The 72,089-nt window shown below is 42.5% G+C and overlaps 1 protein-coding gene, 1 long non-coding RNA gene and 1 pseudogene across 3 annotated transcripts; all 3 read right to left on the bottom strand.

Annotated features, from left to right (window-relative positions):
- Positions 1 to 1,080: 1,080 nt before the first annotated feature.
- LOC139832852 (uncharacterized) lies at positions 1,081 to 1,419 on the bottom strand. The gene has a single exon (XM_071822803.1). The coding sequence runs from the start codon at positions 1,417 to 1,419 to the stop codon at positions 1,081 to 1,083; it is 339 nt and encodes a 112-aa protein (XP_071678904.1).
- Positions 1,420 to 24,323: 22,904 nt separating this feature from the next.
- LOC127298446 (uncharacterized) lies at positions 24,324 to 33,359 on the bottom strand. 2 transcript variants are annotated; one of them, XR_011756638.1, is made up of 5 exons: positions 31,119 to 33,359; positions 30,601 to 30,976; positions 30,212 to 30,364; positions 29,801 to 29,928; positions 24,324 to 29,703 (listed from the first exon to the last, which is right to left on the bottom strand). It is a non-coding gene; the product is annotated as an uncharacterized lncRNA (long non-coding RNA). The 2 variants fall into 2 exon arrangements; XR_011756635.1 differs by having other exon boundaries at positions 30,601 to 33,271.
- Positions 33,360 to 33,802: 443 nt separating this feature from the next.
- On the bottom strand, positions 33,803 to 35,151 carry LOC127298435 (uncharacterized; annotated as a pseudogene).
- Between the last annotated feature and the right edge of the window lie 36,938 nt (positions 35,152 to 72,089).

Consider the following 72,089-nt stretch of genomic DNA (forward strand, 5'->3'; position numbering starts at 1 on the left):
ATTTGAACACTGCCCTGCTTTTGTATTGCGTGTTGCCTTTAGATTATAACCCATGTATGGTTGTTTAATGTTTGACTTTCTTTCAGCACTATAATTACAATGTGTGTACACCCTTTATAATATAGCCATCTCCTGTTGATCATACGTAGAGAGGACCATTCCTTTTTTTTGCTTAGATAAGCGAATGTACATCCCTGCGGGCAGCTGTTCTTGCTGCATGCCACGAAATGTGCCTCAACTGGTCCTGAACTCCTGATTGATCGAGGTTTGTACCCCAAACCGGGCCGAGTCGGGGCAAGGAAGTAGATGTACGACCTAGGTGACTGTGCGGAACCCACATGTGAACCATACTTAATTTTCCAAAAAAAAACATGTCACTCAGGATCAGTTTGGCATCTACGTTTTTCTAAAATCAAAGTTGTAAAATTGCAGTATTTTCTGTCTAGGCAACAGATATTTCAGATTAGAAAAAAGAGGTCTAGATCTTGTTTTTACAATGCAAAATTTGTGTAAATTTGGGAAACACGATATATAGAAAAATTTAGTTTATGCTGAAACCGAACACCTGAAACGAAACATCTTCATAGTTTCAGGTAATGAATTTGGTATGTTGAGAACTAAGTTCTAGCTCAGTGGCAAGGCAAGCGAGTGCACAGCCAGCCCGCCCGGGTTCGAATCCCCATCCGCGGTAATTTCGCAGGAGGGGCGAATAAACCAGGTTATCATCCATCCGCGGGGTTAGTCTCATTCTACCTAAAACATTATAGCCAAGTGAGGGATCATTCCCCCGTTGATCAACGTTTTTAGATCTACTGTATGTGAAACGAAGCAGTCATGCTCTTATTTGGTCATCCAATATATTGTGATGTGCTAGTGTACAACTGGTTGTTAACTGTCTGATCTGGATGCGCTAAATCTGTTAAATAGTTCATCTTAATTTGTATGCTGAGGCCCAAGGACTCTGATCCAGTAGATTGAACTCATGATGTTATTCAGATTTTCGATCAAGACGTGATTCATATAGAATCATAGATACAAATAGTTCGCCGGATACAATCCGGAGGCACACCATGCCACACACTAGACAACAGAACGGGTTAACAAATGCGCCGCCGCATTCAGCTCGCGGCGAACATGAACAACAGAACATGTTGAGAATGTAGCAATAAGGTGCTTGATATCCTGGACAACTGGTCCACAAATCGAACGATCCATCTCACCGGCGTTGATGCGCTGAACCATGGAGAGGCATTCAGTAGCTAGAGACACGTGATCGAGGCTCTCATCCTTAGCAAAGATTAAAGACCTCCTCATCGCCATGGCTTCAGCTAGTTCAGGAATGGTAACCTCCTGGTAAGAGTCGCTGCAAGCAGCAACACAAACTCCATTATGGTCCCGGATCACCACTCCCGCTCCCATGCGGCGAGAAGAAACAAAAAGAGCAGCATCAACATTGATCAAAACCATTCCAATCGGCGGCGGAACCCAACAAGAAAGTGAAGAGGGTTCACGGCTGTGACTAGGCTTGGTTCTGAATAAGTCCTCAACAATAATACCAACATAAGCTTTGATCTTTGTGGCTACGCTTGTGGGAGACACCATCGTATGTTCCTCTCTTAGCTTATTACGGGCATCCCAAATGTGCCAACATGTCACCGCCAGGACTATAGCTTCAAGGTCACCACCTCTATCCAGATAAATAAAGATCCACATCTTGGGAGAGGCAAAATTCTTACGGTTTAGGTGAATACTAGAAGCCTTTAACTTCAGACCACACCTCACGTGCAACAGCTTCCACTTAGTTTCAAAGGCGGCAGGGGATCGAAAAAATACAAATAGCCAGTAATTACAGTCAAAAATAAATCCAAGAAAGGAAACTTTAATTGTTCATAGAGGCTGACATGTGGGACCCATGAGCCAGCAACGTCTCAAGGTTTCAAAGGCGCCATGTGATCGAAATAAAATTGCAAATAGCCAGAAATTATTGGTCAAAAATAAATCCAACAAAGGAAAGGTTTATTGTTCAAAGAGGCTGACATGTGGGACCCATGAGCCAACAGCGTCCTCGACCTTTCCAAGGCGGCATGGGATCCCAAAAAAAGGCAAATAGCCAGAAATTAGGGGTCAAAAATAAATCAAAGAAAGGAAAGGTTTATTGTTCACAGAGGCTGACATGTGGGACCCATGAGCCAGTAGAGTCCTCAACGTTTCAAAGGCGGCAGGGGATAAAAAAGAAAGTAGCCACAAATTAGGGTCTGCAACAACTCCTCTGGAGGATTCACCCCAAGACACAACAAGCCCCCTGCTCAGAGTTATCGCCCCAACTACAACAACAACAATGGAGGACTCCCGAAGCCCGGAGGCAACAACAACAACAACAACCACCACAACAACAACCACCCCAACAGCAACAACAACAATGGAAACAACAACAACACCAATACTGCCCCGAGGACTGGAAGCAATGCTACCCCCATCACCCCCAAAGACAAGGCAACAATCAACTGCTGTGAATGTGGAGTTGTGGGTCACTACTCCAACGAGTGCCCCAAGAAGCTTGCCAAGATTGCCGCCAATACCGCAGCACCGGCGCAGCAACAGCGCCGCTTTGCATGAAGAAGGAACCAGAACAACAACAACGGCCGCCTCTACCACATGAATGCCACTGAAGCTCAGGAAGCACCCCAGACCATGCCAAGTATGTCTTCCTGTTAATCAAAATGCTCAATCTCTCTTAGGAACCTAACTTTTCTTAAAATCTCGGGACGAGATTTGTTTAAGGGGGAAGGGTTTGTAACATCCCAAAAATTTCAAAACAAAACAAATGAATTTCCCTAGTTCCAAATTTTGGAACCAACAAAAACTTTTATTAAATTAAGTTTGATACATAGTGATCTTGCTTAATTCTTGTGCTATTGCTATGATTGCTTCTTAGAGTATTTTAAAATGATCTTAAACCCTAAACCTCACCCCTCTTTTCATCACCCAAGTTAAAATAAAATAAAAGGAAATTAAATAAGAAAAAGGTATATGTGCCTATGGCTATTTTTATAAATCTTTACCCTAGACCTTTCTACTTTGTTTAGAGGTTTGGAAAACCTTCATACACCTTACCTAGTACTTCTCAAACCAAATCCAAAGGGAAACAAAAGAAAATAAAACGAAACTAAAAATGCCATAGAGGCATATGAGAGTAAAATAGCAAATTTGTGAATTTAAGAATCTTGACCCTAAGACATGTTGTGAATGGTTGGATCACTCCTATATACCATTTCAACACTCAACAACACCAATTGGGTCAAGCCAAGTCAAATTAAAAAATGAAATACAACTTTTCATAGAGGCATATGTGACACATAGCCATAATACTCAATTCTTGCCCTATGACTTAAAACCTTGACCAAATGGTGTGAAACCATCTCTAAACCTAATCTAACCCTAAATTAACCCTCAACCTTGCCCAAGTAAAGCAAGGGGAGCAATTTACAAGATTAAGTAAAATTGACACATCACCTCTTATGTGTTTAGGGCCATTTTTGCAAATCTTTGAGCTAGACCTTTTGTAATGGTTTCAATGGTTTGGAAATGTTTCTAAACTAATAAGAATCACTTTTGAGTCAAGAAAAGTCAAATCAAATGAAGAGAAATCAAATAGTGAGAAAATCCCATTTTCACTCACATACACATTTAGCCATTTTTGCAAATCTTCAACCAAGGCCACATTTGCTTGTTCCATTGTTTGTAAAACACTTATATATCAATAACACACTCATTTGAATCAAAGGAACCCAATTCAAATCAAAGAAAATTGCAAATGCAACTTACATATGATAATGGTCATATGGCCACTTTATAATATCTTCACCACTTTACCCCCCTGGTTTTGAATTTTCTTCAACCAACCTTGACCAACTCTTTCCATGTCATCCAAGACCATGTCAAGGTGAACAACTTTTATGTTGACCACTAGTGCTGACTTTGACCAGGTTGACCAGAATAAATTAGACAAGTGGAGACCTTGAAATAAAGAGAAGATAACCCCCATTTTGGAATCTCACAAATCTTCACCAAATTGACCACCACCACCATTCTACCTCTTTAATTATATAAATGAGTTCCACTAAAAAGATTTCCAAATTTCAACTAAAAGTTTCTTGTGGCCATTATCACAAACACTTGGCAGACATGATTTGCAAAATGACACACACCCTAATATTCATCAGATTTTAGCCTCAACCCCTTTCCATTTGTGATCATCACAACCCTAGTACCTCCTCTGCATCAAACTAGTACAAGCCCTTGATGATTAAAGCCACAAAGCAAACAAATCATCACCATGCCGACCCTATGAGCACCACAATGTCAAACCCTACCCTGGTTCTCCCCTCTCCACAAAACTTTGCCAAACTAGCCTCTCTCTCTGCAACGCAAGCTAGACATGGTCTCTGGACCAAAGGAGCACGCCAACACCCTGGACACATCGTGATCACCATGTCCAGTGCACGCCAGAGCGTGCACTGGCATGCTACGACACGCTACTGGGCACTCCTCGCCTGGACGCTCTCGTCCTCCCCTCCCTCTCTCACTTTGCACGCATGATCACCACACCTACATCTACACGCTATACATGCTCACTCGCCGGCAGAGGACCAGTCACCGTCGCCATCATCGAAACCCTGCCGCGCCCGTACTGCCAGGACGGTGACGACGCCAGCTTGCTCTCGTCCTCCCCTCGCTGTCCCTTCACGCGCGTCGTGCTCGCCATGATCGCAGCTACCTAGCGCGCCCCCTACCTTGCCCCTTCACGCCCTCGAACGCCGTCGCCACCGTCGACCTTACAGCACCCCACGGCCACATAGCGCAACTATAAATAGAGGCACCCCCTTGAGGCATTCTCCACACCAGTCGCCTCCCCTCCTTCTCCTTTATCTCCTCGACCACTTCCCTCGTCCCAATTTAGCCGGAGTAGCTCCAATTGCACCGCCAACCACCGCCACAGTAGCTCATCGCCGTCGTAAAATTAGGCCACCTCTGCTCCTCCCACGGCTACCAGTGAGATCCTCGTCGTCGACAACCTCGTTCGGCGCTAGAGCCGCCCCTCGCCGGAGCTCCGTCACGCCGCCGACCCCCTACCTCGCCGTTGCAGCACGGTCTTCCTCCCCATCGGTGACGACGACTCCCAGCCGGCCGATCCGCGTCTAATCCAACGGTCGAGGTGAGCACTTACCGATTCGGCTGTAAAGAGCCACTGACGGGTGGCCCCTGATACGCGTACAGCACGCGACCGTTGGGAACCCCAATAGGAAGGTGTGATGCGTACAGCGGCAAGTTTTCCCTCAGTAAGAAACCAAGGTTTATCGAACCAGTAGGAGCCAAGAAGCACGTTGAAGGTTGATGGCGGCGAGATGTAGTGCGGCGCAACACCAGGGATTCCCGCGCCAACGTGGAACCTGCACAACATAACCAAAGTACTTTGTCCCAACGTAACAGTGAGGTTGTCAATCTCACCGGCTTGCTGTAACAAAGGATTAGATGTATAGTGTGGATGATGATTGTTTGCAGAAAACAGTAGAACAAGTATTGCAGTAGATTGTATTCGATTAAAAGAATGGACCGGGGTCCACAGTTCACTAGAGGCGTCTCTCCCATAAGATAAATAGCATGTTGGGTGAACAAATTACAGTTGGGCAATTGACAAATAAAGAGGGCATGACCATGCACATACATGATATGATGAGTATTGTGAGATTTAATTGGGCATTATGACAAAGTACATAGACCGCTATCCAGCATGCATCTATGCCTAAAAAGTCCACCTTCAGGTTATCATCCGAACCCCTTCCAGTATTAAGTTGCAAACAACAGACAATTGCATTAAGTATGGTGCGTAATGTAATCAAAAACTACATCCTTGGACATAGCATCGATGCTTTATCCCTAGTGGCAACAGCACATCCACAACCTTAGAACTTTCTGTCACTGTCCCAGATTTAATGGAGGCATGAACCCACTATCGAGCATAAATACTCCCTCTTGGAGTTACTAGCAAAAACTTGGCCAGAGCCTCTACTAATAACGGAGAGCATGCAAGATCATAAACAACACATAGGTAATAGATTGATAATCAACATAGCATAGTATTCTCTATCCATCGGATCCCAACAAACACAACATATAGCATTATAGATAGATGATCTTGATCATGTTAGGCAGCTCACAAGACCCGACAATGAAGCACAATTAGGAGAAGACGACCATCTAGCTACTTGTATGGACCCATAGTCCAGGGGTGAACTACTCACTCATCACTCTGGAGGCGACCATGGCGGTGAAGAGTCCTCCGGGAGATGATTCCCCTCTCCGGCAGGGTGCCGGAGGCGATCTCCTGAATCCCCCGAGATGGGATTGGCGGCGGCGGCGTCTCTGGAAGGTTTTCCGTATCGTGGCTCTCGGTACTGGGGGTTTCGCGACGAAGGCTTTAAGTAGGCGGAGGAGATAGGTCAGGGGGCGTCACGGGGGCCCCACACGCTAGGGCCGCGCGGGCCCCCTGTAGGCCGCGCCGCCCTAGTGTGGCGGCGCCCCGTGGCCCCACTTCGTGACTCCTTCGGTCTTCTGGAAGCTTCGTGGAAAAATAGGCCCCTGGGCGTTGATTTCGTCCAATTCCGAGAATATTTCCTTACTAGGATTTCTGAAACCAAAAACAGCAGAAACAAAGAATCGGCTCTTCGGCATCTCGTTAATAGGTTAGTGCCGGAAAATGCATAAATATGACATAAAGTATGCATAAAACATGTAGATATCATCAATAATGTGGCATGGAACATAAGAAATTATCGATACGTCGGAGACGTATCAGCATCCCCAAGCTTAGTTCCTTCTCGTCCCGAGTAGGTAAACGATAACAAAGATAATTTCTGGAGTGACATACCATCATAACCTTGATCATACTATTGTAAGCACATGTAATGAATGCAGCGATCCAAAACAATGGTAATGCAATGAGTAAACAATTGAATCATAAAGCAAAGACTTTTCATGAATAGTACTTTCAAGACAAGCATCAATAAGTCTTGCATAAGAGTTAAATCATAAAGCAATAATTCAAAGTAAAGGTATTGAAGCAACACAAAGGAAGATTAAGTTTCAGCGGTTGCTTTCAACTTATAACATGTATATCTCATGGATATTGTCAATGTAAAGTAATATAACTGCAATATGCAAGTATGTAGGAATCAATGCACAGTTCACACAAGTGTTTGCTTCTTGAGGTGGAGAGAAATAGGTGAACTGACTCAACATATAAGTAAAAGAAGGGGCCTTCGCAGAGGGAAGCATTGATTGCTATATTTGTGCTAGAGCTTTGATTTTGAAAACATATAGAGGGCATAAAAGTAAAATTTTGAGAGGTGTTTGTTGTTGTCAACGAATGGTAGCGGGTATTCTAACCCCCTTGCCAGACAAACCTTCAAAGAGCGGCTCCCATTTTATTTTTATTTTTGTGTGGCACTCCTTCCAACCTTTCTTTCACAAACCATGGCTAACCAAATCCTCGGGTGCCTGCCAACAATCTCATACCATGAAGGAGTGCCTTTTTATTTTAGTTTTATTATGATGACACTCCTCCCCACCTTTGCTTTCTCAAGCCATGGCTAACCGAATCCTTCGGGTGCCGTCCAACAATCACATACCATGGAGGAGTGTCTATTTTTTCGTTAATTAATTTGGGACTGGGAATCCCATTGCCAGCTCTTTTTGCAAAATTATTGGATAAGCGGATGAAGCCACTAGTCCATTGGTGAAAGTTGCCCAACAAGAATGAAAGATAAACACCACATACTTCCTCATGAGCTATAAAACATTGACACAAATCAGAGGTAATAAATTTTGAATTGTTTAGAGGTAGCACTCAAGCAATTTACTTCGGAATGGCGGAGAAATACCATGTAGTAGGTAGGTATGGTGGACACAAATGGCATAGTGGTTGGCTCAAGGATTTTGGATGCATGAGAAGTATTCCCTCTCGATACAAGGTTTAGGCTAGCAAGGTTATTTGAAACAAACACAAGTATGAAGCGGTGCAGCAAAACTCACATAAAATACATATTGTAAACATTATAAGACTCTACACCGTCTTCCTTGTTGTTCAAACTCTTACTAGAAATTATCTAGACCTTAGAGAGACCAATTATGCAAACCAAATTTTAGCAAGCTCTATGTATTTCTTCATTAATAAGTGCAAAGTATATGATGTAAGAGCTTAAACATGAGCACAACAATTGCCAAGTATCACATTATCCAAGACATTATAGCAATTACTACATGTAGCATTTCCCGTTTCCAACCATATAACAATTTAACGAAGAAGATTCAACCTTCGCCATGAATATTATGAGTAAAGCCTAAGGACATATTTGTCCATATGCAACAGCGGAGCGTGTCTCTCTCCCACACAATGAATGCTAGGATCCATTTTATTCAACAAAACAAAAACAAAAACAAACCGACGCTCCAAGCAAAGCACATAAGATGTGATGGAATAAAAATATAGTTTCACTAGAGGAACCTGATAATGTTGTCGATGAAGAAGGGGATGCCTTGGGCATCCCCAAGCTTAGACGCTTGAGTCTTCTTGATATATGCAGGGGTGAACCACCGGGGCATCCCCAAGCTTAGAGCTTTCACTCTCCTTGATCATATTGTATCATCCTCCTCTCTTGATCCTTGAAAACTTCCTCCACACCAAACTCAAAACAACTCATTAGAGGGTGAGTGCACAATTAAAATTTACATGTTCAGAGGTGAAATAATCATTCTTAACACTTCTGGACATTGCACAAAGCTACTGAAAGTTAATGGAATCGAAAAATCCATCAAGCATAGCAAAACAGGCAATGCGAAATAAAAGGCAGAATCTGTCAAAACAGAACAGTTCGTAAAGACGAATTTTATTGAGGCACCAGACTTGCTCAAATGAAAATGCTCAAATTGAATGAAAGTTGCGTACATATCTGAGGATCACTCACGTATATTGGCATAATTTTCTGAGTTACCTACAGAGAATTAGGCCCAGATTCGTGACAGCAAAGAAATCTGTTTCTGCGCAGTAATCAAAATCTAGTATGAACCTTACTATCAACGACTTTACTTGGCACAACAATGCACAAAACTAAGATAAGGAGAGGTTGCTATAGTAGTAACAACTTCCAAGACTCAAATATAAAATAAAAGTACTGTAGTGGGTTGTCTCCCATAAGCGCTTTTCTTTAACGACTTTCAGCTAGGCGCAGAAAGTGTATATCAAGTGTTATCAAGAGACGAAGCATCAACATCATAATTTGTTCTAATGATAGAATCAAAAGGTAACTTCATTCTCTTTCTAGGGAAGTGTTCCATACCTTTCTTGAGAGGAAATTGATATTTAATATTACCTTCCTTCATATCAATGATAGCACCAACAGTTCGAAGAAAAGGTCTTCCCAATATAATGGGACAAGATGCATTGCATTCAATATCCAAGACAACAAAATCAACGGGGACAAGGTTATTGTTAACGGTAATGCGAACATTATCAACTCTCCCCAACGGTTTTCATTGTAGAATTATCAGCAAGATTAACATCCAAATAACAATTTTTCAATGGCGGCAAGTCAAGCATATTATAGATTTTCTTAGGCATAACAGAAATACTTGCACCAAGATCACATAAAGCATTACAATCAAAGTCATTGACCTTCATCTTAATAATGGGCTCCCAACCATCCTCTAACTTCCTAGGAATAGAAGTTTCGCGATTTAATTTCTCTTCTCTAGCTTTTATGAGAGCATTTGTAATATGTTTCGTGAAAGCCAAATTTATAGCACTAGCATTAGGACTCTTAGCAAGTTTTTGTAAGAAATTTATAACTTCAGAGATATGACAATCATCAAAATCCAAACCATTATAATCTAAAGCAATGGGATCATTGTCCCCAATGTTGGAAAAAATTTCAGCAGTTTTATCACAGCGCTTTCAAATAGCTTTAGCAGCTTTAGCAGTTTTTCACGCTTTGCATTAGAAGTGGAAACATTGCCAACACCAATTCTTTTACTCCCTCCGTCCTAGTTTCTAAGTCACAATTTTTGAATATCTTGGCCCAAGGTACTAGTTGATTGAGTCACAATTTTCTCTCTCTCATTGGTGCATGCAACCCCTTTCTTTCTCTCATTGGTGCATGCATTTTCTTTCCCTCCCTCATTGGTGCATGCAACCCCATTCTCTCCCTCATTAAATAAAATTATGCCTTAGAGGTGGGGATTATGGGACAAATAGTTTTTGGAAATATGACTTACACTCTAGGACGGAGGGAGTACCATTAATAGTAGGAGGTGCAGCAACATGTGGAGCATTAGCATTACTAGTGGTGGTAATAGTCCAAACTTTAGCTATATTATCCTCTTTAGCATTTTCTTCTTTCTCCCACCTAGCACGCAATTCGGCCATCAATCTTATATTCTCATTAATTCTAACTTGGATGGAATTTGCTGTAGTAACAATTTTATTATTATGATTTTCATCAGGCATAACTTTCGATTTCAAAAGATCAACATCAGCAGCAAGACTATCGACTTTAGAAGCAAGTATATCAATTTTCCCAAGCTTTTCTTCAACAGATTTGTTAAAAGCAGTTTGTGTACTAATAAATTCTTTAAGCATGGCTTCAAGTCCAGGGGGTGGATTCCTATTATTGTTGTAAGAATTCCCATAAGAATTACCATAACTGTTACCATTATTATAAGGATATGGCCTATAGTTGTTACTAGAATTGTTCCGGTAAGCATTGTTGTTGAAATTATTATTTTAAATGAAGTTCACATCAACATGTTCTTCTTGAGCAACCAATGAAGCTAACGGAACAACATTAGTCCTACCATTCAAAACCATAGACATAATAGCATCAATCTTATCATTCAAGGAAGAGGTTTCTTCGACAGAATTTACCTTCTTACCTTGTGGAGCTCTTTCCGTATGCCATTCAGAGTAATTAATCATCATATTATCAAGAAGCTTTGTTGCGTCGCCAAGAGTGATGGACATAAAGGTACCTCCAGCAGCTGAATCCAATAGGTTACGCGAAGAAAAATTCAGTCCTGCATAAAAGGTTTGGATGATCATCCAAGTAGTCAGTCCATGGGTTGGGCAATTTTTAACCAAAGATTTCATTCTTTCCCATGCTTGTGCAACATGCTCAGTATCCAATTGTTTAAAATTCATTATGCTACTTCTCAAAGATATAATTTTAGCAGGGGGATAATATCTACCAATAAAAGCATCCTTGCATTTAGTCCATGAATCAATACTATTCTTAGGCAGAGATAGCAACTAATCTTTAGCTCTTCCTCTTAATGAGAAAGGAAACAATTTTAATTTTATAATGTCACCATCTATATCCTTATACTTTTGCATTTCACATAATTCAACAAAATTATTAAGATGGGCAGCAGCATCATCAGAACTAACACCAGAAAATTGCACTCTCATAACAAGATTCAGTAAAGCAGGTTTAATTTCAAAGAATTCTGCTGTAGTAGCAGGTGGAGCAATAGGTGTGCATAAGAAATCATTATTATTTGTGGTTGTGAAGTCACACAACTTAGTATTTTCAGGAGTACCCATTTTAGCAATAGTAAATAAAGCAAACTAGATAAAGTAAATGCAAGTAACTATTTTTTTTTGTGTTTTTAATATAGCGAACAAGATATCAAGTAAAGTAAAACTAGCAACTAATTTTTTTTGTGTTTTGTTTTAGTGCAGCAAACAAAGTAGTAAATAAAATAAAGCAAGACAAAAACAAAGTAAAGAGATTGGAAGTGGAGACTCCCCTTGCAGCGTGTCTTGATCTCCCCGGCAACGGCGCCAGAAAACAGTCTTGATACGCGTACAGCACGCGACCGTTAGGAACCCCAAGAGGAAGGTGTGATGCGTACAGCGGCAAGTTTTCCCTCAGTAAGAAACCAAGGTTTATCGAACCAGTAGGAGCCAAGAAGCACGTTGAAGGTTGATGGCGGCGAGATGTAGCGCGGCGCAACACCAGGGATTCCGGCGCCAACGTGGAACCTGCACAACACAACCAAAGTACTTTGTCCCAACGTAACAGTGAGGTTGTCAATCTCACCGTCTTGCTGTAACAAAGGATTAGATGTATAGTGTCGATGATGATTGTTTGCAGAAAACAGTAGAACAAGTATTGCAGTAGATTGTATTCGATTAAAAGAATGGACCGGGGTCCACAGTTCACTAGAGGCGTCTCTCCCATAAGATAAATAGCATGTTGGGTGAACAAATTACAGTTGGGCAATTGACAAATAAAGAGGGCATGACCATGCACATACATGATATGATGAGTATTGTGAGATTTAATTGGGCATTACGACAAAGTACATAGACGGCTATCCAGCATGCATCTATGCCTAAAAAGTCCACCTTCAGGTTATCATCCGAACCCCTTCCAGTATTAAGTTGCAAACAACAGACAATTGCATTAAGTATGGTGCGTAATGTAATCAACAACTACATCCTTGGACATAGCATCGATGTTTTATCCCTAGTGGCAACATCACATCCACAACCTTAGAACTTTCTATCACTTTCCCAGATATAATGGAGGCATGAACCCACTATCGAGCATAAATACTCCCTCTTGGAGTTACTAGCAAAAACTTGGCCAGAGCCTCTACTAATAATGGAGAGCATGCAAGATCATAAACAACACATAGGTAATAGATTGATAATCAACATAGCATAGTATTCTCTATCCATCGGATCCCAACAAACACAACATATAGCATTACAGATAGATGATCTTGATCATCTTAGGCAGCTCACAAGACCCGACAATGAAACACAATTAGGAGAAGACGACCATCTAGCTACTGCTATGGACCCATAGTCCAGGGGTGAACTACTCACTCATCACTCCGGAGGCGACCATGGCGGTGAAGAGTCCTCCGGGAGATGATTCCCCTCTCCGGCAGGGTGCCGGAGGCGATCTCCTAAATCCCCCGAGATGGGATTGGCGGCGGCGGCGTCTCTGGAAGGTTTTCCGTGTCGTGGCTCTCGGTACTGGGGGTTTCGCGATGAAGGCTTTAAGTAGGCGAAGGAGATAGGTCAGGGTGCGTCACGGGGGCCCCACACGCTAGGGCCACGCAGGCCCCCTGTAGGCCGCGCCGCCCTAGTGTGGCGGCGCCCCGTGGCCCCACTACGTGACTCCTTCGGTCTTCTGGAAGCTTCGTGGAAAAATAGGTCCCTGGGCGTTGATTTCGTCCAATTCCGGGAATATTTCCTTACTAGGATTTCGGAAACCAAAAACAGCAGAAAACTGCAACTGGCTCTTCGACATCTCGTTAATAGGTTAGTGCCGGAAAATGCATAAATATGACATAAAGTATGCATAAAACATGTAGATATCATCAATAATGTGGCATGGAACATAAGAAATTATCGATACGTCGGAGACGTATCAGCCCCCACCTCGTCAGGGCGGCCCACTCACACCAGATGCTTGTTGGGCTGCACTGTGCGGTTTAATTTCGTTTCGGCCCATCTTCTTTTCCCGCGCGGCCCAACAATTCAAACTTTGTTTTAATTCGTTTCAGCTCATTTTCAAATACTGGTGTCCCCTTCAAATTTGAATAACTTTCAAACTACTGCACCAAATTTAGCAAACTGCATATCTCTGGAAAGCCCATGAGATTATCTACACTTTGCCACTGGATTCAACCCCATAACTTGTGTAGATTTTGAATGGCAAAAATAACAAAACAGAGACTTTTCAGTATTCAAATAAATCTTAAAAATCAACCAATTTGAATTTTTAAGTGAATCCAACTGCTATAATTCACATTTCCCCAACTCTAATTTACTATGTAAAAATATGATATAGGTTCTGTACATGATCATGGGCTAGAAGCAAAATATTGGCTATGTAGTCAATACTAGTCCATTTAAACTATTTCAAATTTTAGGAATTTAAATCTATGAGGTGTAGCACCTCATTTAAATCATTTTCTCAAGTATTAGGAAGTAATGTGATGACCTCTACTGCTTAGGCTCATACTTGCTCACTTGGGGAATTTAAATCAAAATAGTATTTAAATTGCAATGGTTATTTAAATCACATGAGATGATGAATCTCATTTAAATCATTTTTCTCAAATAATAAGTGTGAAGTGTTGACCTTGGTCAACATGGGATCATCCTTGGTTATTTGAGAAGATTAAATCTTAAGAAGATTCAATGAGAGGAAATTATTTCTCCAAAGCACTAAATAGAAACCCTAATTCCAATTTCAATGAGAGGAAATTATTTTCCTAAGACTAAGTAAGAAACCCTAGCTTAATTTGTGAATAAATGTTAAATAGTGATGCTAGATCATTTGTGTGAGCCAATAAGGCTAATTAAGATTACTTAAGTGTTGTTTGGTGATTGTATCCTCGTATTCGTTTATAGACGCTAGTACCGGAGGCTATCAAGAGGAAGAGGTCTTCTACCAAGAGGAAGAGCCAGAAAACTTTGATCACCTCACCAATCAAGGCAATCTAGACTAATGCAAGCTACTTAGTGCAAAGCTCTATGAGAGCAAGGCACCATTAAATATTACTTTATGGTCCTATCCCAAGTTTTTACTATACAAGCTTTATTAAATTCTATTTATCAAAGTTACTTTTTGATTTATGATTTCACTTGGTTTAGTTATGGAGTAGTACAAGAGCATCACACTTAGCCTAGAAGCAAGGCAAACTACTTAGTACCCCTCATAACTAGTTGCTAGTGCTAAACATTAAAAGTGACTACTCTAGTTGGGAACTTGCGAATTGAAATGACTTAGAAAACCTTGGAATGATGAGTCGTTCTATTGAAAGATTTTGAAGGTGAATATGACTGGTGAATGACTTGGTGAATTTTACCAAAACTGATGGTTGGGTTCGGATGCGATACCATTCCAGTTTTACATGTACCCCCACAATACCTGAATCTGGGTAAGGCTTAGCTGGAAACTTATGTATTTTAGTATGGGTTCCCTCTGAACAAGCGTCGTAGGGGTTATGCCGAGGCTGCCTCCATTGAAGGTGAAATGACGTGAAATGAGGTGAATGTACTACCCAAGCCCTGTGCAGTTCCCGGGTTGACGGTTTGTTTTCACCGGGAGGCAAGCTCATGGGGAGAGGTGCCTATACTAGGGTATGTAAATGAAAGGTTAGGATTGGTAGTTCGCGTACTGCGTACGATAAATCAGGGCCAGTTACCCCTGACGAACTATTGCAATTGTTGTGGCACAAGTGTACAACCTCTTCAGATTTTAACCTATTCGAATAGCCGCGTCCGCGGTTATGGACAGTTGGAAAGGCCATACTGTTTCCGTCATCAGAACTTTTCTAAAAATATGAATGGTGACTTGTGACTTGAATTGAAAGGTTACTTTGACTTGAATCACAACTGAGTTGTGGGAATGACACTAATGTTCCCACTTGAGTTTAGCAAATGAAGAAGTTTTGAATATTAAAAGTGCTTATGAAATAAAACTGGCTTTCTGCAAATGAAACTAGAGCTTAGAACCCCTTACTATAGTTGATAGTATTTACCTTAGTATTAGTTTGCGAGTACTTTAAAGTACTCATGGTTGTGTCCCTGGCTATTCAAATGGCCAGACTATGAAGAAGAGTACCAGAACCTGGAAGATGGACAGCAGGACGTCTACGACAACTAGGATAACTCCTGACGTCAACAGCTGCCTGTGGAATAAATGGACTACTACTACGTTATTTCGCTTCCGCTATGTGTTATGTAATTGATCAATAGAACTTCTATTATTGTAATGAGACTGGATCATGTGATCCTTTATTTGTAAGACGATTATGTGTTGTAATAAATGATGTGTTGTGATATCAATCTATTATGTCTCGCAAAAAACAATATTCCTGGGATTACGAGGAATGGCATAATAGGCATCTGGATTTAAAAATCCGGGTGTTGACAAGTTGGTATCAGAGCCATTGTTGACTTAGGAGACCCTAGTTAGAATGGACGTCTGAAAAATTTAGTTTCGAAACAAATGAAGTAATTATTTATGAAAACTTATTCTCCCTCTTATCCTTGAGATCTTCTTCAAAATAAGAAAGTTATGCTCTATTCTTCTTATACTACTACATAAAATTTTGACACACTACTTCTCTAACTTACTCATCATAACTCTTCACAGATGGTGTACATCTGCAAGTCTTATCAGCTTGGCCACGGAGGAAACCTCATGTTCGAGAAGGATTTGAAACAACTGGTTGATTATTTAGGACGCCCGTATCCCGAGTTCTTCGGAATACCCCTCAACAATCCATCGGGAGGACAACCTCGGTGGGAGGTTACTACAGATCTGAGAGGAAAGCTTGGAGCCCCACTATGGGAAACCATCTGGTTTTCGGTAACGGGAAGCACTTGGAAGGAATGACTAGTCAGAGCTATGCAGGAAGCAATTGCCCGTCTGTGTGGACAGAATATCGACAAGCTCAAGAATACCCGCTTCATTTACTATCCAGGACATGACCCCATGGGAAGACCAATAATTATGCCCCCGCACCCGGAGATGAACCACTATGTTGCCTACCTCGACTACATGCTACACAAGACCCGCAAGGAGTTGGACAATGCCCTCGCCTTTCGCCTAGCACATTACCCGTGAAGATGAAGAATCCCCCCCCCCCCCCGGAAGAGTAGTATCATTTTAAGCACTTTTGTATGTGTGAGTTGTATCAGGATCCCCTTGTATCGTAGAACGAATGAATGGTTCTTCAAACCAACGGTGTGTTAGATTTGTAATGTGTGATGCTTGGTATGAATGAAAAAGTGTTGTTGGTTTTACCCCCGCAACACTACTCAAATTTTTAAGTTATGAACTTTTTAAACTTTAACAAAACAAACCATAGAAATTTCCCTCTTATCTTATCATCTACCTCAATGTTCAGATGGCCCCACCAACCCGCAACGCCACCCAGGATGCCATGCTGCAACTGCTGCAGACGATGATGGCAGACCGAGAAGCCGAGAGAGCTGAACGCCAAGCCAACATCGCCGCACTGCAACAGATAGCTCAGAACAATCAAGGCCATGGAAACCACGATCACCCTGGATCGAAGCTAAAGAACTTTCAGAACACCAACCCACCCATGTTCAACAAGACTGAAGAACCCCTTGATGCTGATGATTGGCTCCAGACCATGGAGAACAACCTTGAAGTTGCGGGAGTTGAAGCCGCAGAAAAAGTACTGTTCACCACCCACTACCTATCAGGACCTGCCAGAGCCTGGTGGACAAGCGCCCGTGCAATGAATGCGGGACAGATGATGACCTGGGAAGACTTCAAGCTGAAGTTTAGCAAATATCATGTGCCCCAAGGACTGATCAAGAAGATGAGAGACGAGTTCCGCGAACTCAAGCAAGGAAGGATGTCCGTGGTGGAATACCGCGGCAGGTTTCTCACCCTGTCAAGGTACGCCCCGGATGTGACCGACACCAATGAGAAAAGGAAGGAGAGATTTCTGAACGGACTGCACGACGAGATGCAAACTGTGTTGGTGAACATTCCGTTCACTGACTTAGAAGCCCTCGTGGACTCAGCCATACAGATGGAAGGAAAGCTGCATCGGGCCAATGAGAACCGCAAGCGCAGAATGATGAACCAGAATGGACCCCACCATACCCAGAAGTACCGCAACAACTCCTCTGGAGGATTCACCCCAAGACACAACAAGCCCCCTGCTCAGAGTTATCGCCCCAACTACAACAACAACAACGGAGGACTCCCGAAGCCCGGAGGCAACAACAACAACAACCACCACAACAACAACCACCCCAACAGCAACAACAACAATGGAAACAACAACAACACCATTACTGCCCCGAGGACTGGAAGCAATGCTACCCCCATCACCCCCAAAGACAAGGCAACAATCAACTGCTATGAATGTGGAGTTGTGGGTCACTACTCCAACGAGTGCCCTAAGAAGCTTGCCAAGATTGCCGCCAATACCGCAGCACCGGCGCAGCAACAGCGCCGCTTTGCAAGAAGAAGGAACCAGAACAACAACAACGGCCGCCTCTACCACATGAATGCCACTGAAGCTCAGGAAGCACCCCAGACCATGCCAAGTATGTCTTCCTGTTAATCAAAATGTTCAATCTCTCTTAGGAACCTAACTTTTCTTAAAATCTCGGGACGAGATTTGTTTAAGGGGGAAGCGTTTGTAACATCCCAAAAATTTCAAAACCAAACAAATGAATTTCCCTAGTTCCAAATTTTGGAACCAACAAAAACTTTAATTAAATTAAGTTTGATACATAGTGATCTTGCTTAATTCTTGTGCTATTGCCATGATTTCTTGTTAGAGTATTTTAAAATGATCTTAAACCCTAAACCTCACCCCTCTTTTCATCACCCAAGTTAAAATAAAATAAAAGGAAATTAAATAAGAAAAAGGTATATGTGCCTATGGCTATTTTTATAAATCTTTACCCTAGACCTTTCTACTTTGTTTAGAGGTTTGGAAAACCTTCATACACCTTACCTAGTACTTCTCAAACCAAATCCAAAGGGAAACAAAAGAAAATAAAAATGCCATAGAGACATATGAGAGTAAAATAGCAAATTTGTGAATTTAAGAATCTTGACCCTAAGACATGTTGTGAATGGTTGGATCACTCCTCTATACCATTTCAACACTCAACAACACCAATTGGGTCAAGCCAAGTCAAATTAAAAATCAAATACAACATATGCATAGAGGCATATGTGACACATATCCATAATACTCAATTCTTGCCCTATGACTTAAAACCTTGACCAAATGGTGTGAACCCATCTCTAAACCTAATCTAACCCTAAATTGACCCTCAACCTTGCCCAAGTAAAGCAAGGGGGAGCAATTTACAAGATTAAGTAAAATTGACACATCACCTCTTATGTGTTTAGGGCCATTTTTGCAAATCTTTGAGCTAGACCTTTTGTAATGGTTTCAATGGTTTGGAAATATTTCTAAACTAATAAGAATCACTTTTGAGTCAAGAAAAGTCAAATCAAATGAAGAGAAATCAAATAGTGAGAAAATCCCATTTTCACTCACATACACATTTAGCCATTTTTGCAAATCTTCAACCAAGGCCACATTTGCTTGTGCCATTGTTTGTAAAACACTTATATATCAATAACACACTCATTTGAATCAAAGGAACCCAATTCAAATCAAATAAAATTGCAAATGCAACTTACATATTATAATGGTCATATGGCCACTTTATAATATATTCACCACTTTACCCCCCTGGTTTTGACTTTTCTTCAACCAACCTTGACCAACTCTTGCCATGTCATCCAAGACCATGTCAAGGTGAACAACTTTTATGTTGACCACTAGTGCTGACTTTGACCAGGTTGACCAGAATAAATTAGACAAGTGGAGACCTTGAAATAAAGAGAAGATAACACCCATTTTGGAATCTCACAAATCTTCACCAAATTGACCACCACCACCACCATTCTACCTCTTTAATTATATAAATGAGTTCCACCAAAAAGATTTCCAAATTTCAACTAAAAGTTTCTTGCGGCCATTATCACAAACACTTGGCAGGCATGATTTGCAAAATGACACACACCCTAATATCCATCAGATTTTAGCCTCAACCCCTTTCCATTTGTGATCATCACAACCCTGGTACCTCCTCTGCATCAAACTAGTACAAGCCCTTGATGATTAAAGCCACAAAGCAAACAAATCATCACCATGCTGACCCTATGAGCACCACAATGTCAAACCCTACCCTGGTTCTCCCCTCTCCACAAAACTTTGCCAAACTAGCCTCTCTCTCTCTCTGCAACGCAAGCTAGACATGGTCTCTGGACCAAAGGAGCACGCCAACACCCTGGACACGTCGTGATCACCATGTCCAGTGCACGCCAGAGCGTGCACTGGCATGCTAAGGCACGCTACTGGGCACTCCTCGCCTGGACGCTCTCGTCCTCCCCTCCTTCTCTCACTTTGCACGCATGATCACCACACCTACAGCTACACGCTAGACATGCTCACTCGCCGGCAAAGGACCAGTCACCGTCGCCATCATCGAAACCCTGCCTCGCCCGTACTGCCAGGACGGCAACGATGCAAGCTTGCCCTCGTCCTCCCCTCGCTGTCCCTTCACGCGCGTCGTGCTCGCCATGATCGCAGCTACCTAGCGCGCCCCCTACCTTGCCCCTTCACGCCCTCGAACGCCGTCGCCACCGTCGACCTTACAGCACCCCACGGCCACATAGCGCAACTATAAATAGAGGCACCCCCTTGAGGCATTCTCCACACCAGTCGCCTCCCCTCCTTCTCCTTGATCTCCTCGACCACTTCCCTCGTCCCAATTTAGCCGGAGTAGCTCCAATTGCACCGCCGACCACCGCCACAGTAGCTCATCGCCGTCGTCAAATTAGGCCACCTCCGCTCCTCCCACGGCTACCAGTGAGATCCTCGTCGTCGACAACCTCGTTCAGCGCCAGCGCCGCCCCTCGCCGGAGCTACGTCACGCAGCCGACCCCCTACCTCGCCGTTGCAGCAAGGTCTTCCTCCCCGTAGGTGACGACGACTCACAGCCGCCCGATCCGCGTCTAATCCAACGGTCGAGGTGAGCACATACCGATTCGGCTGTTAAGAGCCACTGACAGGTGGCCCCCACCTCGTCAGGGCGGCCCACTCACACCAGATGCTTGCTGGGCTGCGTTGTGCGGTTTAATTTCGTTTCGGCCCATCTTCTTTTCCCGCGCGGCCCAACAATTCAAACTTTGTTTTAATTCGTTTCAGCTCATTTTCAAACACTGGTGTCCCCTTCAAATTTGAATAACTTTCAAACTACTGCACCAAATTTAGCAAACTACATATCTCTGGAAAGCCCATGAAATTATCTACACTTTGCCGCTGGATTCAACCCCATAACTTGTGTAGATTTCGAATGGCAAAAATAACAAAACAGAGACTTTTCAGTATTCCAATTGCTATAATTCACATTTCACCAACTCTAATTTACTATGTAAAAATATGATATAGGTTCTGTACATGATCATGGGCTAGAAGCAAAATATTGGCTATGTAGTCAATACTAGTCCATTTAAACTATTTCAAATTTTAGGAATTTAAATCTATGAGGTGTAGCACCTCATTTAAATCATTTTCTCAAGTATTATGAAGTAATGTGATGACCTCTACTGCTTAGGCTCATACTTGCTCACTTGGGGAATTTAAATCAAAATAGTATTTAAATTGCAATGGTTATTTAAATCACATGAGATGATGAATCTCATTTAAATCATTTTTCTCAAATAATAAGTGTGAAGTGTTGAGCTTGGTCAACATGGGATCATCCCTGGTTATTTGAGAAGATTAAATCTTAAGAAGATTCAATGAGAGGAAATTATTTCTCCAAAGCACTAAATAGAAACCCTAATTCCAATTTCAATGAGAGGAAATTATTTTCCTAAGACTAAGTAAGAAACCCTAGCTTAATTTGTGAATAAATGTTAAATAGTGATGCTAGATCATTTGTGTGAGCCAATAAGGCTAGTTAAGATTACTTAAGTGTTGTTTGGTGATTGTATCCTCGTATTCGTTTATAGACGCTAGTACCGGAGGCTATCAAGAGGAAGAGGTCTTCTACCAAGAGGAAGAGCCAGAAAACTTTGATCACCTCACCAATCAAGGCAAGCTAGACTAATGCAAGCTACTTAGTGCAAAGATCTATGAGAGCAAGGCACCATTACATATTACTTTATGGTCCTATCCCAAGTTTTTACTATACAAGCTTTATTAAATTCTATTTATCAAAGTTACTTTTTGATTTATGATTTCACTTGGTTTAGTTATGGAGTAGTACAAGAGCATCACACTAAGCCTAGAAGCAAGGCAAACTACTTAGTACCCCTCATAACTAGTTGCTAGTGCTAAACATTAAAAGTGACTACTCTAGTTGGGAACTTGCGAATTGAAATGACTTTGAAAACCTTGGAATGATGAGTCATTCTATTGAAAGATTTTGAAGGTGAATATGACTGGTGAATGACTTGGTGAATTTTACCAAAACTGATGGTTGGGTTCGGATGCGATACCATTCCAATTTTAAAAGTACCCCCACAATACCTGAATCTGGGTAAGGCTTAGCTGGAAACTTGTGTATTTTAGTATGAGTTCCCTCTGAACAAGCGTCATAGGGGTTATGCCGAGGCTGCCTCCATTGAAGGTGAAATGACGTGAAATGAGGTGAATGTACTACCCAAGCCCTGTGCAGTTCCCGGGTTGACGGTTTGTTTTCACCGGGAGGCAAGCTCATGGGGAGAGGTGCCTATACTAGGGTATGTAAATGAAAGGTTAGGATTGGTAGTTCGCGTACTGCGTACGATAAATCAGGGCCAGTTACCCCTGACGAACTATTGCAATTGTTGTGGCACAAGTGTACAACCTCTGCAGAGTTTAACCTATTCGAATAGCCGCGTCCGCGGTTATGAACAGTTGGAAATGCCATATTGTTTCCGTCATCAGAACTTTTCTAAAAACTAGTAAAATGCCCGTGCGTTGCCACGGGTTCTCAAATTTTATTTCTCAAAGCACATATATTACTTAGAACTCACTATAAAAATTCAAAATAAATCAGCGATATCATAATGTACCAAAACATGATAATACCGAACGTAGTAACAAAACAACATTGTTATACATCTGCGTGGTTCCAAGTTCTAGGTCTTCTTACTACTCTTTTGCAGTAAATCTCACACCTGTGTTCTAGATCGTCATAACTGTCAACTCAACAACCTCTCATTTTGGATATATTATTGTCTCACAAAACATGGGTGCTGAAAACACATGTATAACTGAAGAAACCTTTTTTTGTGATTAGTCCAAACAACACTTTAATATTCATAAATGTCATAAGAAAACCCTAGATCATTGCCATCTGTGTCAAACATACAAAAGCGCTTAGCAAATCTTCAATGATGGATGGGGTAAAAAAAACTCCATCGGCAAAACGATAGTGCGGATGCTAATTTTTTTAGGGAGAGTATTTATTATGAGGATGAATATAAGAAAGGCATGTGAACATGCATGAATCTAAGAAAGGCATGCGAATTTGTGAAGAGTATCTTAGAATACTCAACTACACAATGATGATCTTGGTTACAACAATAGTGGCTCCATGTTAAGAGTTATTTTTTTTGTGACCAGCCGCATATATCAATGCCTTACCAAGCCGTGAGGAGTACTGCCGCGTCAAATGCATAAACGCACACGCCATCTCTTTAATTGAATTAATTAAGTACCATGGAGACTAATCCTACTGTTGGTCTCGATTTTTTTTTTTTTGAGAGCAACCACATATTTCATTAATCTAAAATCAAGTTACATAAAGCAACATATGTGGAAACTAAAAGACAAACCGGAATAAAATGATTATCCTGAATTTGCAGATAAAATCCTAAAAGATCGAGAAATACAAAACGATCCTTAGAGTTTTCTGCAACCACCATAGCCAGCGGCCGCCGTCTAAATCCACCGCCGCCGAGACGAACGCAAGAAGAGACGCCGAGCCTCCACCATTGCAAGATCCAAAAAAGCACCATCGCCAAAGAGGCTTTGTGAGTCGATGAACAGGCCTGCTGCAAGCAGCGAGGCACATGTCGCTGTGGCACGTCGACCGGGGGACGTCCCCGTGCTGTCTTGGACCAAGATACGCCGCCTCCCATCGACGAAGTCGGAGAAGAACGGCATATCCACCACCTCCGGACCAACATCTTCGCTCCAGAAGAACCACCTCGCCCCGGCCCCCAGCGTCGTCGTGAACAACGACAAACGCCAGCGACACGTCGAGAAACAGATCTCGCCAGATCTGAAGAACGGCGAGAAGACCAAGCTGCCGACCTGAAAGATCGACAAGCACACTTTGCCAACAACTCCGAGACGCCGCCATTAAGGTCGCCGCCGGTGTGGGAGTGGAGTTGTGGCAGATTTATTTGCCCGGGCGCCGCTCCCACCACCCCAACGACGCACCACAGCAGACAAGCCCTAACTACGAAACGGAGGAGAAACGAGATCCCCTCCCCCTCCTGCCCCCGGAGCGGCAAGCGGAGGGAGAGGGGCCCAGATCTCACGCCGGTGGAGATGGGATCTGGCTGCCCGCCGCCTGGGAGAGAGAGCAAGGGCAAAATGGTTCGTGCCGTAGATCACGAAAACAAACGATGTATGCTGTTGGTCTCGACTTTGTGTGCGAAGGAAAACTCAAATGGTCAGGAGAGGACGTGCCGGCGGCGACATGAGCAGCACGACGAGTGATGCTGCCGCCCGCAACCTATCATCTACACTTAGAGTTTCAGTGTCGTGCATACATAGGAATATAGGATCAACAACACACGTCTGTGCGACGGTCAGACAAATCCAGCACGTACAGCGTCAGAAAAAATTAGCCGCATGCATGAAGTGCCAGCATCTTGTCATCTACTCCTTCCGTGCAGATATGATTCCGACCAGGTGAAACAGCCAAAAGACAATATTGCCTTCCCAGATTTTGAATCAGTATCTTCCTAGATTTAGAATCGTGTCATTTCTACTTGACCACATATTCCTTGTTCCATGGTCTCCTGGCAAAATTTAAGGCTTAGATAATTAGTTATATTATAAAGATGGAATCAACACAATAATTAGTACTCTTCCTAATCTAGGAGGCAGAATAACTATCAGTTTACAACAGTTGTGCCCATGACACTTTTACTTCAATAGGTACCACTGGATTCGTAGCGTCATCCTGCTTGCACATCACCCATGGCCATGTTTGCCGCCCAGTTACTATATGACTTGCCAGCGGCCCCAAACTCTTTCTCTTCTGGCACATACTCATTCTCAATCTGCACTGGACAACAATAGGCAACAACACCATGAGCAACCGTAAAAGGCCATGCAGATTGAGGTGATCCAAGTGACAAACTTCTACCATTTAACCCACCAAATACTGAACTGCTAATTTTAGTTTTGCACCAAGAATGAAAAAACAAAAATACTTGCAACAAAGAAATGGACAATTTTACATGTCAAGAAAGAAAATCTCTTGAAGTATTCTAGCATGCTATACAGGGCACTTAACAGTATATACAGTAAACAATCATACCATATAAAACTTTCAAATGAAGCTCGAAGAAAACGTTTACACTTGCCTCTGAAAGGATAAACTTCTCTAAGAATAATCATGGAATGAACATGCGAAAGGCACTTCAGGAAAATCATATATTAAATCGTCAAGAATATAAACACTCAGTCAGTCAAGCATGTCTTGAACTCTTGATCATGCAATCACCAGGCACGTCAAATAGCAAACAATCCAAATCCCAGAATAATGATAACAGAGGGCACAATAAAATATATTTAGCACAAGAAAAGGATACTCACTTTCCACTTGTCATAGTAAAAGCAAAAGGGAAATAGAGGTTCTCACGGGTGAGCTGTTGTAGGCTGGCGAGTCTCTTTGCCACATTAAACACAAAATAGGATTTTCTTGCAATCCTTAACTTCCATGCCATGCATTTCACATTGATAACATTTTTCACACCAACTGCAGTAGGTATTGATGCGCAAGTACTGTGATTAGCTACACATATTATACAAGATAGCACTGATTATTTCTCATATTTGTGTGACAAGCCTTTTTTCCCCTTCACTTTGTAGTAAAATAACTTGAAGATGTCAATGTTAGAAGTTAAGAAAAGCATAACAGGCTACCATCATAAGCTTGAATTAAAAAATTGCCTAAACAAACACCTCACAAGTCAGATATTTCAACTAAGCTCAGATAACAATTTTCTGATTACATGTATTATTGCTTCCTATTAATCATACACTCCATTATGCAATCTGATGTGTTTCCCGATTTGGTTATGCTTTTAAATTAGGCTTTAGAGGATAATTTCCCAAAATGAAGAAGTATGATGGTTCATAACACAATGTCTTCAGAGAAGTCGTCATTATGTGCAGCGTGATATGTATGTAAGGTAAGCTTCGTTCTAGCAAAGTGCACTTTGTAGCCAGCACAACAAAACCAGACTGAAGGAAGGCCTGCAGAATCAGCACTAATGTATACTAGCAAAGATCGGCGTGGCGGCACGCCGCGCCAGTATCGTGGCTGACCGGTGGAAAATTCGATGGAAAAACAGGATACACTACTTAAATTGTAATACATGTTTAGACTGGTCTTGATGGGACAATTATTTTTTTGATTATTGTTTTCACCTTAGTGTGTAAACTGGCAATAGAGAAAACAACCACCGAAGCAAAGAAGATAATATAGAGAATTGAAAACATAAAGAATGTGAATATGTAGATGCATTACCTTCCATAAAATATTGGCAGTCACATGTTTCTTTTCCTTCTTTACTTTCAAGAGATTGCAGTTAACCGCAGTACATTAAAAATAATAGTAGGTGGTATCAATGACACACATTGTAAATTAAAACAGGAAAATCAACCGAAACTATCTTCCTTAGAAATCATCATAAATCATACTTTGATTTGTACGATAGTTTCTAAACCTGCATATGACGTTGTAACCATATAGATTCAAATGGAAGATATTTTCACCAACTTAAATATACATAGAATCTTAACTTATGTAAACTCAATAAAATATTTTTACTCAAGACCATAATGTGCTTGAATCCAAAACTGCATGTAAACCATTGGCACACACATTGCATTATAAAGACAACAGACATTTCTATCCGAAAGAGAATAGATCACATTGTGCCACTACGACTAAAAAGTATTCTCCTCTTATAGATCGCACCTTATGAGTTACTTGTTCTCATATCCTGTCGACTTCTAGTTGGTGAAAAAGTTTATCGCCAACACACTGTATGGGGCAGGGAGAAGACACTGGGTGGATTCTGAGTTCAAGCATCTTCTTTGAAGCTGTCAATACAGCACCTGTTGTCTCGTATCTTTGGCAGGGGTCTCGGTATAAGTAACGCTGGGGAATTGATAAGATATATAGTTTTAGATGTAATACTTGAGTGAACAACAATATTTATATCAGAACACATGGTAATGCTAATGTGTTACATGATGGCAGATTGTACATAGACTGGGCTGAGCCAGACGGCAGTAGCACATGGCCTGTTAGATTATCCTAGCTCACACTTTGACTAAGGATAAGATAACAGGAGGAAAGATCATATGGTTGATCATCCGGTTCTTAGTCCAGATTCTTGCTGGTATCAGCCACAACAATGTCTCCATGGTCGTTGGTCTCGGTCTTGTTGTCAGAGAAAACGTGGGGGCAACAACATGCGGGTGTGCAATGAGTATGTGTACGGTGGCATGCCACACCACAAGGTAGTCCGACGTAATTGTGTTTTGGTGAAAGGTAGTAGTAATTGTTGTGCCACAAGGTTGTCCGTTGTAATTGTCTTTTGGTGTAAGGTAGTAGCAATTGCTGTCAGGCGATTCTCAGTTCAATGGCAGATTGGCATAGCAGTTGATTACATATTTGACAACAATTTATACAATCTCACGGTAAGTTGATACACGTACATTGCCACAAATTACATGCTAGTGGTCTGCACTTACGATATGTAAGATGGTAGTGAACATGAGAGAAGCATGCCTGAGTTGGCTCAATATTGTTCCACGATGGACATTAAGCTATTTTTTCGATAACGGGCGCTTTATTAAGCTATATATTTGCTTGCATCATCCACCAATTGCTTACATGTTGCTGTAATGTCCCTCTTAAAGAATGAACACTAAACATGGTAAGTAAGAAGATCAATTAACTCTTGTTCTTCCTGTTGTTAAACAATACTGTTGCAAACCATGATAGCATTCAACTGGATATTTCAAACAAAGTGAAGCTAAGATGTCATGATGCCTTACTACAATGATAATGAGAAAATATAACAAAGTTGACAACAATACATTTGCAGTTGTAGGTTAATCTTCACGAAGAGATAAGAGTGAATTCCATTTAGAAAAGAACAAACAAAATCAGAAAAAACAGGGATACTTGCAGGACAATCTGAAGAAAAATCCAATCAGCCCTACAACCGACAATGGAAACAAAAGATAAATTATACTTAGCAGTACCTAGGAATCATATTGCTCCTTTATAACTAAAGTTAATGAGATATAATATCGTTACTGAGGACCTAGAAAATATGGAGGTATCATATTGTTGTTGAGGACCCATGCTTAACGTATTGTTGCTATTTCAGACTGTAAGACAAATGCAGCAAAGAGGAAGACTTACTGGATCTTGCCATATTGGAAAATGTATAACATATTTTTTCTTGTAAATTAATTTGCTTTCATACCTAGCTTGGTTGGAACATATAACACATCCATTACGTTCTGTAGTGGGCTATTACTTTGTAAATAGGAATAACGCATTTTTGTTGGATCTTCGAAGAACGCATTTTTGTTGGATCTTGTACAGTTCTTATGATATTTCATAAAAAACGACTACAACTTTCAATACCATATCGTTCGTTCATATCTAACTAAAGTTATTGAGATGGGATATTGTTGCCGAGGACCTAAAAAAATATGGAGGTAAATGTATGATTTATTTAATTTCTTGACTTCTATAATAACTTGTTACTTTGAAATAGAAAGCACAACCTTTTTGTAGGATCTTTTGCACTATCTTATTTAACCAAAAAGACCAAAACTATAAATATGAAAAAATGAATTAGCACCATGATTTCTGAAATACTTTATTTCTTGTGTACCTGAATATTGGACTGCGGCAACACGACTGTCCTATGTCACTGGTTACAGTTACACTTCTACACAAAGATACCCACAAAAAGAAATTTACAGGCTCTACGGATCAGCATCTGTCAATGCATTAATCGTTAACCAAAGACGATAAAACAAATATTGTAGCCTTCTATGTTTATGTAAACCAAGCAAGGAGATGCAGAAAAAAAGAAGGGTACATAATAAAGAGGACCCCATGTAGCTCTAAGAAATAATTTTACCAATGAAGTATAGGAGGTTCTATATTTTGCCCTCGAGTACTGAAGTGTTGCGGTGAAATGCATATATTTTATACCATGAACTATGGACCTTGAGTAGAACAGAGGATCATATTATTTGATTAAAAGGGAGGCTACTTGTTTCAAATAACAATATGACATAAAAGAAGATTAACTTGGTTCTGCTACTGTATTTAGATACCGAGACCATGCTTTACTTGTTGAATCAACCATGCTAATAGCATTCCAAAGATTGTACTTGTACGTACCTAAAGTGGTACACCATAGCACCGCAAGAGAAGTTAGATAGTTTATGCCTTATAATGTCAACCTGTAGATACATGGTTCTTGTATTTATGCCTCATAAACACAAGAACTCTCTATCTACAGGTTGACATTATAAGGCAAACATATATTATAATTCATTACCGTGGTATAGAGTAATCAACGTATTAAGCTTTCATTTCCAAAGAAAAAGTTCTAGATGGTGAGACAAATAAAAGATATAATGCTAGAGTGAAGAAGTCAGAATTCGGATTTCTCAATAACCAGTAGATGCAAAGCATTGCTCTGCCATGTACTGTTAACGGTGCCAAAACGCCATGTAGCCGGTAAGAATCCAGTCTGAATATACTCCCTGGTGCATCAGGAAAAGAAGATCAGTCTTTGTGTTTGTTTTATACTTTGCATCAACTTTGGCTGTTTAAAATACAATATTCAGGTTTGTTTCATACTTTGAGTCAAGTCCTCCAACAAAACTGTTGCAAGACGTCAACTTTGTCTACACCCCAGTTCTTTTGACTGCCTCTTTGCTTCCATAACAATCTGTGGTTTCCGCTCACTCCAGCATACATTTCTAATTCTGAGATTATTAAACAGGGTGAGAAAGCAAAAATTCTCACATAATTACTAAATTTAAGAAATACCAAAACAGTGAAGCAGAGAGAAAACTTTCCTTTTAAATCTACATGCTCTTAATATCAATGTACTCTGCTGTTTTATCTGGACAGTATCTTTTTTGCATCAAAGCTACAATTTAATTATCAGTATGTGCTATTATATTCTACCATTAGAATCGTTTTATTACAAAAGCTCATATTTGGAGGGATACTCCGGAAACATTTTTTAGCATACCTACTACTGACCTTAACCATGTCTCTGACAAATGTTCATGAATTAGACAACCAATTCTGCTGATCCTTTGGCTGGATTAGGGCCCCTTGTAATGCCGGCACTCACAAGAAAAGAAGCCCAAAACTACCGCTTATTGCACATGTCACTGGCCATGTGATTGTAACCTGTTAGAAGAATAACAACCATGATCAAATAAATCACACATTTGTATTCCAAAGCAAATTTAAATCTGAGACCCAATGTATAACATATCATTGCTCAATTTTTTAATCAAACAAATGAAGTTCAAATGAAACAGCTGGATGTGTTTATCTCCTGAAACCATGCACCAAAAGAAGTGATGACAACATCAAGTTTCTATCAATTTAATCAAACCAAAAAGGTGTAAAGTTCAACAAACCTGGTGCTTATATGAAGAAAGGTTCCAAAATGAGCAGTCATGTACAAATCTTAATATACATACACCACTTCGGAATTGTAAGTAATACTTTTTTTTAACAGGAAGTAATACTTGATCTGCAGTTGGCTAAACATAGTCAGTAACGTGGCTGCTTCTGCAAGTGGAAAACTATATGTGCCATCTGGTAATATCACTACTATGTTTTTTTTTGTAACATTTGCAAAGATTCTTTGCCGGCTCCATCGAAGGCTAATGCTTTGGAGCATTTACCGGGTATATTCACCGTCTTGTCATGTTAATCAACATAAACTTCTGCCTTCTTCTTGTTCTGAATTCTCGGATAGCAACCCAACAGCTGAATGTTAACACTGAACACCTGAACCAATACAATGGTCACGGGTAAAAAATATTTGATATACTACATTAAAAAACTGGCATACACACCGATTAGTCGATGGACCAAACATTTTGCATACCGCCGTACAAAGATACATAAGTAGGCATAGCACGGAGTTCACCTTGGCATCCTCTATCCGCGATGGAGAGCGACCATCTTGTTCAAGCAAGAATCAACGTTGCCGTTCCCATCCTACCCCACATCAACACCCACACCCACTTCACCCGGACCGAATCCAAAACAGCCCGCAGTGCATATGAGAAGAAACAGAGGTGGTGGGACTGGCCTCCTACCTTCCGTCGACACCCACACTGGAGGTTGAACTGGAGAGAAAAGAAGGGAAAAAGAAGTCAACCGAGCAAGAGGAAGAGAAAGGCGGCATACCTACGACGGAGAGGACGAAGGGCAGTTGAAGTGGTAGCAGTTCCCATCCCAGCAAGTGACGATGGCGGCCAGCATCAGAACCTTGAGTAGCTCGACCACTGTTGGTCGTCAAGCGCCCACACGGCGGACCAATCGTGTCGGGTGCCGCCTTCCAGGAGTGGAGCTGCGTCGAAGGGAACCGGAGCACAACGGTGACGGCCGCGACACCAGAGCAGGATCTGACCCACGCCACGCCCACCGGCCGCCGAGGAGCTCGACCACGGAGGAGAGCTTAGGCGAAAACGAATTCGTGTCGGCCACCCCGACGACTGCCACTCCATGTCGCTCTTCAAGTCGTCAATCCTCGCGGCGCTCCACCTGAACCTGTCGCCTCCTCGACTGAGCCGCCCCTCCCCTGCTGCTCTCCTTGGGCAGAGAGAAAGAATCGACGGCATCGTTGAGAGCCAATGATGTCCAAGATACACAACACCGGCCGTTGAGCAACCATAAGACGCACCAGAAATTGGGGCCGGGAACCGCTTCTAGGTGAGGACCTGCATCGGAGGAGCCAGAGCACCTCTTCAACATCCGCTACACCAGAGAAGGGCCCGACCCTCACACCATGGCCGCCGGCCACGGAGCGAGCTCGTCGGCTAGACGGATCTCGTGGTAGGGGAAAGCCCGGGTGGGGAAAACCGTGCTAGGAACCGACCTGCACCATGGCCGACGGCCACAGAGGGAGGTCGACCAGGGGAGATCTCGCGTTAGGGAGAGCCCCGGCAGCAAAATTAAGAGGCCCTCCGGGAGGGGCTTGCTCGATCGAGGCCTCGTCTTCCAGCCAGGACGGGGAAAATTTTGTGCTCGCAACCAGCCCTCTACTTGATCCTCACGGTATCACATCTCCATGAGCCGCAGATCTTGAGTGTTGTTCGCCTGAATTCGACGCCTCCTCTCCAAGCACAGCCTCCCACTCCTATAGCGCGCCGCCGTCGGCCAGATCAGCGCGATCTCACCAGGCAAGCAGGTGGCCACGGAAGGTAGGAAGAAGAAGAGAGGCTCTGGCGCGTGAAACTCAAGGGGAGTCTTCTAGAGAGAACCGCGCGGGTCAAAGCGGCGAAGGAATATGCTAGACTAACCCAGGCCTAAAACATAAAGCATCACCATGTGAACAACTACACTGTAATAAATCAGATAAAAATTGCAAGACGTCTCCAAAGTTGTACACCAAACAATAGCATGGCAGGTAAAAACACGTGTCAGCAGGACAGCAGGGTAAAAAAAAATCTAAAATTAGGAGAAAAAAGATGTTTGTTAAGGTTTAATATAGTAGTTATTACACTCCTACAACCCAAAGCGACAAAGCATCTGATTTGATCACTTCTTCCAAGTTCCAACATTACCTACAGTCTAAGACATGCCGTCTGATTTCTTGTATAGGCGTATAGCAGACCAAAGAATCGGGAGCAATGTGATGAGTTAGGACTAACAAGAACCCAAAGTAGGACAACCAACACAATCTGGTTAACTGAAACGACGACGGCACGCTACTATGGCACATAATCAGTGAACTCCTAGCTTTATGCGCATTTCTTATGCTCTCAAAATCTAATACTCCGTAGATAAATCTAGATCAAAGACAAAAATGAAAAATTTAGCAAACGTAAGTAGACAGAAGTTAATAGAACATACCTTCCATCCCTACATTTCAGTTTCGAAGTACATGCTAATCAAGTAAGGAAAATATTTATCGTCAATTTTGTCTTGAAAATGGGAAGGCCAATTGACTTTTGTGTCCATTGTATATTACTCTTTTTGTACAAGAGAAGAACGCACCAGCCCATCCAGTTAAACACAACAGTTTCTCTTTCCAAAAATTGATGACCTGCTGTTTTGAGGGATTTAGCTTAGAAGTACATGGAATAGGGTGAGTGCATACAGATGGCTTGAACATATAAATAGTCAAATAATACTAATATGTGACATATCGTTAGTTGATGTATGTGGGGTAAGATACAACTTATAATTAACACAGGTCATAGACCGATGCTAGCTAAGTGTGAAACTTTATTAGCAAGTTAAATATTTTCTATATAGTAAATATGTTCGTGCGTTGCCACGGTCAGCGATGCATATAAGCAAACCAAAATATTAGCATTAAAATATAAAGTTCACATAACAGAGCTATCGGATGTATCATGAGCCTTGTCCTTTTTCAAGATTATGTTTGAGACTCTCACTCGAGCGAAGCGCAACCGCTAAGTGCTCCATTGTGATTCAGTCCAATAAACACATCATTTGGTAAAATATTTTTAAGATAAGTTATATTTGCTTCACTGAATTGCACATATCCAACTAATCAAATTTGTTAACTATTTAGCAACTGTGCTCCAACAAGGTAAAACAAATCATAAAAATGTTAGAAGAGATAACCAAAAACTAAAATCATGAACTCGCAGAGAGCTCTTTGGCTTGTGCCTCCAAATTCTCTACCATCTCTCCTAGTATCATTGACCGGTTCTCTGATGGACTTACTTTGAGTTTGAGCTGATTGTAATCACTGAGTAGACATTTCTGCTGCTCATAGAGAGCTCTTCGGTCCTCGGCCAATAGTGTCCAGGTTTGAGAAGCACTCGTCAGGATGATGCACTGAATCTCGGCTTCCATCTTCTCCTGGAGAAGTTGATCAAGATCAGGTTGCAAGAGCAGGTTGTTGATACTTTGTATTGCACATCTCCACGCCCTTGTCCTGCCGATGGCTTCCAGTTCAAGTATTCTTGAATCTTTCTCGTTGATCAATGTTGATGCGAGATCATTTCCCTTTTCCCTTGCCTCATCCACAGGTTCCTCAAGGTGGAGCAAGTCGCTTCATCCATCATCATGTGCATCAAAATCATCAGTTGATTCCTTCCTGACCACCACAGAGTGTTGAATCACTGCAGTACACAACGGAGCAATGATTAGCATAGGAGCCGTTCTGCGGAGGTAATTTGAAACCAAGGCATAAAAAAGGTAAATCATATTGTGACTTCTGAAACAACATAATGACACTGAAGTACTGAACTGCAAATGAACTAACGTGACTTTTCAGGAGATGCCACTGAGCTGTTGTTTGAAACATGGTTAGCAGACAAGCAATTTCTAACCGCCAGGATAATGTCTACTGAATATCAGAGTACATATGAAGTTTAAACAGGGTGATAATTAAATACTGCAGTCATAGAATTGAAATCTTATCTGTTCTATGATTGAAGTTTAAGCTAATTTGACTTTTCAGGTAAAAAGGACTTATTCCTGGGTTGCTTCATCAAATCAACCAGATTTATGAACAAACAGATCATATTAGACATAGAATTTTTTAAGTAATACGAATTCCCTACCAACATCATTTCTAACGTCAATTATTGATGGTTCATATAACAGCTTTAGGTTTTTCCAGAAAACGAAATAAAAAACATCAGAATAACTGAAGCATGACTTGTATTTGTCAAGCATCAAGAATAAATATCAGTTTGATCTTACTCTTCTTACAAACGCAGGAAGATGAACTGCACACAGAAATTTTTTTGGTTCATATAGACAGTTGGCATGCCACATTTGTCATGATGAACAAACTATTCAGGAATTGGTTAATGAATGAAGATAAACTGGGTGAGAATTCAGACATACCATTCTCAAGAGATTCCTGCGCTCTCTAAAGTAGTAAAATAGATTCGGCACCACCTGAATTCATCCTCAATCCATTCTCACTCTTCTCAACAGTCCCCTCATCCAATATGTCCTTGACATCAGCATCACTGGAATCACCACTTCCCTGAACAAATCTGCCCGCCATCAGTATACATTGAGGGATCTAAAAAATATAGCAAAGCTGATTATTATTTTTTCTCTTCAGATTATACAACACTAATGACCAAGAAAGTAGCACCTAATATTAGGAAATCCACATACCAGCAAGAACAAATTTATATATATGATCCAAAAAACATAACAAGTCAACATTGGATTTGACGCTTCCATCTGTATGCACTCACCCTATTCTGAAGTTTTACACTTCTACAGGCTTAACAAACATGCGTACCTACAGTCTGCAAACCAATAATGTATTGGAAGTACCTGATCTAGGCATCAGCACAAACACAATAGTCTTCTGTAATACCTCTTGTGAACTAACGAATACAACCCACAGCCTGGTAAGAATAGGTCTGAAATCAGAGCTAGTTCAAGAATATGAAATCAGAGATAGTTCAAGAATATGAAATCAGAGCTAGAACCAAAAGATGTACAACATGTAACCAATAATGAGAAACAAAACTGAGACAAAAGCTAATGGTAATGCATTCTTCAAATCATTGTCCGAACCCATTGACAAAGAAGCAGAACGCACTGTCCGAACCCGCATTTCTCACCTCTCTTTTTTGAGGTGTCATAATTTGAGAAGAACTAAGGACAAATCATCCTTCGTCTCTGATTTTGATTTGGCATAAAGATTCCTAGACTTCTCGTCGAAAATGCCACTTGATCTTGAAGTTATTATTTTGGAAACATCCTGTTATACACAAGAAAAGGGAGAGTAGTCAATTAAAAAACTTTTGGCTAGTAATTACTACAACAAGGCCAACGCACGGGCATTCGGCAAAAGCAATACTAAAGTACAAATAGATAGCTCAGTGATAAGATGTGGATCACAACACCAGTGATCGCATTAGCACTCCACATCGAATTTTCAACCCGTAAGTGTGAATACCACATGTTCGGTAATCCATAGAGGAGACAGAAAATATGCAACAACCGACCGACCTATTGTCCCCCACGAAGCAGTCAACAAGTAGGCATGACTGAACTCTCTAATTAAATACGTATTTTTTTAGGAAATCACCGGGAAGATCACCCCGAAATGCTGGCATGAAACTCGGAAAATCCAAAACACATTACCCCCAAACTTTGGCATGAAACTAAGTTCTAATCTAGTATGAACGCGGGATTTAAAATAGTGTGAGCGGATTACCTTGAGAAGCTTGTGCTTCATTCCCACCTGCTGATGTGTATGCTTTCGGAGACTGTGCTCCTAACAACAACAAAAAAGTTCATCATTACAGGATCCGGCAGGTGGATAAAGAAGCCCACACCCCGTTGTAGAAAATTTCACGGTGCTAGTGACTACGGCCGTGCGTTCCTCTGATCCGTAACCTGCACGTACACAGAATACCAGTGAATAGCCACATGCATGTTCTAGCCTGTACTGCAGCCTTTTTGGATTTTCCTAAAACACCTTATATGCATAGATACAAAACATCAACAGAAACAACTATGAGAAATTGTGGGTAGGGTATGAGAGAGGGGAGGAGGTTATGAGTGCCTTTGCCTGGCTTGTACTGGTCAAGAATGATATTGGCGTCCTCAAGCCAGAGGATGATGGAGAGGGGCTTCAAGGAGGCGATCTTCCACATCACCTCTTCTTACCGCTGCCGCTCTAGCTACGCTGACTACTCCTCCTTCACGGAGCAGACTGCTGCCGCCGCCGTCCTACTGCCTCCTCTCGCGAGGTGCCGCGACGGGCATCCGTGTTTCTTGTGCAGAAGTGGAAGAGGGTTGAGAGGAGAAAGGAAGGAGGCAGCCTATCTCCCGCATCAGCTGTCGGCGCTGAACCTCCTGCTCCTCCCGGCGATGCGACGAGACGAGTTCGCGGGGCGAGCGGTGGTCGAAGGGCGAGCTCCAGCGACCAATCTCCGCATCGGCCTGCCGTGGCTCGCGTGCTCCTCCAAGACGCTGGTTTCCTGTGGTGCTGTGATGAGAGATTGGAGAGGGAGGGCGCCGCCATAGATGCGGGGAGAGGAAAGAGACGAGGGTGAACGAGTTTGGAGGGTTTCGGGGAGAGGGGGAACGAGGGTTTCGGGTGGGTGCTGGGTTCCTTTTCCATTCCGACGACGTAGTTGGGCTTGGCCCGGTTAGGCGGCGTGCGGGACGACGGAACGCTCGGGTTAACGACGAAAACCTTTGACGTATTGGCAGAATAAGGAACATATTCCTCCTTTTTAAGTAGTGTAGAGAAGTGGAAGAGGGTTGAGAGGAGAAAGGAAGGAGGCAGCCTATCTCCCGCATCAGCTGTCGGCGCTGAACCTCCTGCTCCTCCCGGCGATGCGACGAGACGAGTTCGCGGGGCGAGCGGTGGTCGAAGGGCGAGCTCCAGCGACCAATCTCCGCATCGGCCTGCCGTGGCTCGCGTGCTCCTCCAAGACGCTGGTTTCCTGTGGTGCTGTGATGAGAGATTGGAGAGGGAGGGCGCCGCCATAGATGCGGGGAGAGGAAAGAGACGAGGGTGAACGAGTTTGGAGGGTTTCGGGGAGAGGGGGAACGAGGGTTTCGGGTGGGTGCTGGGTTCCTTTTCCATTCCGACGACGTAGTTGGGCTTGGCCCAGTTAGGCGGCGTGCGGGACGACGGAACGCTCGGGTTAACGACGAAAACCTTTGACGTATTGGCAGAATAAGGAACATATTCCTCCTTTTTAAGTAGTGTAGACTTTTTTGAGGTGTCATAATTTGAGAAGAACTAAGGACAAATCATCCTTCGTCTCTGATTTTGATTTGGCATAAAGATTCCTAGACTTCTCGTCGAAAATGCCACTTGATCTTGAAGTTATTATTTTGGAAACATCCTGTTATACACAAGAAAAGGGAGAGTAGTCAATTAAAAAACTTTTGGCTAGTAATTACTACAACAAGGCCAACGCACGGGCATTCGGCAAAAGCAATACTAAAGTACAAATAGATAGCTCAGTGATAAGATGTGGATCACAACACCAGTGATCGCATTAGCACTCCACATCGAATTTTCAACCCGTAAGTGTGAATACCACATGTTCGGTAATCCATAGAGGAGACAGAAAATATGCAACAACCGACCGACCTATTGTCCCCCACGAAGCAGTCAACAAGTAGGCATGACTGAACTCTCTAATTAAATACGTATTTTTTTAGGAAATCACCGGGAAGATCACCCCGAAATGCTGGCATGAAACTCGGAAAATCCAAAACACATTACCCCCAAACTTTGGCATGAAACTAAGTTCTAATCTAGTATGAACGCGGGATTTAAAATAGTGTGAGCGGATTACCTTGAGAAGCTTGTGCTTCATTCCCACCTGCTGATGTGTATGCTTTCGGAGACTGTGCTCCTAACAACAACAAAAAAGTTCATCATTACAGGATCCGGCAGGTGGATAAAGAAGCCCACACCCCGTTGTAGAAAATTTCACGGTGCTAGTGACTACGGCCGTGCGTTCCTCTGATCCGTAACCTGCACGTACACAGAATACCAGTGAATAGCCACATGCATGTTCTAGCCTGTACTGCAGCCTTTTTGGATTTTCCTAAAACACCTTATATGCATAGATACAAAACATCAACAGAAACAACTATGAGAAATTGTGGGTAGGGTATGAGAGAGGGGAGGAGGTTATGAGTGCCTTTGCCTGGCTTGTACTGGTCAAGAATGATATTGGCGTCCTCAAGCCAGAGGATGATGGAGAGGGGCTTCAAGGAGGCGATCTTCCACATCACCTCTTCTTACCGCTGCCGCTCTAGCTACGCTGACTACTCCTCCTTCACGGAGCAGAGGCATCGTCGCCGCCGTCCCATCGCCTCCTCTCGCGAGGTGCCGCGACGGGCATCCGTGTTTCTTGTGCAGAAGTGGAAGAGGGTTGAGAGGAGAAAGGAAGGAGGCAGCCTATCTCCCGCATCAGCTGTCGGCGCTGAACCTCCTGCTCCTCCCGGCGATGCGACGAGACGAGTTCGCGGGGCGAGCGGTGGTCGAAGGGCGAGCTCCAGCGACCAATCTCCGCATCGGCCTGCCGTGGCTCGCGTGCTCCTCCAAGACGCTGGTTTCCTGTGGTGCTGTGATGAGAGATTGGAGAGGGAGGGCGCCGCCATAGATGCGGGGAGAGGAAAGAGACGAGGGTGAACGAGTTTGGAGGGTTTCGGGGAGAGGGGGAACGAGGGTTTCGGGTGGGTGCTGGGTTCCTTTTCCATTCCGACGACGTAGTTGGGCTTGGCCCAGTTAGGCGGCGTGCGGGACGACGGAACGCTCGGGTTAACGACGAAAACCTTTGACGTATTGGCAGAATAAGGAACATATTCCTCCTTTTTAAGTAGTGTAGAGAAGTGGAAGAGGGTTGAGAGGAGAAAGGAAGGAGGCAGCCTATCTCCCGCATCAGCTGTCGGCGCTGAACCTCCTGCTCCTCCCGGCGATGCGACGAGACGAGTTCGCGGGGCGAGCGGTGGTCGAAGGGCGAGCTCCAGCGACCAATCTCCGCATCGGCCTGCCGTGGCTCGCGTGCTCCTCCAAGACGCTGGTTTCCTGTGGTGCTGTGATGAGAGATTGGAGAGGGAGGGCGCCGCCATAGATGCGGGGAGAGGAAAGAGACGAGGGTGAACGAGTTTGGAGGGTTTCGGGGAGAGGGGGAACGAGGGTTTCGGGTGGGTGCTGGGTTCCTTTTCCATTCCGACGACGTAGTTGGGCTTGGCCCAGTTAGGCGGCGTGCGGGACGACGGAACGCTCGGGTTAACGACGAAAACCTTTGACGTATTGGCAGAATAAGGAACATATTCCTCCTTTTTAAGTAGTGTAGATATGAATGGCGACTTGTGACTTGAATTGAAAGGTGACTTTGACTTGAATCACAACTGAGTTGTGTGAATGACACTAATGTTCCCACTTGAGTTTAGCAAATGAAGAAGTTTTGAATATTAAAAGTGCTTATGAAATAAAACTGGCTTTCTGCAAATGAAACTAGAGCTTAGAACCCCCTTACTATAGTTGATAGTATTTACCTTAGTATTAGTTTGCGAGTACTTTAAAGTACTCATGGCTGTGTCCCTGGCTATTCAGATGGCCAGACTATGAAGAAGATTACCAGAACCCGGAAGAAGGACAGCAGGACGTCTACGACAACTAGGATCACTCCTGACGTCAACAGTTGCCTGTGGAATAAATGGACTACTACTACGTTATTTCGCTTCCGCTATGTGTTATGTAATTGATCAATAGAACTTCTATTATTGTAATGAGATTGGATCATGTGATCCATTATTTGTAAGATGATTATGTGTTGTAATAAATGATGTGTTGTGATATCAATCTATTATGTCTCGCAAAAAACAATATTCCTAGGATTGCGAGGAATGGCATAATAGGCATCTGGACTTAAAAATCCGGGTGTTGACAGAGGATGACTTGCGGGACCCACGAGCCAGCAGCTTCCTCAATGTTTCAGATGCAGCATGAGATCGAAAGAAAAAGGCAAGTGACTAAATATCAGGTGCCAAAAATAATCCAAAAAAAACTTTTATTGTACATTGAGGATGACATGCGGGTCTCATTTTGCAGCAGCGGTGTCAACGTTTCGAAGGTGGCATGGGATCAAAAGAAAAAAAGAAGTATCCATAAATTAGTGGTAAAAAATAATATATCCAAGAAAGGAAACTTTTATTCTACAAAGAGGATGACTTGCGGGACCCACGAGCCAGCAGCTTCCTCAACGTTTCAGATGCAGCATGAGATCGAAAGAAAAAGGCAAGTGACTAAATATCATGTGCCAAAAATAATCCAAAAAAACTTTTATTGTACATTGAGGATGACATGCGGGTCCCATTTTGCAGCAGCGGTGTCAATGTTTCAAAGTTGACATGAGATCGAAAGAAAAAGGCAAGTGACAAATATAGGGAGCCAAAAATAATCCACGAAAAGAAACTTTTATTGTACATAGTGTTGGAGATATGCCCAAGAGGCAATAATAAATGGTTATTATATATCTTTGTGTTTATGATAATGTTTACATACCATGCTATAATTGTATTAACCGAAACATTGATACATGTGTGTTATGTGAACAACAAAGAAGTCCCTAGTATGCCTCTTAACTAGCTTGTTGATTAATGGATGATTAGTTTCATAATCATGAACATTGGATGTTATTAATAACAAGGTTATATCATTGTATGAATGATGTAATGGACACACCCAATTAAGCGTAGCATAAGATCACGTTATTAAGTTATTTGCTATAAGCTTTCGATACATAGTTACCTAGTCCTTATGACCATGAGATCATATAAATCACTTATACCGGAAAGGTACTTTGATTACATCAAACGCCACTGCGTAAATGGGTGGTTATAAAGGTGGGATTAAGTATCCGGAAAGTATGAGTTGAGGCATATGGATCAACAGTGGGATTTGTCCATCCCGATGACGGATAGATATACTCTGGGCCCTCTCGGTGGAATGCCGTCTAATGTCTTGCAAGCATATGAATAAGTTCATAAGAGACCACATACCACGGTACGAGTAAAGAGTACTTGTCAGGAGACGAGGTTGAACAAGGAATAGAGTGATACCGATGATCAAACCTCGGACAAGTAAAATATCGCGTGACAAAGGGAATTGGTATCGTATGTGAATGGTTCATTCGATCACTAAAGTCATTGTTGAATATGTGGGAGCCATTATGGATCTCCAGATCCCGCTATTGGTTATTGGTCGGAGAGAGTACTCAACCATGTCCGCATAGTTCGCGAACCGTAGGGTGACACACTTAAGGTTTGATGTTGAAATGGTAGAACTTGAATATGGAATGGAGTTAGAAGATTTGTTCGAAGTCCCGGATGAGATCCCGGACATCACGAGGAGTTCCGGAATGGTCCGGAGAATAAGATTCATATATAGGAAGTCATATTCCAAGTTTGGAAATGATCCGGTGCATTTATGGCAGGTTCTAGAAGGTTCTAGAAAAGTCCGGAAGAAAGGCACTATGGAAGGTGGAGTCCCGGAGGGACTCCACAAGCTTGGCCGGCCAAACCCTAAGGGAGGAGTCCCAGGTGGGCTCCACCTGAGGTGGCCGGCCACCCCACCTAAGGAAAAGGTGGGAGTCCCACCTTGGGTAGGACTCCCCCCTTGAGTAGGTTTCCCACCTTTGGGAAGTTTTGGTGTTGGGGTCTTATTCGAAGACTTGGACTACAACTCTTGGGGCTTCCACCTATATAATGAGGGGCATAGGGGAGGGGGCCAGCCACCACAGAGCCATAGCTTTGCCGCACCACTTGAGGCCGGCCACCCCATCTCCTAAACCCTAGCCGCCCCCTCTCTCCTCCACCTCTCCCGCACGCTTAGCGAAGCTCCGCCGGAGTTCTCCATCGCCACTGCCACCACGCCGTCGTGCTGCCGGATTCAAGGAGGAGCTACTACTTCCGCTGCCCACTGGAACGGGGAGAAGGACGTCGTCTTCATCAACACCGAACGTGTGACCGAGTATGGAGGTGCTGCCCGATCGTGGCACCGTGATCAAGATCTTCTACGCACTTTTGCAAGCGGCAAGTGATCGTCTACCGCAGCAATAAGAGCCTACTCTTATAGGCTTTGGAAATCTTCAAGGGTTAGTCTTGATCATCCCCTCGTTGCTCCCGTCTTCTAGATTGCATCTTGGCTTGGATTGCGTTCTCGCGGTAGGAAATTTTTTGTTTTCTATGCAACGAATCCCTACAGTGGTATCAGAGCCGTGTCTATGCATAGATGGTTGCACGAGTAGAACACAATGGTTTTGTGGGCGTTGATGCTCTTGTTGTCTTTAGTTTGAGTACTTTGCATCTTTGTGGCATAGTGGGATGAAGCGGCCCGGACTAACTTTACATGACCGCGTTCATGAGACTTGTTCCTCGTTTGACATGCAACTTGTATTGCATAAGAGGCTTTGCGGGTGTCTGTCTCTCCTACTATAGTGAATATTCAGTTTACTCTTCTATTGACAACACTAGTATCACCGTTGTGGTTAATGTTCGTAGGTAGATTAGATCTCTCTCGAAAACCCTAAACCACGTAAAATATGCAAACCAAATTAGAGACGTCTAACTTGTTTTTGCAGGGTTTGGTGATGTGGTATGGCCATAATGTGATGATGAATATGTATGAGATGATCATTATTGTATTGTGGCAACCGGCAGGAGCCTTATGGTTGTCTTTAAATTTCATGTTGAGTAGTATTTCAAAATAGTTGTAATAGTTGCTACATGAGATGAACAACCATGAAGATGGCGCCATGGACCTTGACGCTACGCCGACGATGATGGAGATCATGCCCCGTTGATGATGGAGATCATGTCCATGCTTTGGAGATGAAGATCGAAGGCGCAAAGACTAAAGAGCCATATCATATCACATATGAATTGCATGTGATGTTAATCCTTTATGCATCTTATTTTGCTTAGAACGCAACGGTAGCATTATAAGATGATCCCTCACATTAATATCAAGATAATAAAGTGTTCTCCCCTCGTATGCACCGTTGCCAAAGTTCGTCGTTTCGAAGCATCTCGTGATGATCGGATGTAATAGACTCAACGTTCACATACAACGGGTGTAAGCCATGTTGCACACGCGGAATACTTGGGTTTGCTTGACGAGCCTAGCATGTACAGACATGGCTTCGGGACAACGGAAACCGAAAGGTTGAACACGAGTCATATGGATGATATGATCAACATGTTGATGTTCACCATTGAAGCTACATCATCTCACGTGATGATCGGTTTTGGTGTAGTGGATTTGGATCGTGTACCACTTAACAACTATGAGGGATGTTGTATTAAGTGGGAGTTCATTAGTAATTAGATTAAAACATGAACTAATTATCATAAACATAGTCTGAAAGTATTTTGAATTAATTTTGTAGTATTGGCATCCGTTTTCTACCATACGCTAGTCTTGTTATTGAGATAGAAATACTGTTAAAATCTGACAAGAAACTTTACGGATTGGTACCGTATTGTTAAAGAATCAAGAATTGATTAAGTCCTATTGCAAACTTTTAGTAAACCTCACATTGTTGATTCAAAGAGCTATGGCTTCAATTAGTACCTAAAGTTATCTTGTCTCCGTGAAACTTGAAGTTCCAATCTGTTTGAAAAGCAAGGAGCTGAAAATTTAGTTTTCAGAAATAATCAAGGTATGAGATATATGTGATATCTAAGACCTTATTGCAAGATGATAGATTATAAATTTGGTGAGACTACATAAACTCATAAGTTTTATGGGAATGTATGAAGGTTGAAGACGCCAGGCGTCACAATCCTCCAACTATTGGGGCACTAATAATATTCGCATATCCATGAAGTTATCATCCTTAGTATGCACCGTTGCTAAGACTCGTCGTTTCGAAGCATCACGTGATGATCGGGTGTGATAGATTCTACGTGTGCATACAACGGGTGCAAGCCTGATTTGCACATGCGAGTACCAAGGTTAAAACTTTACGAGCCTAGCATGTACAGACATGGTCTCGGAAAGTCGTCATGATATGATGGATAAAATTATGAGTGAAATTGTTCATCATATTACAAAGTTACTAATAGTGAAATCTGAAACACTTGTCATATGATGATCAACTTAAAGAAAGAACCTCAAGGTTATTGGTATTTGACCAACAAACCTAGAAGTTAATAATGTTAAAGTGTTTTTCTGAATCATGAGGAAAGCTAAAAGAGAAACTGCAAAACATATTTTGGCAAAAAGAAAAGAAAAGACTAGAAAGTCTAGCTCAGGTGTATACAAATGATATACATGTTATGGTTGTATTCCTAGTTAAGTCACACTATGAAATTCTTGGGTATTAGTACTATATTGGTTGGTATGAAGTGTCATACAAAACAACGCAATACAAGAATACAATGGCCTAGGTGACTGACAAGGAATATGATAGGAATGCACGTCTGGAACAAAATAAAGTGTTATTATGTTCATCATTAGCATTCTATCTAGCCCTTAGAATTTATAATAAAGAACTTAATAATTGTTATTTTGCTCGGGTCAAATGAAAACAATGAGTTGTTCAAATTATGACATAACTCCATGTAAGATGGATAAGTTATTATAAATCTTAATGGTGAAACACACATACATAACACTGACGCTAAAATGCCATAAGGCAAATGATTTGAATTCCACTTATTTGTGAAACCGCCATTTAGGTCATGTTAGAAAGGAACGCATGAAGGAACTCCATGCAAATGGATTTTTGGAGTCATTTGATTTTTGAATCATTTGGCGCTTGCAAATATTTTCTAAAGAGAATGATTAAAATACCGTTCATAGGCCAAGAGTTGAACGGGCAACAAACTTAGTGGAAAAATACATGATGACGTATGTGGTTCACTGGGCATAGTTGTGTGCGGGAGATTCTTCTACTTCATAAAAACTTCCAACAATGAATTGAGTATATATATGTGGATATATTCGATAAGGAAGAAGTTTGAAACATTTGAATGGATTCAAATAAATTTCAGCATGAAGTGGAAATCATCGTAATAGAAAAGTCAAATATCTATGGTTGGATCATGGTGGAAATATTTGAATTACGAGTTTTAGCGAACATCTAAGAGAGTCATGAAATTGTTCTACAACTCACATTTCTTGGAGTATCATAATGATGATATAGTATCCAAGAGATGTATCCAAACCTTGTTGGATTAATGATGAGATAAAATATTATGACGCCATTATATTTTTGTGGATTATGCTTTAGTGATTACCGCTTTTACACTAAATAGAGGATCATCATGATCTGTAGAAATGACACCATACGAGTTATGGCATGGGTATAAACCCTAGTAGTCCTTTCTTTAAATTTTGGTCTAAAAGTTTACAACCAAAATCGGATGAATGTCTTTGTTGGTTATCCCAAAGAATTGATTGGGAATTCTTTCCACTATGAAGTAAACGACAAAAGTGTTTGTTAATGTTACTTGCTTATTTCCAAGAAATTGTTTTCTAGCGAAATATTTGAGTGGGAGGACAATAGAACTTGATAAGGTTTATGAACCTAAGCATAATGATCAGAGTAGTGCAGCATCGGAAATTGGTTCCGGAAGCGACCACGACGATCATGGCTCCCATGACTACAAAGTGTTTTAGCCATGGAGATCGAAGTACATATTGAACCTTGTAGGTATGGTTTACTTTGTGATCAAATAAATGATTTGTGGACAAAGGATTGATTTTGAACAATGATAAACCAACTACAAACAAAGAAGTTATGATGGGCCCTGACTCCGTTAAAATGGCTATACGCCATGAAATCCAAGATAGATAAATACTTTTTGAAAGTAAATGGATCTATGTAATTGATGGACTTGGATGAAATATCCTTGAAGAAGCTCAACTTGTCGAAAAGTTGTTTACGACAAAGTTCAAAGAGTTGACTACGATAAGATTAGATCTTCCGTAGCAATGCTTATAGTCTATGTGGATTATTCTAGTAATCACTACATATTTCTTTTATGAGATATGCTAGTAGGATGGCAAAATACACTACTTAACAGAAGTGTGTATTAAAGGTGTATACAAGATACAACCAATTGTTTTGCTAGTCCGTAGAATACTAGATAGGTATACGAACTTCAATTGGATGAAGTAAGTATCGCGGAATTGCAATCTTCACCAGATGAAATAGTCAAAGAGTTTTTGATTTCATCAGAGACGATGAAGAGGCTTGCATTTGCAAGAAATTAAGTGGGAGCGCTAAGACACATTTATAATACTTTATGTAGGTGACATATAGTTGGTTATAAATGATGTAATTATATACTTGATTAAAAGGTTTCATTGAGAAATTAATTTCAATGAAAGGATATGGACTGAAACATATCTAGTGTCAAGATCTATGAAGATAGATTGAAACACAAAATAAGTTTAAGTCAAAGTACATAGAATGGATATTGAAATAGTTCAATATAGAAATATTAAGAAAATGTTCTTGTCATGTGAAGTTTTAACAAGACTTGAGTGTATCTGATACTCAATGAGTAAAAACACATGAGTGATTATGGATCACGAATAATATGTACACAATCAGATGTCCTGTGATCTAAAATGTTATGAGCATATACCAGAATGATTCATGAGATGATCATTGGATGACAGTAAGAGTATCCTTGAGTACTTTAGAAGAACCAAGGATATATATATAGTTTTGTATGGAGAAATGACAAACAAATCGCTGTAAGGTGATTACACCGATATTTGTTTTGTCACATATAAAAATAGAATTTCAATCTCAAATTAGACTAAGTGTTGTTTTAAAGGTAGCACAATAAGCTAGAAGTTGTCTATGTTAGATTTAGAAGAGTTCTAAATATTGTGACGGATTCTACAAACGAAGGCAGAGTATGTCATTGTTTTGACAAATGACTAAGGATGTTGAGTCAATAAGTTCTTTGAGAACTTGGTGTAGTACCGACAGAGTCAAAACTTTGAAGCTATATTGTGTGTGACAATATTAGTGACATATTTCAGACCGCGGAATTAAGGTTCCACCAGAAGACTAAACATATTTAATGCCAACTCATTTGGAAATGAGTGATGCGTTGAGACGCAAATGAATTACAAAATACATACGTTTCTGAGCGTGTCAGATCCGTTGACTAAATCCTCTCCCGTGAGCAAAACATGATAAAGCACCAGAAGGCCAAGGTGTTATATCTTTACAAATGTAAACTAGATTATTGACTCTAGTGCAAGTGGGAGACTGTTGGAGATATGCCCAAGAGGCAATAATAAATGGTTATTATATATCTTTGTGTTTATGATAATGTTTACATACCATGCTATAATTGTATTAACCGAAACATTGATACATGTGTGTTATGTGAACAACAAAGAAGTCCCTAGTATGCCTCTTAACTAGCTTGTTGATTAATGGATGATTAGTTTCATAATCATGAACATTGGATGTTATTAATAACAAGGTTATATCATTGTATGAATGATGTAATGGACACACCCAATTAAGCGTAGCATAAGATCACGTCATTAAGTTATTTGCTATAAGCTTTCGATACATAGTTACCTAGTCCTTATGACCATGAGATCATATAAATCACTTATACCGGAAAGGTACTTTGATTACATCAAACGCCACTGCGTAAATGGGTGGTTATAAAGGTGGGATTAAGTATTCGGAAAGTATGAGTTGAGGCATATGGATCAACAGTGGGATTTGTCCATCCCGATGACGGATAGATATACTCTGGGCCCTCTCGGTGGAATGTCGTCTAATGTCTTGCAAGCATATGAATAAGTTCATAAGAGACCACATACCACGGTACCAGTAAAGAGTACTTGTCAGGAGACGAGGTTGAACAAGGTATAGAGTGATACCGATGATCAAACCTCGGACAAGTAAAATATCGCGTGACAAAGGGAATTGGTATCGTATGTGAATGGTTCATTCGATCACTAAAGTCATCGTTGAATATGTGGGAGCCATTATGGATCTCCAGATCCCGCTATTGGTTATTGGTCGGAGAGAGTACTCAACCATGTCCGCATAGTTCGCGAACCGTAGGGTGACACACTTAAGGTTTGATGTTGAAATGGTAGAACTTGAATATGGAATGGAGTTTGAAGATTTGTTCGAAGTCCCGGATGAGATCCCGGACATCAAGAGGAGTTCCGGAATGGTCCGGAGAATAAGATTCATATATAGGAAGTCATATTCCAAGTTTGGAAATGATCCGGTGCATTTATGGCAGGTTCTAGAAGGTTCTAGAAAAGTCCGGAAGAAAGGCACTATGGAAGGTGGAGTCCCGGAGGGACTCTACAAGCTTGGCCGGCCAAACCCTAAGGGAGGAGTCCCAGGTGGGCTCCACCTGAGGTGGCCGGCCACCCCACCTAAGGAAAAGGTGGGAGTCCCACCTTGGGCAGGACTCCCCTCTTGAGTAGGTTTCCCACCTTTGGGAAGTTTTGGTGTTGGGGTCTTATTCGAAGACTTGGACTACAACTCTTGGGACTTCCACCTATATAATGATGGGCATAGGGGAGGGGGCCAGCCACCACAGAGCCATAGCTTGGCCGCACCCTGATGTCTACGGGTGCTTCTATTCTTGTAGACAATGTTGGGCCTCCAAGAGCAGAGGTTTGTAGAAGAGCAGCAAGTTTCCCTTAAGTGGATCACCCAAGGTTTATCGATCTCAGGGAGGAAGAGGTCAAAGATATCCCTCTCATGCAACCCTACAACCACAAAGCAAGAAGTCTCTTGTGTCCCCAACACACCTAATAGGTGCACTAGTTCGACGAAGAGATAGTGAAATACAAGTGGTATGAATAAGTATGAGCAGTAGCAACGACACCAGAAAAGTGCTTTGCTATCCAGGACTGGCGTGTGGTTGATGGTGGTAATATTGCGGACAGTACAAATGCAGTAGAACAGTAAACAAGCAGCGATAGCAGTATTTAGGAACAAGGCCTAGGGATCATACTTTCACTAGTGGACACTCTCAACATTGATCACATAACAGAATAAATAGATAGATGCTAGACTCTACACCCTCTTGTTGGATGATGAACACCACTAATTGTGTAGGATTACACGAACCCTCAATGCCGGAGTTAACAAGCTCCACAATATTCAATGTTCATATTTAAATAACCTTAGAGTGCAAGATAGATCAACATAACCAAATAGATCACATCAATACCATCATAGTAATAGTTAACTTCATAATCCACAAGAGATCACAATCATAAACTACGCCAAGTACTACATGATGCACACACTGTCCACATTACATCATGCAGGAGGAATAGAGTACTTTAATAACATCACTAGAGTAGCACATAGATGAATAGTGATACAAAACTCATATGAATCTCAATCATGTAAAGCAGCTCATGAGATCATTGTATTGAGGTACATAGGAGAGAGATTAACCACATAGCTACCGGTACAGCCCCTTAGCCTCGATGGAGAACTACTCCCTCCTCATGGGAGACAGCAGCGGTGATGAAGATGGCGGTAGAGTCGATGGAGGAGCCTTCCGGGGGCACTTCCCCGTCCCGGCGGCGTGCCGGAACAGAGACTCCTGTCCCCCAGATCTTGGCTTCGCGATGGCGGCGGCTCTAGAAGGTTTCTCGTACCGTGGCTTTTTCGTCTCGAGGTTTTAGGTCGAGGGGGCTTAAATAGGCGAAGAGGCGGCGTCAGAGGGTCGAAGAGGCGGTGAGAGGGTAAGGCGGCGCGGCCAGGGCCGCGCCGGCCTACCTCCTGGGCCCACCAGGGCTCCCCTCTGGCGACTCTCGGGTGTTCTGGAAGCTTCGTGGAAAAATAGGATGGTGGGCGTTGATTTCGTCTGATTCCGAGAATATTTCCTTACTAGGATTTCTGAAACCAAAAACAGCAGAAAACAAAGAAGCGGCCCTTCGGCATCTCGTCAATAGGTTAGTTCCGGAAAACGCATAAATATGACATAAAGTATGCATAAAACATGTAGATATCATCAATAATGTGGCATGGAACATAAGAAATTATCGATACGTCGGAGACGTATCAGCATCCCCAAGCTTAGTTTCTGCTCGTCCCGAGCAGGTAAATGATAACAAAGATAATTTCTGGAGTGACATGCCATCATAACCTTGATCATACTATTGTAAAGCATATGAGCTGAGATCAAATCATTCAAAGCAAGTATCTATATTGATATAAGAGATGATAATGCAAGAGTTAGACAAGCTAGAAGTTTTCATGAACTATTGCTTTAAAGACATGCAACCGTACAAAGTTCATTAAAGATGTATTAAGTATTCAGCATAGAAGTTCTATCCTTCATTCCAAGCATCAAGTAAATTTTCACAACATAAGAAGGATTCAGTCAAGTAAACATAAACATGAACATCATGAATCAACTGTTTCGAAGTCTACTCAACCGGTGAGCGCAAGCATTTGGTATTAGCACCAGGATGTTATGGCATAAAGAACGTTAATGGGGGTTTGGAAGGCCAAATGGAAGAAAGGCTTGCAAAGCTGTAAATGACCATTAGACAAGAGGAAGCCTTATGATCGAAGCTATGCAAGGAGTAGTGATTGCCATGCAACGGATGCACATAGAGCTATATGTGTATGAAAGCTCTCCAATGGAACTAGTGGGGGTGCATCCAACTTGGTTGCTCACGAAGACCTAGAGCACTTTTGAGGAGGCTCATCATTGGAATATACAACCCAAGTTCTATAGTGTAAATTCCCCACATAGTTATACTAGTAAAACATGAAAACTCTCTCATATGAATGTAGGTGCTAAACATGAGCACAAATGATGACTATGAATAATGCGGGTGCTAAAACATGAGCACAAGTGTGGATAAAAGATAGTAATGCTGCCCCCTTTTTCTTTATTCTCTTTTTTCCTTTTTTCTTTTTTTCTTTTTACTTTCTTTTCATTTTTTTTTCTTTCTTCTTTTTTTTTTCTTTTTGATGGCCTCCACGGCTCTTTTCATTTTTAGGGGCAACATCCTAATATGACAACACACTTTTTGGTACAAATAACTCATAATGAATGAAACATGATGTATGAAACTGTATGCCTCTGCCAGTGTAGCAGGATGTGCAATGATCTAGCGTAACATGGGTAAACCACACATCAGCTGTATATGATCATGCAAAGCAATATATAAATAATAAATGACAACATGGCATGTAATGTAAAAATGGATGTTGCATGGCAATATATCTCGGAACAGCTATGGAAATGCTGTGGTAGGTAGGTATGGTGGCTGTTTTGAGGAGATGTATGGGCTTATGTGTAGGAGAACAAGAGAAAGTTCTCCCACGGGTTTGGATGTACCGGCGAAGTATGCACAATTCTCAATGTGAGCAAAAGGCAATGCACAGTACCGAATAGGCTAGCAAATTTGGATGGTGGAAGTGCCAAAAACCGTAGCTTAACATTAGTCAAAAAGAACTCACAAGCTTATTGCAAACAACTAGCAAGTTCATCATTAAGAGCATGATTAAAATTTACTCCAAGGAGGGCCATTCACGGTGGCACAAGTACCCCGCTAGCTCCCTTGACCTTCAGCACAACTTAGTTATTACGATGAACTCTCAGACATGGAAAGCTATCAAGTCCAACTACGCCTTCAACTATTTAAATAGAGTTTGTAGTACGGCACAAGCTTAAAGACAACAATCCACTACTAATTTTAACTTATTTATCCAGCAAGCCTTACCATCTAAATACCTCAAAACATTTGCAAAGAATCAAGTTATCAAAGCTCAATGTTCTACAAGTATTTTATTATACACTACCACATGCAACATTTCCCGTTTCCAACCATACAACAATTTAACGAAGAAGATACTTCGCCATGAATATTATGAGTAAGGCCTAAGGACATATTTGTCCATATGCAACAGCGGAGCGTGTCTCTCTCCCACACAATGAATGCTAGGATCCATTTTATTCAAACAAAACAAAAACAAAAACAAACCGACGCTCCAAGCAAAGTACATAAGATGTGACGGAATAAAAATATAGTTTCAGGGGAGGAACCTGATAATGTTGTCGATGAAGAAGGGGATGCCTTGGGCATCCCCAAGCTTAGACGCTTGAGTCTTCTTGATATATGCAGGGATGAACCACCGGGGCATCCCCAAGCTTAGACTTTTCACGCTTCTTGATCGTAGTATATCATCCTCCTCTCTTGACCCTTGAAAACTTCCTTCACACCAAACTCGAAACAAACTCATTAGAGGGTTAGTGCATAATCAAAAATTCACATGTTCAGAGGTGACACAATCATTCTTAACAATTCTGGACATTGCCCAAAGCTACTGGAAGTCAATGGAACAAAGAAATCCATCCCACATAGCAAAAGAGGCAATGCGAAATAAAAGGCAGAATCTGTCAAAACAGAACAGTCCGTAAAGACGAATTTTATTGAGGCACCAGACTTGCTCAACTGAAAATTCTCAAATTTAATGAAAGTTGCGTACATATCTGAGGATCACTCACGTAAATTGGCATAATTTTCTGAGTTACCTACAGAGAATTTTGCCCAGATTCGTGACAGCAAAGAAATCTGTTTCTGCGCAGTAATCCAAATCTAGTATGAACCTTACTATCAACGACTTTACTTGGCACAACAATGCACAAAACTAAGATAAGGAGAGGTTGCTACAGTAGTAACAACTTCCAAGACTCAAATATAAAACAAAATTACTGTAGCAAAATAAACACATGGGTTATCTCCCAAGAAGTTCTTTCTTTTTAGCCATTAAGATGGGCTCAGCAGTTTTAATGATGCACTCGCAAGAAATAGTATTTGAAGCAAAAAGAGAGCATCAAGAGGCAAATTCAAAACACATTTAAGCCTAACATGCTTCCTATGAAAAGGAATCTTGTAAATAAACAAGTTATGTAGGCATAATGCAATAAGCATAGGAAAACTAGACATGCTCAACTTCAAAATTTTAAGCATATAGAGAGGTGTTTTAGTAACATGAAAATTTCTACAACCATATTTTCCTCTCTCATAATGACTTTCAGTAGCATCATGAGCAAACTCAACAATATAACTATCACATAAAGCATTCTTATCATGAGTCTCATGCATAAAATTATTACTACCCACATAAGCATAATCAATTTTATTAGTTGTAGTGGGAGCAAATTCAACAAAGTAGCTATCATTATTATTCTCATCATCAAATATAGGAGGCATATTGTAATCATAATCAAATTTATCCTCCATAACAGGTGGCACCAAAAGACTACTATCATTATAATCATCATAAATAGGAGGCAAAGTATCATCAAAGTAAATTTTCTCCTCAATGCTTGTGGGACTAAAAAGATCATGCTCATCAAAGCCAGCTTCCCCAAGCTTAGAATTTTCCATAGCATTAGAAACAATAGTGTTCAAAGCATTCATATTAATAACATTCCCATTAGCATGCATATAAAGTTCCATGGGTTTTTTAATTCTCTCTTCAAACACATCATGTCCTAATTCAAGATAAAGTTCATAAAGATCTCTCATATTTTTGTTGTTTTCCATTATGCCTAACTAGTGTAAACAAGAAACAAAAAGATGCAATTGCAGGATCTAAAGGAAATAGCTTCGAGCACAAATACAATGGCGCCAGAAAAGTACTGTTACCTGGAACCGGAGTATGAGTGCCTTTTACCTTTCCTCCCCAGCAACGGCGCCAGAAAAGTGCTTGATGTCTATGGGTGCTTCTATTCTTGTAGACAGTGTTGGGCCTCCAAGAGCAGAGGTTTGTAGAACAGCAGCAAGTTTCCCTTAAGTGGATCACCCAAGGTTTATCGATCTCAGGGAGGAAGAGGTCAAAGATATCCCTCTCATGCAACCCTGCAACCACAAAGCAAGAAGTCTCTTGTGTCCCCAACACACCTAATAGGTGCACTAGTTCGGCGAAGAGATAGTGAAATACAGGTGGTATGAATAAGTATGAGCAGTAGCAACGACACCAGAAAAGTGCTTTGCTATCCAGGACTGGCGTGTGGTTGATGGTGGTAATATTGCGGACAGTACAAATGCAGTAGAACAGTAAACAAGCAGCGATAGCAGTATTTAGGAACAAGGCCTAGGGATCATACGTTCACTAGTGGACACTCTCAACATTGATCACATAACAGAATAAATAGATAGATGCTAGACTCTACACCCTCTTGTTGGATGATGAACACCACTAATTGTGTAGGATTACACGAACCCTCAATGCCGGAGTTAACAAGCTCCACAATATTCAATGTTCATATTTAAATAACCTTAGAGTGCAAGATAGATCAACATAACCAAATAGATCACATCAATACCATCATAGTAATAGTTAACTTCATAATCCACAAGAGATCACAATCATAAACTATGCCAAGTACTACATGATGCACACACTGTCCACATTACATCATGCAGGAGGAATAGAGTACTTTAATAACATCACTAGAGTAGCACATAGATGAATAGTGATACAAAACTCATATGAATCTCAATCATGTAAAGCAACTCATGAGATCATTGTATTAAGGTACATAGGAGAGAGATTAACCACATAGCTACCGGTACAGCCCCTTAGCCTCGATGGAGAACTACTCCCTCCTCATGGGAGACAGCAGCGGTGATGAAGATGGCGGTGGAGTCGATGGAGGAGCCTTCCAGGGGCACTTCCCCGTCCCGGCGGCGTGCCGGAACAGAGACTCATGTCCCCCAGATCTTGGCTTCGCGATGGCGGCGGCTCTGGAAGGTTTCTCGTACCGTGGCTTTTTCGTCTCGAGGTTTTAGGTCGAGGGGGCTTAAATAGGCGAAGAGGCGGCGTCAGAGGGTCGAAGAGGCGGTGAGAGGGTAAGGCGGCGCGGCCAGGGCCGCGCCGGCCTACCTCCTGGGCCCACCAGGGCTCCCCTCTGGCGACTCTCGGGTGTTCTGGAAGCTTCGTGGAAAAATAGGATGCTGGGCGTTGATTTCGTCCGATTCCGAGAATATTTCCATACTAGGATTTCTGAAACCAAAAACAGCAGAAAACAAAGAATCGGCCCTTTGGCATCTCGTCAATAGGTTAGTTCCGGAAAACGCATAAATATGACATAAAGTATGCATAAAACATGTAGATATCATCAATAATGTGGCATGGAACATAAGAAATTATCGATACGTCGGAGACGTATCACACCCCTTGAGGCCGGCCACCCCCTTTCCTAAACCCTAGCCGCCCCCTCTCTCCTCCACCTCTCCCGCTGTTATCACCAGAATTTGACTGGATTAGAGGTGGGCCGCGATCAAGATTGGGCTTGAAGAATATACATGGAAGATATACATGAAGCGGCCTTGTACAAGATAGTTTGGGCTAGTTCGCCCGTGTATCTGTAAACATAGTAGGATACGTGTCGGTTAGTTAGGGTTTGGCTCGTGCACGGTTGGGATTATTCCCACGTTAGAAAGTCTACGGAATATAAATATGTATCTAGGGTTATTGAGAAAAACAAGAATCACGTTCATCACAAACCAATCTAGGCGCATCGCCAACCCCTTTGTTTCGAGGGTTTCTTCCCGGTAAGCATCATGCTACATAGATCGCATCTTGCGATCTAGGCAGTACACGTTTATTCGTCGTTCATGCGTTGCTCGTGCTGAAGCCTTGTTGATGGCGAGCAACGTAGTTATCATAGATGTGTTAGGGTTAGCATTGTTCCATCGTGTCACATGCTTTTGTCCATGCAACCCTTAGACGTCTAGCCGCCCTTACACCTATTTTAGGTGTAGGGGCGGCACCTTGCTCGATCATTATTTAGTAGATCCGATCCGTTATGATTGCTCCTTGTTCTTCAAGGATTAGTTTAATATCTGCATAGTTAGGCCTTGCAAATGGGTGAAGGATCCAGTAGCACGTAGGGTGTAGTTTGCTAGCCCTAGATAAGATGTTCCGGGGATCAACTTCGTGTTGGTTTTTAGGCCTTGTCTAGGGTTGGTTTATTATCACCGTGCGTGGCTGCCAGGCTCAATCACGCGTAGGATGTTCCGATTATGTGGTGAAAACCCTAAATCGTCGTAGGTCGTTATAGCTATATATCGATCAAGCAGGACCACCATGTGATCGTAGACCTCATACGAACCATGGGTGGATCGGCTCCTTGAGCCGATTCGCGGGACAACCTGAGAGCCGATCGAGGCTCGTATTTAATGTTTACGTGTATGCCATGCAGGAAACTAAGCGAAGCAAATCCATCACCTTCCTGATCAGGTATAGGTCAGGTGGCACGCCCTTGCACCAGCATCGGGACGTGCGTACCAGGAGCTTTGCGGGCCGTCGCTCGGAGGGACCAGGGCCAGCCGCAGCTCTAGGTTGTTCCCGGCTCTTCGTGTTGCCAGCCGTTGCTCGCCGGTGGGTTTCGGACGCCAACACATTCTGGCACGCCCGGTGGGACCGACTTCGACATCAACTGCATCGCCATCTACATCTGAGATGGCAGAAGGTACTCCAGTCACGTACGAGGATCTGTCCGAGGAGCTCAAGAAGAAGTATGACGAGGTCAAAGCTATCCTCGAAGCCGACCTCATCGGCTCTTTCCATAGGACCCGCTCACACGACATCAGGTGGAAAGGGTTCTCGCCTGAAGGCGCGCTCGATGGAGTGGACCTGTCTACCCCTTCAGAAGAACGCACCAGGTCTCTGTGTCAGGAGATCGTCTGGCTAGCAGGGACGCCAGGAGACATCGTCGGCACGATTGTGACGAGGAAAGAGATGAGCGCCATGCCAAGGAAAAGTCAAGAGAGCAAGGCGACGTGGACAAGCACTGGGACTGTCCTTTCTTCAAACATTGCTGGGATTCAGGGATGAGCCGATTGCCTACAATCGGCAACTGCCCAGAATGTAGACAGAAGAAGAAGAGCACAGGAGACGTGTCACTGTTCAAGCGTCTGGGGCCTCTTCCATCTCGGAACAAGCAAGCTGAGTCCTCTCGGGTGGAATATCTCGAGGAGTTAGGAGATGACGATGAAGAAGAAGAAGATAAGTACCACCGGCCAAGGTGGTGCCCTGATGGACTCAGCCGTTCCAAAAAGCGTAGGGTTCAGCGACTGCGTGGCTTGGAGGAAGCCGAAAGGTTATACCTGCACACGTTAAGGAAGGCGCGACCCGATCTGGCCGCGAAAATTCAACGAACCCTGGACGAAGAGGGTCAACCACAAAAGATGGAGTGGCGCCCCAAGCAAAGGAAAGCCGATGATGAGACATCGGCTGGTACAAACATGGTGTTCATCCTTCCAGCGGAGTTTTGTGCTCCAGGATTAGACGAAGCACCTGTGGCACAACTTGACTGCGGCCCACGGCCAGTTATCTTCGAGAAGCCACGAGAAAGAAGTTACAGACACCTGAAGGCCCTGTACTTACGAGGTTATATCAACGGGCAGCCTGTCAATAAGATGCTGGTGGACACCGGAGCGGCAGTCAACATCATGCCATACTCCATGCTACGTCGTTTGGGACGATCTAGCTCGGATCTGATCAAGACAAACGTTACACTAAGCGATTTCAACGGCCAAGCATCTGAAGCACAAGGTGTTCTGAACGTGGATCTGACCGTAGGGAGGAAAACCATCCCTACGACGTTCTTCATCGTCGATAGCAAGAGCACCTATGCTGTTCTGCTAGGGAGAGATTGGATCCACGCCAACTGTTGCATTCCATCCACGATGCATCAATGCTTAATACAGTGGGATGGAGATGAAGTAGAGGTCGTCCACGCAGATGACTCAGCCGAGATTTCAACGGCTGGCATGAACGTTTGGGAGACGGCAGGCCAAGAGCCACTCTCCGGAATCACTTTGGACGACTGCGAGCGCATCGACGTGACAAAAAACGGGGTGAGGCTGGTCTTATCCACCGGCCTGACCGTGTAACAAGAGCAAAGGCTATAGATGTACGTGGCAAGGCCGATCCTTGTGATCGGCCCCAAAAAATAAAAAGTGATGATCTGGTCTCAAGCATGTCACGTAGTCATAGTAAAGCCAGACCACGATGTAAACCTTCATTGAGCAATGCAATCAAAATGGGGGCCGATTCCAGCAATCGGCCCATATTATCCTTACCACATGTTTTCCCTGTGTTCAGTGTCGATCTAACGGGTGACGGAAAGCTAGGGTATGGGTTTACATCGGCTGATGAGCTAGAAGAAGTCGACATTGGTCCTGGGGATAAGCCACGACCAACTTTCATCAGCAAAAAGTTAGATCCACATCTCAGGAGCCAGATGATAGCTCTGTTAAAAGAGTACCCGGATTGCTTTGCATGGGATTACACAGAGATGCCTGGATTAGACCGGAGCATCATTGAGCATCGGCTCCCGCTCAAGAAGGGATTTCGGCCATTCCAACAGCGAGCATGTCAGATGAAGGCCGAAATTCTGGAAGAAGTCAAGAAAGAGATCGAGAAAATGTTGGCCGCCGGGTTCATCAGGCCATGCAGGTATGCTGAATGGATCTCCAGTATCGTACCTGTAGAGAAAAAGGACGGCCGATGGCGTGTGGCAATAGATTTCCGAGATCTCAACAGAGCCACTCCAAAGGATGAATATCCAATGCCTGTGGCAGAAACATTGATCAATGCTGCTGCTGGCCACAAGGTGTTAAGCTTCATGGATGGCAATGCCGGCTACAACCAAATCTTCATGGCTCCAGAAGATATACACAAGACCGCATTCAGAGTACCAGGATCAGTGGGCTTGTTTGAATATGTGGTCATGACTTTTGGGCTGAAGAATGCCGGTGCAACGTACCAACGAGCCATGAATTATATTTTTCATGATCTGATTGGCAAGTTGGTGGAAATCTACATCGATGACGTGGTGGTCAAGTCTGTCTCCATGGAGGGGCACTTGGATGATCTGCGACGCATCCTAGACCGAACTCGGAAATTCGGACTGAGAATGAATCCAAAGAAGTGTGCCTTTGGTGTGACGGCCGGTCAGTTCCTAGGTTTTTTGGTTCACGAACGAGGAATTGAGATCGGCCTGAAAATTCAAGAGGCGGTACGTACCATGCAGCCACCTACCACGAAGAAGGAGCTCCAACGTCTCATTGGCAAGATCAACTTCGTCCGACGGTTCATCTCTAATCTGTCAGGACGAATTGAGCCGTTCATGGCGTTGGTGAAGATCAAATCTGATGACGAGTTTCACTGGGGGGCAGAACAGCAGCAGGCGTTTGATGAGATTAAGCGGTATCTAACAACGCCGCCTGTGCTAGTTCCACCTCAGCAAGACAGGCCGTTCTATATCTACTTATCAGTAGCTAACACGTCCATTGCTTCAGTGGTGGTGCAACTCTACGAGGGTGTTGAAAAGGTCGTATTCTACCTCAGCCGAAGGATGTTGGATGCAGAGACAAGGTATCCTGAGGTCGAAAAGCTATGCCTCTGCCTGTTCTTCACCTGCACCAAGCTTCATCATATCCTTTTAACGGCAGAAATCATTGTCATATGCAAGTCAGACGTTGTCAAGCACATGCTGTCGGCTCCTGTTTTGAAAGGCCGACTTGGTAAGTGGATGTTTGCGTTATCGGAATTCGATCTCCGGTATCAGCCTGCGAAAGCAGTCAAGGGACAAGCGTTGGCCGATCTCATAGCTGAGCGGATTAATACTAATATAGTAGCACTAACTGTACGTGCATGGGCTATGTTCTTCGATGGATCGGCTTGTGACGACGGTTGTGGCATCGGCATTTTTCTCGTGTCGCCTAGGGGGGCAAATTATTCCTTCTCCATCAGGCTATCTACCCCTTGCACTAACAATGTCGCTGAGTATGAGGCAGTACGCAGGGGAATGGAGTTGCTTTTGGAAGCCGGGGCAGAAGCGGTGGAGCTTTTTGGAGACTCAAAGTTGGTGATCTCCCAGCTCACGGATGAGTACAAGTGCGAGAGTGAGTCACTCTTCCCATATTGGATGGAATGCCGCGAGCTGATGACGAAATTTCGGTACATCAACTTTAATTGGGTCCCAAGATCTCAAAATACTGAGGCCAACGATCTCGCACAGATGGCGTCAGGCTACAAGGACATACCAGACGGGTCAGAAGTTCAGGTGCAGTTCCTAGAACAGGATGACTGGAGAGCCGATATCTTCAATTACTTGAAGGATTCGGCTCGGGGGGCACCTAAACGGATAAGATACAAGGCCATGAAATATGTCCTTATAGGAGATGACATGTTCTACAGGACGTTGGAAGGGTTACTGCTCAAGTGCCTGGGACCAACTGAGTCTAATCGGCTCCTACATGAGGTGCATGAAGGCGCATGTGGAACTCACCAATCAGCTCATAAGATGAAGTGGCTGATCAGGCGATCAGGGTTTTATTGGCCCACCATGCTTGAGGATTGCTTCAAGTACTACAAGGGATGCCAAGCGTGTCAGATGTTCGGGAAGATTCAGATGGTACCCGCATCAGCGATGAATCGCATCATCAAGCCTTGGCCATTCCGAGGTTGGGGCATGGATATGATCGGCAAAATCCATCCTGCGTCGAGCAAAGGCCACGAGTGGATCCTGGCCATTACAGATTACTTCACCAAATGGGTGGAGGCTGTCCCTATGAAGAAGGTAAAATCAGAAGATGTTATCAAATTTGTGAAAGAACACATCATTCATAGGTTCGGGATTCCTCAAACCATCACGACCGATGGAGGTTCGGTCTTCATCTCTAAAGAATTCAGAAAATTCTGTGATGAGATGGGAATTAAGCTGATCCGATCATCTCCATACTATGCTCAAGCCAATGGGCAAGCTGAAGCGTCCAATCAGAGCCTGATCAAGCTGATTAAGAGGAAGATTGACGAGAACCCTAGGGTTTGGCATGAAACAATGTCAGAAGCTTTGTGGGCCGATCGCATGTCATGCCATGGAGCTATAAAAACTTCGCCATACCAGCTCGTCTATGGGCAGAAAGCCGTATTGCCTTGGGAAATTACGGCTGGATCGAGACGTGTCACGTTTCAGAATGACCTGACAGCTGAAGAATATGCAGCTCTGATGAGTGATACTATTGAGGATGCAACGGAACTGAGACTTTGGTCGTTGGAGAAGATTAAAGAGAACAAAGCCAGGGTAGCTCGTGCATACAATAAGAAGGTGAGACCAAACGAGTTTCAAGTTGGTGATCTAGTATGGGAAGCAGTATTGCCATTAGGAACCAAGGATAAAGCATATGGCAAATGGTCTCCTAATTGGCACGGTCCATACAAAGTCGTCCAGGTTTTGAAGGGTAATGCATACATGCTGGAGCAGCTGGACGGCGCTAAGTTCCCAGCAGCTGTCAATGGTCAGCATCTCAAGAAATATTTCCCAAGCATGTGGGACGATGGGCAGTGAAACATGGGGGGCGATTCATAAAATCGGCCAGCAAAAAAAAATTCATATGCAAATCACAGCCGATGCACGGACATCGACTTCAGAATAATAAAAAAGCCGATGCATTGCCATCGACTCTAGACAGAACAAGCTCAATTGAGCAGGTTAACAGATCAGTTTCAAGCCAGAGCCTATGGCATTTGAGATGATTCTCTCTTTGGATTTGCTGAATCTGTGCGTTTGAAATTTGAGGATGGCGTGGACACGGATGAGATCTGTTTGACTGCATGAATAGGCAACCGGTTTGGCCTTAAATCGTGTTTATGATGCAAGCCGATGCCCTGCCATCGGCTCTTTGTGCAGCGACTTCATTTGACAATCGGCAAAATTGGCAAGAGAGCAAAGATTAATAGGGGAATAATTTCTTCATTAATAAGAGGATTTCTTACAAAGAAAGAGCCGATTGCTCAAGGGAGGAAGAACAAAAGAAAGGTCTATTGACCAATCTGCTACTACTACTAGGCCTATACTAGTAGATCCTAGTCTACGGGCCGTCGCTGCCCTCGTCGTCGTCGGAGCTCTCGTCGGCGCTGCTGCCGGCGGGCTCCTCGTCACTGCTCCAGCGGCCCCCAGTGGGGGCCTCATCATCTTCATCGTCGTCGTCTAACCCGGCGCGGAAACGCTTCGCCGGCGGGTAATCCTCGAGGGAGTCATCGTCGTCTTCCTCCTCCTCTTCTTCGGAGGAGGTGTAATCGTCCCAGGAGAACGAGTCGTCCTCGCTCTCCGATTCCAGTTCCCCATCGGCGACGAACTGGAGCTCTTCCTCTCCGCTGGTCAAGGACTTGTCGTCCTCGGACCAGACGGAGGAGGCGTGGTCCTCCTGGTCCCACTCCTCTGGGGCGCGCTCGTCGTGCGCCGCCATCTGAGCCGCCATCGGATCCCACTCTGGCGTGGGTTCGCGGGAGGAGGAGGAGGAGGAGGAGGAGGAGGAGAAGGACTGGGAGGAGAGATCCGACGAGGCGGAGGAGGAAGAGGAGGAAGACATTGCTCTGAGATTGGGGTTTCTTGGTGCCGATGGCCAGAACAGAGCAAGGGGATGAAGTGGCGAAATTGTTTGGAGCGGTTAAATAAAAGGGGATATAGTGGAGATTCAATGCCACAGCAGTTTCCGAGGAAGTGGTGCCCAAAGAAATAAAGAAAACAACGGTCAAATCACGCGGAGAAGTTGAGAAGGCAAGGCATCATGATGAAGGATACTGCGACGGTTTTGCTCTGCCACGACATGACCCGACGAAGAAAAAGCAGAGTGATTTTGGAATTATCAATTCCAAAACCAGGGGGGCATGTGTTATCACCAGAATTTGACTGGATTAGAGGTGGGCCGCGATCAAGATTGGGCTTGAAGAATATACATGGAAGATATACATGAAGCGGCCTTGTACAAGATAGTTTGGGCTAGTTCGCCCGTGTATCTGTAAACATAGTAGGATACGTGTCGGTTAGTTAGGGTTTGGCTCGTGCACGGTTGGGATTATTCCCACGTTAGAAAGTCTACGGACTATAAATATGTATCTAGGGTTATTGAGAAAAACAACAATCACGTTCATCACAAACCAATCTAGGCGCATCGCCAACCCCTTTGTTTCGAGGGTTTCTTCCGGGTAAGCATCATGCTGCCTAGATCGCATCTTGCGATCTAGGCAGTACACGTTTATTCGTCGTTCATGCGTTGCTCGTGCTGAAGCCTTGTTGATGGCGAGCAACGTAGTTATCATAGATGTGTTAGGGTTAGCATTGTTCCATCGTGTCACATGCTTTTGTCCATGCAACCCTTAGACGTCTAGCCGCCCTTACACCTATTTTAGGTGTAGGGGCGGCACCTTGGTCGATCATTATTTAGTAGATCCGATCCGTTATGATTGCTCCTTGTTCTTCAAGGATTAGTTTAATATCTGCATAGTTAGGCCTTGCAAACGGGTTGAAGGATCTAGTAGCACGTAGGGTGTAGTTTGCTAGCCCTAGATAAGATGTTCCGGGGATCAACTTCGTGTTGGTTTTTAGGCCTTGTCTAGGGTTGGTTTATTATCACCGTGCGTGGCTGCCAGGCTCAATCACGCGTAGGATGTTCCGATTATGTGGTGAAAACCCTAAATCGTCGTAGGTCGTTTTAGCTATATATCGATCAAGCAGGACCACCATGTGATCGTAGACCTCATATGAACCATGGGTGGATCGGCTCCTTGAGCCGATTCGCAGGACAACCTGAGAGCCGATCGAGGCTCGTATTTAATGTTTACGTGTATGCCATGCAGGAAACTAAGCGAAGCAAATCCATCACCTTCCTGATCAGGTATAGGTCAGGTGGCACGCCCTTGCACCAGCATCGGGACGTGCGTACCAGGAGCTTTGCGGGCCGTCGCTCGAAGGGACCAGGGCCAGCCGTAGCTCTAGGTTGTTCCCGGCTCTTCGTGTTGCCAGCCGTTGCTCGCCGGTGGGTTTTGGACACCAACACCCGCACGCTTAGCGAAGCTCCGCCGGAGTTCTCCATCGCCACCGCCACCACGCCGTCGTGCTGCCGGATTCAAGGAGGAGCTACTACTTCCGCTGCCCGCTGGAACGGGGAGAAGGACGTCGTCTTCATCAACACCGAACGTGTGACCGAGTATGGAGGTGCTTCCCGATCGTGGCACCGTGATCAAGATCTTCTACGCGCTTTTGCAAGCGGCAAGTGATCGTCTACCGCAGCAATAAGAGCCTACTCTTATAGGCTTTGGAAATCTTCAAGGGTTAGTCTTGATCATCCCCTCGTTGCTCCCGTCTTCTAGATTGCATCTTGGCTTGGATTGCGTTCTCGCGGTAGGAAATTTTTTGTTTTCTATGCAACGAATCCCTACACATAGAGGATGACATGTGGGTCCCATTTCGCAATAGCGGTCTCATAGTTTCCAAGGCGGCACAGGACCAAAAGAAAAAGGAAGTAGTCAGAAATCAGGGGGTAAAAAAATCCAAGAAAAGAAAGATTTCAATTGGGCTGCATCTGTACATATGGACCTTCAAACTATCTTGCTGGAAGCCTTTTGACTCGTACAATTTCAGCCCACTCAAAAACAGGAAAGTCCTATGCTTGGCAAAAACAAAAAATAAGGAGATTCAACATATAAGTTTGTTTATGTAAAAACAAAGATTTAATTTATCCCTTTGCAATAGCTCAGAGCTAAATACACTGTTTATTGTCTGCAAAATAATCAAGATATCACATGTTTCTTGTACGGGGAGGCTGACATCCGAGACCCATGAGCCAGCATCGTCATCAACATTTTAAAGGCTGCAGGGGATCAAAAGAAAAAATAAACCAAAAATGAGTTGGTAAAAAAATCCAAGAAAATAAACATTTATCGTTCTAAGAGGTTGACATGCGAGACCCTTGAGGCAGCAGCATCCTCAACGTTTCCAAGGCGGCACGGGATAAAAAAAAGGCGAAATAGCCAGAAATTAGGGGTCAAAATAACTCCAAGAAAGGAAAGGTTTATTGTTCATATAGGCTGACATGCAGGTTCCTCAGCGTTTCAAAGGTGGCGTGAGATCGAAAGAAAAAGGCAAGTGACTAAATATCATGTGCCAAAAATAATCCAAAAAAACTTTTATTGTACATTGAGGATGACATGCGGGTCCCATTTTGCAGCAGCGGTGTCAACGTTTCAAAGTTGACATGAGATCAAAAGAAAAAGGCAAGTGACAAATATCACGAGCCAAAAATAATCCACGAAAAGAAACTTTTATTGTACATAGAGGATGACATGTGGGTCCTATTTTGCAATAGCGGTCTCATAGTTTCCAAGGCGGCACAGGACCAAAAGAAAAAGGAAGTAGCCAGAAATCAGGGGGTAAAAAAATCCAAGAAAAGAAAGATTTCAATTGGGATGCATCTGTACATATGGACCTTCGAACTATCTTGCTGGAAGCCTTTTGACTCGTACAATTTCAGCCCACTCCAAACCAGGAAAGTCCTATGCTTGGCAAAAACAAAAAACAAGGAGATTCAACATATAAGTTTGTTTATGTAAAAAACAAAGATTTAATTTATCCCTTTGCAATAGCTCAGAGCTAAATACATTGTTTATTGTCTGCAAAATAATCAAGATATCACATGTTTCTTGTACGGGGAGGCTGACATCAGGGACCCATGAGCAAGCATCGTCATCAACATTTTAAAGGCTGCAGGGGATCAAAAGAAAAAATAAACCAAAAATGAGTTGGTAAAAAATCCAAGAAAATAAACATTTATCGTTCTAAGAGGTTGACATGCGAGACCCTTGAGGCAGCAGCATCCTCAACGATTCCAAGGCGGCACGGGATAAAAAAAAGGCGAAATAGCCAGAAATTAGGGGTCAAAATAACTCCAAGAAAGGAAAGATTTATTGTTCATATAGGCTGACATGTGGGACCCATGAGCCAGCAGGTTCCTCAGCGTTTCAAAGGTGGCATGAGATCGAAAGAAAAAGGCAAGTGACCAAATATCAGGACCCAAAAATAATCCAAGAAAGGAAACTTTTATTATACATAGAGGATGACATGTGGGACCCATTTTGCAGCAGCGGTCTTAACGTTTCGAAGGCGGCACGGGATCAAAAGAAAAAGGAAGTACCAAGAAATCATGGGGTCAAAAAAATCCAAGAAAAGAAAGATTTCAATTGGGCTGCATCTGGCCATCTGGGCCTTCCAACTATTGTGCTGGACGCCTTTTGACTCGTACAATTTCAGCCCACTCCAAAACATGAAAGTCCTTTTTTCGATAAAAAACATGAAAGTCCTATGTTTCGCAAAAACAAAAAACGAGGAGATTCAACATATAATTCTTTATGTAAAAATGAAGATTTAATTTATCCGTTTGCAAATCTCAGAGCGAAATACACTGTTTATTGTCTGCAAAATAATCAAGATATCACATGTTTCTTGTACGGGGAGGCTGACATCGGGGACCCATGAGCCAGCAGCGTCGTCAACGTTTTAAAGGCGGCAGGAGATAGAAAGAAAAAATAAGCCAAAAATCAGTTGGTAAAAAATCCAAGAAAATAAATTTATCGTTCTGGGAGGATGACATGCGGGACCCATGGGGCAGCATCATCCTCAATGTTTCCAAGGCGGTAGAGGATTTAAAAAAAGGCAAAATAGCCGGAAATTAGAGGTCAAATCTCCAAGAAAGGAAAGGTTTATTGTTCGTAGAGGCTAACATGTGGGACCCATGAGCAAGCAGAATCCTCGACGTTTCAAAGGCAGTAGGGGATCAAAAGAAAAAGGAAGTATCCAGAAATTAGGGGTCAAAAATAACTCCAAGAAAGGAAACTTTTATTGTTCGTAGAGGACGACATGCGGGACCCATGAGCAAGCAGCTTAATCAACGTTTCAAAGGCGGCATGAGATCGAAAGAAAAATGCAAGTGACAGAATATCAGGAGCCAAAGATAATCCAAGAAAAGAAACTTTATTGAACATAGAGGATGACATGTGGGACCGACCTGCCAGCTGCATCGTCATCGTATCAAAGGGGGCAGGGGATCAAAAGAAAAGGGCAAATAGCTAGAAATTAGGGGCAAAAAATAAATCCAACAAAGTAAACTTTTATTGTTCATAGAGGATGACATGCGGGACTGTTGTCTACTGTTGGCTTCTTTTCCTGTAGACAGTGTTGGGCCTCCAAGAGCAGAGGTTTGTAGAACAACAGCAAGTTTCCCTCAAGTGAATCACCCAAGGTTTATCGAACTCAGGGAGGAAGAGGTCAAAGATATCCCTCTCAAGCAACCCTGCAATCACGATACAAGAAGTCTCTTGTGTCCCCAACACACCTAATACACTTGTCAGATGTATAGGTGCACTAGTTCGGCGAAGAGATAGTAAGATGCAAGTGATATGGATGAATATGAGTGGTAATAGCAATCTGAAATAAATATGCCAGCGAGTAAACATGCAGTGGAACAGTAAATAAACGGAGATTCGATGTTTAGAAACAAGGCCTAGGGATCCTACTTTCACTAGTGGACACTCCCAACATTGATCACATAACTGAAACTACTCTACACTCTCTTGTTGGATAACAAACACCATTCATTGTGTAGGGCTACAAGAGCACCTCAATGCCGGAGTTAACAAGCTCCACAACATTCGATGTTCATATTTAAGTAACCTTAGAGTGCATGATAGACCATTGCAATTATACCGAGTACTAACATAGCATGCACACTGTCAACATCAGCTATGAAAGGGGGAATAGATCGCATCAATACCATCATAGTAATAGTTAACTCCATAATCTACAAGAGATTACAATCATAACCTATGCCAAGTACTACATGATGCACACACTGTCAACATTACATCATGGAGGAGGAATAGACTACTTTAATAACATCACTAGAGTAGCACATAGATGATATTCAACTAGATCACAAAGAGAGAGATTAACCACATAGCTACGGTAGAGCCCTCAGCCTCGAGTAGGTAAACGATAAAAAGAATAATTTCTGTAGTGACATCCTACTTACATAATCTTGATCATACTATTGTAAAGCATATGAGATGAATGAAGTGACTCGAGGCAATGATCTATAGTTGCTAACAAATAGATAACATATAGCAAAACTTTTCATGAATAGTACTTTCAAGACAAGCATCAAAAGTCTTGCATAAGAGTTAGCTCATAAAGCAATAAATTCAAAGTAAAGGCATTGAAGCAACACAAAGGAAGATACAAGTTTCAGCAGTTGCTTTCAACCTTCAACATGTATATCTCATGGATAGTTGTCAACATAAAGTAATATGATGAATGCAAATAAGCAAGTATGTAAGAATCAATGCACAGTTAACACAAGTGTTTGTTTCTAGGATAGAAAGAAGTTGGTAAACTGACTCAACATAAAAGTAAAAGAATGGCCCTTCGCAAAGGGAAGCAGGGATAAATCATGTGCTAGAGCTTTTCAAGTTTTGAAGTCATAAAGAGAGCATAAAAGTAAAATTTTGAGAGGTGTTTGTTGTTTTCAACGAATGGTAGTGGGCACTCTAACCCCCTTGCCAGACAGACTTTCAAAGAGCGGCTCCCATGAAATTTTTTTATTTTTAGTTGACACTCTTTCCAACCTTTGTTTTCACAAACCATGGCTAACCGAATCCTCGGGTGCCTTCCAACAATCACATACCGTGAAGGAGTGTCTTTTATTTTAGTTTTATTTAGATGACACTCCTCCCCACCTTTGCTTTCTCAAGCCATGGCTAACCGAATCCTCGGGTGCCTTCCAACAATCACATACCATGGAGGAGTGTCTTTTGTAAAATTATGAAGGTTAATTAATTGGGGATGGGAACCCCATTGCCAGCTCTTTTTGCAAAATTATTGGATAAGCGGATGAAGCCACTAGTCCATTGGTGAAAGTTGCCCAACAAGATTAAAAGATAAAACACCACATACTTCCTCATGATCTATACAACATTGACACAAATAAGAGATAATAACTTTTGAATTGTTTAAAGGTAGCACACGAAGTATTTACTTGGAATGGCAGAAAATACCATGTAGTAGGTAGGTATGGTGGACACAAATGGCATAGTTTTTGGCTCAAGGATTTGGATGCACGAGAAGTAATCCCTCTCAATACATGGCTTTGGCTAGCAAGGTTGTTTGAAGCAAACACAAGTATGAACCGGTACAGCAAAACTTACATAAGAACATATTGCAAGCATTATAAGACTCTACACTGTCTTCCTTGTTGTTCAAACCCTCACCAGAAAATATCTAGACTTTAGAGAGACCAATCATGCAAACCAAATGTCAACAAGCTCTACAGTATTTCTTCATTAATAGGTGCAAAGTACATGATGCAAGAGCTTAAACATGATCTATATGAGCACAACAATTGCAAATTATCAAATTATTCAAGACATTATACCAATTTACCACATGTAGCATTTTATGTTTCCAACCAAATAACAATTAACGAAGCAGTTTCAACCTTCGCCATGAACACTAAGAATAAAGCTAAGAACATATGTGTTCATATGAACGAGCGGAGCGTGTCTCTCTCCCACATAAGCATGAATTTATTCAGAGAATGAAAATAACAAAAACGAAAATAAAAGCACACAGACGCTCCAAGTAAAGTACATAAGATGTGATGGAATAAAAATATAGTTTCACTAGAGGTGACCTGATAAGCTGTCGATGAAGAGGGGGATGCCTTGGGTATCCCCGAGCTTAGATGCTTGAGTCTTCTTGAAATATGCAGGGATGAACCACGGGGGCATCCCCAAGCTTAGACTTTTCACTCTTCTTGATCATATTGTATCATCCTCCTCTCTTGATCCTTGAAAACTTCCTCCACACCAAACTCAAAACAAACTCATTAGAGGGTAAGTGCATAATCAAAAATTCACATGTTCAGTGATGACACAATCATTCTTAACACTTCTGGATATTGCACAAAGCTACTAAAAGTTAATGGAACAAAGAAGTCCATTCAACACAGCAAAAGAGGCAATGCGAAATAAAAGGCAGAATCTGTCAAAACAGAACAGTCCGTAAAGATGAATTTTTCTGGGGCACTAAACTTGCTCAGATAAAAATGCTCAAATTGAATGAAAGTTGCGTACATATCTGAGGATCACGCACGTAAATTGGCAGATTTTCCTGAGTTACCTACAGAGAACCCTGCCCAAATTCGTGACAGACAGAAATCTGTTTCTGCGCAGTAATCCAAATCTAGTATCAAACCTACTATCAAAGACTTTACTTGGCACAACAATGCAATAAAATAAAGATAAGGAGAGGTTGCTACTGTAGTAACTACTTCCAAGACACAAATATAAAACAAAATTGCTGTAGTAAAATAAACACATGGGTTATCTCCCAAGAAGTGCTTTCTTTATAGCCATTAAGATGGGCTCACCAATTCTAATGATGCACTCGCAAGAAATAAAAGTTGAAGCAAAAGAGAGCATCAAGAAGCAAATTAGAAACACTTTTAAGTCTACCCCACTTCCTATGAAAAGGAATCTTGTAAATAAACAAGTCATTTAAGCATAATGCAACAAGCATAGGAAAACTAGACAAGCTCAACTTCAAGATTTTCAGCAAAAAGAGAGGTGTTTTAGTAACATGAAAACTTCTACAACCATATTTTCCTCTCGAATAAAGATTTTCAGTAGCATCATGAACAAACTCAACAATATAACTATCACATGAAACATTCTTATCATGAGCTATATGCATAAAATTATTACTCTCCACATAAGCATAATAAATTTGATTAGTAATAGTGGGAGCAAATTCAACAAAGTAGCTATCATTATTATTCTCATCAAGTGTAGGAGGCATAGTATAATCATAACAAAATTTACTCTCCATAGTAGGTGGCACCAAAAGACTACTATCATTATAATCATCATAAATGGGAGGCAGTGTATCATCAAAGTAAATTTTCTCCTCCATGCATGGGGGACTAAAAATATCATGCTCATCAAAACCAGCTTCCCCAAGCTTAGAATTTTCCATAGTATTAGCAACAATGGTGTTCAAAGCGTTCATACTAATATCATTGCTACTAGCATGCAAATAAGGTTCCATAGGTTTTTTAATTTTCACATCAAACAATCCATGTCTTAACTCAGGAAATAGATTAAAAAGCTCACTGTTATTTTCCATTATGCCTAACTAGTGAAAAACAAGAAACAAAAAGATGCAATTGCAGGATCTAAAGGAAATAGCTTCGAGCACTCACACACCAGCAACAGTGCTAGGAAATAGCTTAGTAGTCGGAGGATGTGAATACCTTTTACCTTACCTCCCCGGCAACGGCGCGAGAAAATAGCTTGATGTCTACTGTTGGCTTCTTTTCCTGTAGACAATGTTGGGCCTCCAAGAGCAGAGGTTTGTAGAACAGCAGCAAGTTTCCCTTAAGTGAATCACCCAGGGTTTATCGAACTCAGGGAGGAAGAGGTCAAAGATATCCCTCTCAAGCAACCCTGCAATCACGATACAAGAAGTCTCTTGTGTCCCCAACACACCTAATACACTT

Source organism: Lolium perenne, chromosome 1 (genome assembly GCF_019359855.2).
Source record: "Lolium perenne isolate Kyuss_39 chromosome 1, Kyuss_2.0, whole genome shotgun sequence".
In the NCBI taxonomy this organism is placed as follows: Eukaryota; Viridiplantae; Streptophyta; class Magnoliopsida; order Poales; family Poaceae; genus Lolium; species Lolium perenne.

Coding starts and splice junctions, on each gene's coding strand:
- LOC139832852 (XM_071822803.1), bottom strand. CDS start 1,419: ATGGGAGCGGGAGTGGTGATCCGGGACCATAATGGAGTTTGTGTTGCT.